General features: G+C 39.4%; 3 protein-coding genes and 5 non-coding genes across 9 annotated transcripts in view; all 8 read left to right on the forward strand.

Moving 5' to 3' along the window:
- col7a1 (collagen, type VII, alpha 1) overlaps nucleotides 1–8,570 on the forward strand; it is a 133,507-nt gene extending 124,937 nt beyond the window's left edge. For both annotated transcript variants that reach the window (XM_046848459.1, XM_046848451.1), the window contains exons 113-121: nucleotides 2,543–2,620; nucleotides 2,712–2,765; nucleotides 3,443–3,491; nucleotides 3,640–3,648; nucleotides 4,421–4,504; nucleotides 6,013–6,141; nucleotides 6,293–6,322; nucleotides 7,560–7,733; nucleotides 7,830–8,570. In XM_046848459.1, coding sequence (XP_046704415.1) covers nucleotides 2,543–2,620; nucleotides 2,712–2,765; nucleotides 3,443–3,491; nucleotides 3,640–3,648; nucleotides 4,421–4,504; nucleotides 6,013–6,141; nucleotides 6,293–6,322; nucleotides 7,560–7,733; nucleotides 7,830–7,861 — 639 coding nt within the window. In that variant the 3' untranslated portion in view covers nucleotides 7,862–8,570. The remainder of the gene's footprint in view (nucleotides 1–2,542; nucleotides 2,621–2,711; nucleotides 2,766–3,442; nucleotides 3,492–3,639; nucleotides 3,649–4,420; nucleotides 4,505–6,012; nucleotides 6,142–6,292; nucleotides 6,323–7,559; nucleotides 7,734–7,829) is intronic.
- A 4,847-nt stretch (nucleotides 8,571–13,417) lies between these two features.
- LOC124396030 lies at nucleotides 13,418–18,953 on the forward strand. The gene is made up of 2 exons (XM_046865012.1): nucleotides 13,418–13,691; nucleotides 17,269–18,953. The coding sequence occupies exon 2, from the start codon at nucleotides 17,344–17,346 to the stop codon at nucleotides 18,934–18,936; it is 1,593 nt and encodes a 530-aa protein (XP_046720968.1). The 5' UTR covers nucleotides 13,418–13,691; nucleotides 17,269–17,343; the 3' UTR covers nucleotides 18,937–18,953.
- On the forward strand, nucleotides 18,953–19,465 carry LOC124396105 (G-protein coupled receptor 22-like). The gene has a single exon (XM_046865131.1). The coding sequence runs from the start codon at nucleotides 19,127–19,129 to the stop codon at nucleotides 19,463–19,465; it is 339 nt and encodes a 112-aa protein (XP_046721087.1). The 5' UTR covers nucleotides 18,953–19,126.
- A 13,779-nt stretch (nucleotides 19,466–33,244) lies between these two features.
- trnaf-gaa lies at nucleotides 33,245–33,317 on the forward strand. The gene has a single exon. It is a non-coding gene; the product is annotated as a tRNA-Phe (tRNA).
- Nucleotides 33,318–34,385: 1,068 nt separating this feature from the next.
- On the forward strand, nucleotides 34,386–34,458 carry trnaf-gaa. Its single transcript has one exon. It is a non-coding gene; the product is annotated as a tRNA-Phe (tRNA).
- Nucleotides 34,459–34,659: 201 nt separating this feature from the next.
- trnaf-gaa lies at nucleotides 34,660–34,732 on the forward strand. The gene has a single exon. It is a non-coding gene; the product is annotated as a tRNA-Phe (tRNA).
- Nucleotides 34,733–37,776: 3,044 nt separating this feature from the next.
- Nucleotides 37,777–37,849, forward strand: trnaf-gaa. Its single transcript has one exon. It is a non-coding gene; the product is annotated as a tRNA-Phe (tRNA).
- Nucleotides 37,850–40,954: 3,105 nt separating this feature from the next.
- trnaf-gaa lies at nucleotides 40,955–41,027 on the forward strand. Its single transcript has one exon. It is a non-coding gene; the product is annotated as a tRNA-Phe (tRNA).
- The last annotated feature ends 16,728 nt before the right edge of the window (nucleotides 41,028–57,755 follow it).

Below are 57,755 nucleotides of genomic sequence, written 5' to 3' on the forward strand. Positions count from 1 at the left end.
AGCAGTCCGTGTGTTTTTTCTTTTTAAACATCCCATTCCATGTTGAGTCCACATTCCCTATTATAATAACCTCCACTCTTCTGGGAAGATGTTCCACTAGATTTGTGTGCTTGTGGAGATTTGGACTAAAGATCCATGAAGTTACTGAGCAACACAAAAACTTTGAGGATGGATTTGGACTGTAATCAATATCAGTCTACTACAATGGTTTAGGACCACAGGCTACATTTAAGCTCCTATCACTTCACACCTTAATAATGATGAACTGTAACGAACTGACCTTCAGTGCTGAGTGCTGAGGATGAGGACGAGTTCCCTTTAGAACCTGGTTCCTCTCACGGTTTCTTCCCCATGCCATTTCAGGAAATTTTTAATTACATGCTTACCCATTAGGGACAAACTTACAGTCATAATGATCAAACGTATACACTATTATTACAGCTTTATCTATGTAAAGCTGCTTTTACACAATGTTTATTGTTAAAAGGTTCTATAAAAATAACAATGCAATAGAATTAAAATGAATTGGTGTTACTAAAGTCAGGTAGTGATGTAGGTGAGAAGGTGAGGAGGCCTGGGGTTCAGTCAGCATTCACATTCATCCCAAAGGTGTTCAATAATGTTGAGAACAGGGATTTACAACAGGAGATCTTCCACACACTTCCAACTCATGTATAGCAGAACTTCATGGATCTGGCTTTATGCACAGGAGCATTGTCATGATGGAACAGGTTTTGGTCTCCTATTTCATAACTATAATGTAATATATAGTGTAAGCTACACAGGTAAATATGTGAATTATCAGACGCAATAAAATAACTTTTTATATATTTATGTATATAAGGATAATTTGAGGTCACTATCAGTTCTGCATTGCGTTACGTTTTCTCTAACGTCGACCTCCAGATCTTTGCCTTAAGATTCATTCAGGCATCATACACCCCCCAGCACTACTTTATTCTTGATGCTCAGCACTACAGTGTGTATTTGAAATTTTGCAGGTGTCTACCTCAACACTGCAGTGAACTAAATGTACCCATAAACCCTTTCACGGTGTCTCAGCAGAAGCCTCTTTCTTTACCTTCATCTCCTCAGGAATATTAATCAGCCCTTCCTCTGAAACGACTGTCCATCATTGGTGTAGCCTCAGTAGACTGCGTAATAAAGCTATTATCCCTGTAACCGGTCAGACTGTTCAGTGTTACAGCTCTATTTCTGCAAGATTGTACTGTAAGTCTTGCACAATTATAAAAAACAAAAAAAGAAGAAATAATGTGTTGGTGATTGATTACTGAAAAAGAAAGTCTCAGGAGAAAATTAGTAGTTACTGAAATAAAACCGAGATATACTACAGCTGCTTTAATGTTGAGTTGCACCTTTCTATGGACTAAAAAATACAGTAATGCCCCGTTTTTCACAGGGGATTTTTCACACCACCCCAAAAATGCTATTTTATGTATACAGTGCTGTACTGTATTAAACTTTTTACTTCATTTTGTAATTAATAATTATATTTTTATTAAAAAACAATTCCCTATTGGTGTTTTGGTCTATTGTGCTCTCCAAAAGAGGCCGGGAAAATTAGCCAAACTAATTAGTTATATGGCAAACGCAATTCCACGATAAACCGGGGGCGCCAGATTCCAACCGAGGTAAAGTGGGGATTACTGTATTCTGACACCCGAATTTTCAGCTGTATGTAGTTCAATCTCTCAGCAGTGTCTAATACCGTCTAGTACCATCCTCATGTTCTGTTTTTTTCAGGTGCTTCTCCACAGGATTTACCAGTGTACACCTGCATATTCCAGCCATAGCATATTTTTATTATCATTATTATTATTTTATTCGTATTTATGTGGCTGGTTTGCTTGGCATGTATAGTCTTAAGTAACAGCACCTACAAAATGGAACCAGACCACTTGGACTATATGGACTAAAGAGTCTTTTGGACACCCGACTCCCCAGCCATTTATGGTTCTTCTTCACAAAGTTGAAGGCATACAATTGCAGCAGGAAACGAACTAGGAGACCCAAAACCTTACACGATAATGCGTCAAAGCTAGCTCCATGAAGATATGGTTTACATGGGCATCTGGAGTTGAAGATCTCCTGCTATTTAGCTCCAAACCTGTTGAACACCATTGGGATAAAGGTGAATGCTGACTGCACCCCCAGGCCTCCTCAACTTACCTATATCAGTACCTACATCAGAAGCCACAATGAATGCGACAAACCTCCACAACATCTATTGGAACATCTTCTCATAAGAGTGGAGCTTATTATCAGGGCAAATAGGGACTAAATATGGTATGTTCAAAAAGGAAGCACCAAATTTTATGGTCAGGTGTCTAAAACTGTTAGTGTAGTTTATATCATTAATATAGTAGGTGGGCAGGTACCATACCTCATTGGTCGAGAGAAAGTGTGTGAGAGAGAGAGAGAGATTGTTTTGTTTTTCATGCTGTTTAAAGTTTTTCCCTCCTCATCACCTCTATATGAGAGTGTACTTGAGTTTTCGTGCACATTACACTGTGTTCCTCAGGGTGAACGAGGTCCTCCAGGCCCTACTTCGGTCGGCCCTCGTGGTATCCCAGGGATCCCAGGAGAAAGAGGAGAGCAGGTCAGTGTGTGCACACACACACACCTCTGCGTACTCTGTCTCTCGTTTCAACGATGTTTTCTTTCTCACATTTTGCTCTCTTATGCATCAGGGAGAAATTGGTCTTGATGGAGCGAAGGGAGATAAAGGAGAAACCAGCATGACGGTCTGAGCACAGAATTTCACACACTTATACACATGTTCTTTCACACAAGGGGGCTTGAGGCAGGAATTCATTTGGAGAGGTGATGAGGAAATATGCTAAATAAAATCACAGCGTGATCTGTTTATTAAGACGTGTGAGGCATGTGAGTATTTTTAGGGGGCGGGGTCTGGTGGTGGAAAGAGCCATGATGATCTTAATGTACATTAATAATCTACTGTGTAAAGTCACCTTAATTCTTTTTTTCAGTTGTACTGTAAATTATAAAAATGACATACTAATAATAATAGGGGAAATGATACAAGCTTATAAAAACAGATCTCCAGTTGCAGCAAATCTTCAGTATTTTGAAAATCCGATTACAAAAAAAGTTGGGACACTGTGCAAAATGTATCTTTATTATCATTATTATTATTTTATTCTGTGAATTGTGAATAAAATGTGGGGTTTTTTTTAATAGTTTTTATAGTTTATAGTTTTTTTTATAGTTTTTTATAGTTTTTTATAATTTTTTATAATTTTTCTGGTTTTATTTATATTTTTCAAGCTGTTCCAACTTTTCTGGAATTTGGGGTTGTATTTTAGGGAACTCTAAACTTCACCCTCTGTATCAAGGCTACACATATAAAACCTCTCCAGCCCAAATGTTCTCTTATTGGTCCATGTCCTGTTGTGTGTAGGAGGACGAGATCCGGGCGTATGTTCGCTCTGAGATGAGTCAGCACTGTGGTGAGCGATTATTTCATTACTCGTCATTTCCGACGTGTACTTATGTTCAAATATCCTTACATTCATTGAGTAAATTAACACAGTACCATACCGTAATTTTCTTTTTCCTTGTTTTTTTTCCCATCCCCATGTTATTTCTTTTGTGAAGCCTGTGGAGGTAAGTGACCTTAAGCTTTTAAAAAAGTGCCATCGTTAACCTTTTTTACGAATTCATTGTAGCATTATCTTAGCGTTAAAAAGGTTACGTAGTGTCGCTCGAACCATCGCGGATCACGGGATTATCATTACTGCATGCTTTAATGACTATTTTTTACTTGAGGAAAAAAATCTGACCCGACCTTTCAAAACACAATGTAATGAAAAGAGGCACTCATAGTCCATTTGAAACTGAATTAAAAATTTTTTATATCTAAATATTGTTTACATTTTTTTTAACATCCCATTCTACATTTGGTTCTCATTTGCTGTTATAATACGCTTCACTCTTCTGGGAAGATGAGCCACTAGATTTTAGAGAGTGATTGTGGAGATTTGTGCACAGTCAACCACAAGGGTGGAGGTTTAGCATGCAGTCAGTGTTTCAATTCATTCCAAAGTTGTTCAATAGTATTGAAGCTCTATAGCTAAATACTCCTACCCATGTAAAGCACTTCTTCATGGAGCTGGCTTTGTGCACATGGGCATTGTCAAGCTGGAACAGGTGAGTGCCTCCAAGTTTCTGCTAACAGTTTGGGGAAGAACCACATATGGCTGGAAAAGTCAGGTGTCCTAGGTTTACTTTTGTCCATAAAATGTGGTGATGTTAATGAATGCTCGGCAGCTGGGTAATGGTGTATAATGCGAGCTTGGATACAAGTGTGTGTGTGTGTGTGTGTTTGGTGATTGTGCTCAAGAGTACTGATGTAATTGTATTCTGTACATGTTGCCAGGTGTTGGAGAAATTCCGACGCGTTCGGCAGTGCAGGCTTTCCGAAGTCGCTCGTCTGCCGAGCGCTCACTAGCCGACGATTCGGGTGAGTGTGCTGTCCACCTCTTTGTGTTCACACGTAGCTTCCTGTGCTTGTATACAGTAGCCTGTGAAGATCCTGGTGCCTTGTTATTTGTGTTGGTTTTATACACACTGGAAAAGAAATTCAGGGCCGTTGAGTAGATCTGAGAGTTACACGATTTCTTTTTCGTTTTATTTTCTGTGCATGTACAAATCTATTAGTTATAACTAAAGTCCCAAACAACATCTCAACATTCACTAATGTATATTAATGTGATGGGATTGTTCTTAGTTATTCTGTTTCAATGCTATTAAGCTTACAACGACACCTCTAAAGTGCTTCCAGTAATTACAGTAAGGAGCTGTAAAATATTAATTACCTTTATCCTGTCATCTGTCACCTTAACCTCTCATTAAAGGAAATCACTACACTTTCATCCTAATCCCTATCCACCTCTGGAGTGTGTGTACGGGTGTGTGTGTGTGTGTGTGCACGGGTGTGCGCATGTGTGTGTGCGTGTTTTGAGAAAACGAACAGAAAACCAATTTCCCATTAAACACACCTATAAGGCAAGACTCAGGGCATATAGACTTAGACTTAGATATACTTTATTGATCCCGTGTGGAAGATTATTGCGTTACAGCAGCAGGTTACACAAACAGTAGCTGTTTGTGTAACCTGCTGTTTCATGCTACAGCATCCATGTATTGATGTATTGAATTAAAAAAATTGGATACGTTCGATCTTCGCAAAAAAATTGTTCTTAGGAATGTCTTTTGGACATTATGTTAAGTTCAATTCAATTCATTTTTATTTGTATAGCGCTTTTAACAATGAACATTGTCTCAAAGCAGCTTTAATAATGTTTTTAATAATGCTTTTAATCACCAATAATGTGGTAATTAAAAGTGAAGATGTTCTTTATAAGTAAGTTTGTTTCTGATGAACGAGCCGGTGGCGACTGTGGTGAAGGAAAAACTCCCCGAGATGGCATAAGGAAGAAACCTTGAGAGGAACCAGACTCGAGGGAACGCATCCTCATCTGGGTTGCACCGAATGTCTATTTATAGCAGATATACAATGTTGTGGGGTGCAGTGATGATGATCAGACGTGAAATGTAGTCCTGAGTTGATGTAGCAGACTGTTGACATTAACTACAGTCCAATCCATCCTCAAAGCGCCCGTTCTTACTCCGGAATGTAATGGAACCACCCAAGGTGTTGATGAGAAACCGTCCCAGGCTGCACAGAGTGACCTCCAGTCGAAGAGAACACTATCCAGAGGCAGGCCTGGACGAAGTGGGAAGATCCACGGAGGAAAGAGGGGCAGGAACAGTGGTCACTGGAGCCTCAGGAGCATATTTAACTTGACCGAGAGAGAGAGAGAGAGAGAGAGAGAGAGAGAGAGAGATGGATTATTATGTGTCTTTATTGTTGTATGAAAGTTAAGGTCACTGTGCAGTTAAGTGAAACTCATGACTGGAGTATTTTCTCTGTATTTGTGTTTGTTTGTTTGTTTGTGTGTGTATCAGGTCACGAGCTGCGTGTTCTGGTAAACACAAACGACCCAGATTACGATGAGAATGTTTACTCTTTGGAGAACTACGATGATCCGGTGGAGGAGACCGTTGACTTTGTGCCCTCGACCAATCAGAGCCAAGGTATGAGGGCACTTTTATATTGGAATTAATGACTGCAAAGAAAATTCAGCTGCTCGTTATTGGGTAGAAATGTGTTAAGTTTAGTATTCTGTACATTTCTCCACATGCACACAGAGACTAACACAGTATAAATATGTTTTGGTTTTTGCAGTGAGAAAGAAGAGAGAGGTTAAAGGTGAAGGTAAGACCATGTTCTGTGTTCCTGTGCTTGTTATGCAGTATAAAGTTTTTAGCGTTTTAGCTTTATTATTATTATCTGCCATTCCTTCATCAGTCCTCATTAAAGGGCATTGAGCAAATGAATTCTAGACTAGTACGAGCACAGAACTGCCAGCGTTCACCCACATTAAGCTACTACAAGCTACAATAGCAAACAAAGGGTTTTTAATTAACTTCTACAAGTCACTCTTTTATTTTGTCTTAATTTTCTTGCTCATTTCTCCTCCTGTTCTTAAGTTTATTCATATTTAATACAATCTATCAGTATACTATGTATACACTATATGGACAAAGGTTTGTGAAATCTTATACTTATAAACCATAAGATTGGTATATGCTTTCTGAACATTCCATTTTAAATTCAGTTCCTAATTGCTGTTATAATAACCTCCACTTTTATCTCAAATTATCTCATTTACACAACGGAGATGTTGAGGGTCCAGCAGTGGCAGCTTGGTGGTGCTGGGATTTTAACCCCTGACCTTCCCGATCAGTAACTCAGAACCTTACCCACTGAGCTAACACTTTTCCAGTCTGATGTAGGTGAGGTGAGGAGGCCTGGGGTGCAGTCAGCGTTCCAATTTATCCCAGTAGGGTTGAGGACAGAGCACAGGGCATCGTCATGCAGGTTTAAGTCTCAAAGTTCAACTGAAGGGCAAATTTAATGCTACCACATCTCTAGACATCCTATAAAACTGTGCTGCCTGCAACAGAACCACATATGGTGGAGCAAGTCAGGTGTCCCAATACTTATGTCTATACAGTCCAGGTATTCAGTGTAGAAACTGGAGCGTGTGTGTGTGTGTGTGTGTGTGTGTGTGTGTGTGTGTGTGTATGCAGGGTTTATTAAATTGGAGGATTTATAAAAAGCATGTCATTATTCTGTGACCTAATAAACCAGTATCAGGATGTATATGTAAGTCACTCTGGAATAAGGCCTTATATACAGCATATGTCTTTATATAGAGAATAAATATAGAGTACAATTCAAATATATATTTTGCTTAAATGAAAAATGTCTAATAGACAAACCATGATTGTATAAAGTGATGGTGAGTGTGTCAGTGTTCCTGAATTTAATATAAAGCGTTTTTATTAAAAAGCTAATTTCTTTCAACTGTAGCGCTCTGCTGCTGTTCATCTGCTGCTGTGCCCTCTATTATTTTGATTGTGTGTGTGTGTGTGTGTGTGTGTGTTAGACCCGTGCGTCTTGCCGTTGGATGAGGGTGGGTGCTCCAGATACACTCTGCGCTGGTACTTTAATTCTCAGGAGGGTGAGTGCAGACCCTTCATCTACAGCGGCTGTGGAGGAAACGCTAACCGCTACGAACACAAAGAGAAGTGTGAACAAAGCTGCCTACAACAAAGCAGAGGTACACACACACACACACACACACACACACACACACCATGTACAGTAGCCGGAGTTTTTTTTTTTACTGACATTTGCTGTCTCATGTTTGTTCCAGGTGCTCTGGGGTCGAATAGTGAACGCTCATGACGGGACCACACACACACACACACGCACACACACACACACACACACACACACACACACACACACACACACACACACACAGCACCAGTGTTCAGTGTTCTGACATTCACACTCATCTTAAGGTTCTCATATGATGCGACTGTCCTCAATTGTGCACATTTTTTATGCAGTTTATAATCCATTACTACTTTTTTTTGTATTTATTTTGTTTAAGAAGTTCACCATATTCATTTGTTTCATTTCATTCATTAATAACTCCAACGGGATTAAGGACGTATATTTTTCGAAATGCATATTTTCTCCTTTTGTTCACACAGAAACATTATTTTTTTAAGTAAAAGCATTTTTAAACGGATATTTAATGGATGAGTGCAATCCCCAGCACTCTCTATTTACTTTATTAAAAAAAAAAAACTGTACACCTGTTTATTTATACCCAATCAACCAATCATGTGGCAGCGGCACATTGCATAATGCATTGGAAAGGGAAGGATATACAAACTCCTGTAATCACTTCCTACAACCGTTGTAAACAGAGATCACTTTATTTCCTCATTCTGATGTTTGATGTGAAGATGATGCCCTATACCGCCCTATAAGATCTTCCCTACACTGTATGTGCATGATTCTGTGCAGCTGCCACGTGATTGGCTGATCAGATACCTGCATAAGAACAGGTGTTCCTAATAAAGTGGACGACGAGTCTATAGTATGATATGTCCATGGATTTAATTCTGAATTTCGCCCTCTCTTCCACTCATTGTAAAGCTCTTTGGGTTATTCTTGAGACATGACCGTTTATGAAATAGCACTCTGACAAACATTTCCAAATTGTTCTTGTGTGGACGGAGATTTTTTTTCGAGAACACAAGTACATTTCTGTGGATAAGTCCCACTTCCCTGTGGTCTATATATAGAAATAGAACACTGAAACAATAGACCTGATACTCAGTTAAAAAGAAGCATTATGATGTAAACTATATGGACAAAGTAGTGACTTTTCCAGCCATATGTGGTTCTTAACCAAACTGTTACCACAATTAAAATATAGGACGTCTTTGGATGCAGTAGAATTTAATTCCCCCTTCAGTTGAACTCGAAAAGCCAAACCTGTTCCAGCTCCATGAAGATGTGCTTTACATGGGACGGTGTGGAAGATCTCCTGCTACACAGTTCCAACCATATTGAACACCATTGGGATGAATGTGAATCCTGACTGCACACCAGGAACCTCCTCATCCTCACCTACGTCAGAACCTGACTTTACACACCCTTGTGGCTGAAGAAGCACAAATCTCCACAAGCACCCTCTAAAATCTAGTGGATCTTCCCAAAGGAGTGGAGGTTATTATTATAACAGGAAATGGGGACTAAATGTAGAAAAAAAGCACTTAGTGTGTCCACAAGCTTTTGTCCATATAGTATGTGTTTAAAGGTTAAAAGCTGAACTGATGCAGCTTTCGTTTTTTTTTTTTTATTCTTTATCATCGACTCCACAATCCAGTCATGTGATTAACCGGGACTAGTTTTCCCCTGGAAATGATGCGTTTCTGTTTTTTTTCCGTTGTTGCTCTGGTGCTAATAAAAGGCAGGACCTGTAGTCTATACAAGACCGCATCAGGTTTCTGCTCACATATCAAATTTATCACATGCTTTAAAATAAACCGTTTAGCAGTAGCTGCTTTTGTACAGTGGGATCGGTATGTTTTGTCGGCGTGGGCTAAAGATCGACGAACGCGCCGGCGGTTGCGATGACATTAGAGAAGCGATGATACGCCTGCTTACATGTGCAGAATCACTGCCATATTAGCAGCTGCTATTTTTAGTACACAGTCAGTCTCTGCTGTATAGAGAAGCTGTAAGTGTAAATATAGAACTGTGTTTTTATTTTCAGCCTGCGATCCAAAAAAAACAATGTTTTCTTGAATTGCATGTTCACTTTGCTCACAAAAAAATGGAATTTAGAGAAATGGTGCTATTTTTCAGACATATTTATAATGTGGATTGTATTTGATAATGTCATTTTGTATGTGGTCAAATGAATAAAATTTTCAATTTGTTCACTTTTTCTCGACTCAGAAATGTTTTGTTCGGTTGCTAAGACGCTTCAGGTCGAGTCACATAGGCTTTATTGTCATTTCAACCATCTACAGTGCATTTCAACAAGACCATGGTGCTACATCAAACAACATAAATGAACCAACGCAACACAGAACTACACAGAAATATAAATATACAGTGTGTCAAAAGTAAGTGCACCCCTCACATTTTACAAAACTTTTAATTCTATTTTAAAAAGGGACAATAAAATAGAACTGAAACTTGGGTATATTTTAGTCAATGTACAGTACAGATTTACTGTCCTCTAAAAATAACTCAACATGCAGCCATTATTGTCTAAATAACTGCCAAAAGTGAGTGCACCCTAAAAGAACATTTCAAAACTGTGTCCAAGGTGTGAATATTGTGTGTGAACACCATTATTGTAGCACTGCTTTAATCCTCCTGGGTATGGAATTCATCAGAGCTGCACAGATTATTTCTGGGATCCTCTTCCACTCCTCCATAATGACATCACAGAGCTGCTGGATTTTAGACACATGGTGCTTCTCCACCTTCCGCTTGAGGCCCACAGGTGCTCAATATGGTTCAGGTCTGGAGACATACTTGGCCACTCTATCACCTTCACCTTCCTCAGCAAGGCAGTTGTCATTTTGGTGTGTGTTTGGGGTTGTTATTTTGTTGGAAAACTGCTGTTCGGCCCAGTTTCTAAAGGAAGAGCATCATGTTCTGCTTTAGAATGTCACAGTACACGTCCATGTTTCCCTTAATGAACCGCCGATCCCCAGTACCAGCAGCACTCATGCAGCCCAGACCATGATGTTACCACCACCATGCTTTACTGTATGCAAGACAGTTTTCTTGGTTCTTTTCACCAGGGTGTCACCACACATCCTGGACACCATCTGAGCCAAACAAGTTTATCTTCATCAGACCACAGGACAACGTTCCAGTAATTCATTCTCTTGGACAGGTTGTCTCCAGCAAACTTTTGCGGGATTTCTTTTGAGCAGCTTCAGAAGAGGCTCCTTCTGGAACCACAGTCATGCAAACCGACTTGTTGCAGTGTGTGGCGTGCGGTCTGAGCACTGACAAGCGAAGCTTCCACATCTGCAACCTCTAAAGCAATGCTGCAGCACTCATACATCAGTTTGGGTAAAAAACAGACAATTTGTTTACTTTGAACAATTAATGTTCATGTGACAAGTAAAAACAAACTCTAATCACCTGAAGACTGACACTGGAGACTCCTTCCCTTGATTTTTTTTTAATGAACAATTTCACATAATAACAAAAGCATGCACTGTTACTAGAGCATCTATAACACTGATTTGCAGCTGCACTACTCTCCGAGCTGATAATTAATTTATCAACACCTTCTGACCAATCAGAATCGAGGTATAATTACTAATATTCCACCGGATCCCATTCCAACTGGTAGTATAAAATTTCTTTGCCATATTATTCAGTTCCTTTTTTTAATAATTGGTGCCAACAATCTGTTTCCATTATGCATTCTGTCTCTGAGTGTGTCTCAGTGTGTGTGTGTGTGTGTGTGTGTGTGTATTTTCCACTCTGCCTTCTGACTATGTCACAAATCACGGTGCCGCATCTCATTGCAATGCGTCGAGAGTAATTAGGCCGACAATCCAGATCTGTCACTCAGGTACCGTCTTCACATTCGCAACGTCTCATATATATTCATATGTTTATATTTCTTCGCATTTCACGCTCAGGTTTTTTTTCAGTGTATTTGTCATTCTCGTGTCTGCTTTGGTTCCACTGACTGACTTTTTCCGTATCGCTGTTGCATGTTTTTCGCCTGTTCAAATGATCGTACCTTGGAAACGGAGACTTCGTGGACGTCTGTCGTTTCTCTGTTGTATTAAAATAACTTTGAACTGCCTGGGAGAATTGTCTGGGAAATGTAGGACAGAAAGTTAAAGGAATACTTCAGCCATTCTTCTAACTAACCCTCGATCCGATGCGTCCGTGTCTTTTGTGTGTGATTTGATTCCATGGTGAGGAACCAGACAAACCAGGAAACCAAACACCACACAAGTAAAGACAGTAGGAAACAAAGCAGTGATGAGATGGTGGTGGAGGCCAGAAGATTCATGTGCTTTTTTTTAACATCCGATTTCCCATTTTCTCTCATAATATCCTCCACTCTTCTGGGAAGATGTTCCACTGGATCTTGTGGAGATTTGTGCTCATTCAGCCACAAGGTTGTTAGTAAAGTCAGGTATTGATGTAGGTGAGAAGGTGAGGAGGCCCGAGGTGCACTCAGTGTTCACATTCATCCCAAAGGTGTTCAGCAGGGTTAGAGCTCTACAGCAGGAGAACTTCCACACACACTTCCAGCCCATGCAAAGCAGATCTTCATGGAGCTGGCTTTGTGCATTATCCTGCTTGAACAGGTTTGGATCTTCTAGTTTAAGTGAAGGGAAAATTCAATGCAACCACATGCAAAATATCCATTGTTCCTCGAACTTTGTGGAAGAACCTCACGTGGCTGGAAAAGTCATCTGATGAGTGTGAAATGAACATCTTGAATTGGTAATTTGGAGATCATCTCCATTCCTTCCTTCTTTTGACATTCTTATAGAGGTTCTAGAAGCTGAGTGCATCTTCTCAATGATCTTGGTCTTCATGACTTTTCCCCATACAACAGCAATTATTCATTAGACTGTGTTTCTTTAGAGCAGAAACTGAATCACACTGTGCAGGGTTTCATTTATAGAATCCTATTTGCTGGTTTTGGTGGCGATGTGACGCAGCAGGGTCTCAATCCCGAGTTCAACTTCCTCCCTCTGTTTTGTATATTATTTTACCTGGTTTTTATCTGTGTTCTCTGGTTTCCTTCTAGCTCCAGTAAAAGCATGCTAGTATGATGTTCCATTTGAATTGTTCCCAGGAACATGAGATGTGAGTGTGTAAGAGTGTGTGTAAGAGTGTTTGGGATATTCGGTTTGTTTGGCAGGTTTTTTTCTCTTGTGTTACTGTATTTTTTATCCAGGTTATTTGGTTTCCTCCAAATTCCTGTTACTATAACTGATGTTTACGTTTGTTTGTTTTTCTGTGTTTTTATCCATATTTAATCCACCCTGGTTTCCTCCTACCTCCAAAAAATACAAATAAAAAAAAAACATACAAGGATGTCGTGGTGACTTTGAATTGCCACTAAGGTTTATTTTTTGTTGAGTTATTATAAAAAGCGTGCGTTGCGCGTGCGCTAATTGGCTTTGCGCATTGACTAGCGCGCGCGTGTGTGTGCATGCCTGTGTGTGTGTGTGTGTGTGTGTGTGCTTGTGTCTTGCGCGTGCCTAATCGACAGCGGGGGGTACTTGCAACCCCAGTTATGTATTTGAATAAAACAATCAAACAAACCATTCGAACCAACAAATAAACCAACACGGAGCGCGCGCAAACGCGGACGCACGCACGCACGCACGCGCGCGCCTCCCGTGCCGTGGGGCGTAAGTGCCCCGGCTGGTGTAGCTCGCGCGACGTGATGCGCGAGATCGTGACACGAGGGCTTCGCGTCACGTCACGTCACGCGCGCGCGGACGGGCTGGAGCGCAGAGCGGGCGCGAGGAGGAGCGCCGGCGCGCCGCAGTGCCATGTAAAAACCCAGCCGCGCGTGCATGGGGCAGGGGGTGGGGGTAAAAAAAGAGAGAGAGAGAGAGAGAGAGAGAGAGAGAGAGAGAGAGAGAGAGAGAGACCCTGGCGCGTGACCACGCGACTACTTGCACGCGGCACGCGGGACAAGGTGAGTAGCAATGTATGTGTGTGTATGTAAATATAAAGAGATTTATGTGCATTTGCATCATGATAAAGACAGTACAGCTGTGTGGACTGCTGGATCAGAACCTCATGGTGATGGTGCCTGTGGAGCTGCAGGACTGGAGGAAAAGCAGGATTAGTTTAGATGTATCTATAGACTGCATGAATCTGAGTGAATGGGTGTGATGTGCTCTCTAGGCACAGAGTCCCGATACAGAGTGCCAATACTTCTGAAATCTCCTTCTCTCACTCCTCTTTGTTGTTTGTGCCCTAGATTTTTATTATTTTACGCCAAATATTTTTCCCATGTAATTATTTTGTGTTCAAACGAATGCAAAGTTGGCTTTCGTAATCATGCATCGTTATCACCATCATCATCATCATCATCATCATTATCATCAGCAGCAGTAGCATCAGGACCATCATGCATATTCATACCCTAATCCCCCTCGAACTCTCAAGCATGTGATATACTCCATTAGGAGTGATCTGCTCTTGTTTTGTGTGTTTTGAGGGAACTTTTGGCTGATATTCTGACGAGGTTAAATCGGAGAGCCGTCATAGAGTATGTTTTAAAGTGCTCTAACACAAATCGGTCCAGCCACAGTTCGGAGTAAAAATCTCCGTGCTGGAATTAGCAGCTGATGTCTCACACCTTATTGTAGTTTCTGTGCCGTGTGGGTTTTCCTTCAGGTTCCTCACATCATCTAGGGACATCCTGGCAGGAGGACCTGCTACATGAATGAGTGTGTAATTATGTGTGTGTGTGTGTGTGTGTGTGTGTGTGTGTGTGTGTGTATTCCCACTTCACGGCTGGTGTTCCTAGAACTCTGGATTGTGGACCAGGACAAAACATTATTCTGTAGATGAAGGAATGAATGAAAAATCTGAATTTGGTCTCATTTGACCAGGTTCTTATTTCTGGAAAAAAAATCCACAGAAGCTTTGAAGGAGTTTATAGATGATGATAGATGAAAAAATGTTCACAAGGTAATTAATAACATTGGTTATTCTGAATAATTCCTATAATTGCGATCGTATTTTGTTGAGGCACCATGTGGTGTCCCAGGGAAGCTGTAGCTCAGCAGTTAGAACTTTGGCTTCTGACCAGAACCTTGTAAGTGCATATCCCAACACCTCCAAGCTGCCACTGCTGGGCCCCTGAACAAGGAAATCAACCTCTGTTTTGCTCAGATGTATAAATGAGATCATTGTATGTTGTGGATAAGAGCGTCCTACAAATCCCATAGATGTAAAAATGCGTAAACAAAAAAAATCTAATTCGCGTTTTGGCACAAAAGACGTGAGGCTACAAATACATGTGATTCCGATTCTTTCTGAACATCACATACATGTTATTTACCAGCATTTGAATGAAAGACTTCATCCTTGTTCTCAGAACCTCTCCGACTTATTCAGAAAACGTAAGCAGATAATCCTCCTCCGAGTCACGGACACTTGGGACACTACCAAACTATATCATATTTTCAGCACATCTACAATATCATTATTTTTAGCCACACCACATATTGAGCAATGTGCGGTTTTAGGATGAAACCCTGATTTCTCCGAGTGTGTCTTCCTTTAGCACAGTGAGATCCTCTGCAAGCAATCGTCCAGAAAGAGGGGAGAAAAAAACAGATCTAGCATCATGTATTGAGAAATGATGAGAGAGGACCGAGTTGTGCACGATAGCCATTTCGAGAAAGGAAGAAAAAGATGATGGATGAAGAGATGGAGATGTAAACATATGCCTCCTGTGAATTTACAACTCTGCATGCTTCCTGCACCTTCTGTTTCTCAGCAGCTCCTGCCCAATTCGCTGACAGTTTCTCACATCTGACAGCCATCCATCATGTGGTTTTTTTTTTTGCCATCTGTAGAACAGGTTGACTTTATCCCCTGAACTGTATTTACTGCAGATTAAAAATGTAAAAATACAACATCTATATATACACGAGTGCCAACTGTTGTGAAGTTCTGATCTGTTTCCGTTTCTCCCACAATAAAACTCGCACTCAGGGACATGCAGATGGGCTCTTTTTTTTATTGCTTTTTTTTTTGCTTTCTATCTTTTCCTTTTTTATTTTTTAAACATTTCTTTCGATTGCACGGTTAAACCTGCAGACCAGTTGCCATAGTAACAGCCATCATAGAAATGGGATCAGCCCCCAGTCAAACTTATTTATTTATTTATTTGTTTAAGGAGTCGTTTTCGGAATGGTGCCGTGAACCGCTGTGGTTCTAAAACCCGTAATGTTCTCGCATGATTCCTGCTCCCAAGACGCTTCCTGTCCCCAGGACTGTCGTTGAAACTGCTATATCGTTTCAGTGATCTTCGTGCTAGGATCAAATGCAAATCAATATGATTACTAGAAACCTGCATGGCTCTGAAGTGAATTCAGAATGACTTTTTTTTGGTGGCATCATAGAGACCGGATAAAACAGATGCCCTGGTCATCAAGAGGTTTTGTATAACTGCTTCAAAAAGATTTATATCATTGTCATCAATGCCAAATCAATACCTCATTGTCGAATCGAATCGAACGCTGCTCCTACTGGTGATCCATCCTCCCAATTGTGTGTTTACGTTTACGCCATTTGGCAGACGCCTTTATCTAGAGCGTCTTATATTTATCTCATTCACTCAACTGAGCAGCTATGGGCTTCAGGGCCTTGCTCAGGGGCCCAGCAGTTTGGTGTAGCTGGGATTTTAACTCATGGCCTGTATGGGGACTGTGTTTGTTCCCCTGACCATACGACTGGTATGTGCTTTATGAACATCCCATTGCACATTGAGTCCCCTTTTACTGTTATATTAACCAAACTTCACTCTTCTGGGAAGGGATGAACTCCACTTCGAACCATAAAAGCACATCTTCAAGTAGCTGGCTTTGTGCACAGAGGCATTGTCATGTATCTCATTGTTTTTCATGGACATATTTTTTGACATTTGAAAAAGCACCACATATTTATGGCATTTGGCAGACTCCCTTATACAGGGTTAAGGGCCTTGCTCAAGGGCCCAGCTGTGGCAGCTTGGTGGTGCTTGGATTTAAACTTGTGACCTTTCGATTTCAGAGTCCAAAGCTTTAACCACTGCGCTACTACATCTATGAGCTACGTATATAATTTTATATACACAATTGAATTTTCTATTCAAGAATTATGTTAAAAGTAAAAAATATAAAATAAATTTTTATTTGATTTTTTTATAAATAATAAAGCACCCACATGCACAAAAACTTTTTTATTCTTTCATTTTTTTGTTTTAGTTTTATGTAAATACTTAATAGAGCATATTCTATGTCAATCTATATCAATAAAAAAAATATATGGTTATCGGGTTCATGGTTAATTATCTGTTACAAATAACCGAGAATCTTTGACATTTATGACTGTAGTGACGTTCATTATCATTCCGGGTTTTAATAAACTCACGCACCATAACATCCACGCAAGAAAAGCTTCATTAACGACAATGTCACACTTTCTGCGACCACAGTTGATGTTCCTTGAAATCATGTTATAATAGCTATCATTTTCTCTCTCTTTTTTCCCAGGCCTGTCAATCACTCAATGATATGAGGGGGTCAAGCGTGACAGATGGGTGTGGCTTGCAATGAGTGTGACAGTGCATGATTGTTTCCATGGAGACAGATGGCAGCTTTTCTGAGAGCCCCAAACTCACACTTCTACAGTCTAATGACGGTGTGGGTTCGGGGCTTGTTGAGCCCGAGGAGGAGTGGCTCGGCTTCCGGGCCACAGTGAGTGCTGTGCTGTTTCTGGAGTTTCTGCTCGGTGTGGGCGGGAACCTGACAGTGTTGGTGTTGTACTGTGGCCACTGCAACCTTCTCGAGTCGGTCAGCCATGCTGTAACTCTCAGCCTGCACACGCTTGACCTGCTGCTCTGTCTGCTCTGCCTGCCCATCACTGCGATTCTCCTCCTTCTGGGTGGAACCTCCAGCCCTCATCACGTCCTGCTCTGCTGTCTCCATGAATCAGCAGCCACATTTGCCAGTGTAGGAACTGCACTGAACCTTCTGCTCATTAGCCTCGATCGCTATGATATCAGTGTCCGTCCTGCCAATCGTCTGCTCACCCCAAGGAGAGCGGCGTTTTTGCTAGCTGGAGTGTGGGTAGTATCTTTAACCTTGCCAGTCTTGCCATTTGTGGAGGCAGGGCTTGGTTCTGAGACAACTGATGGAGCACCTGTTTACTCAAATAGCACTTTGTTGTGTTCCCAACTGGTAGGGACCCTGCAAGCTCATCTTTTTTTGCAGGCTCCTATCTTTTTGTGCTCACTAGCTGTAATGCTGTATACTTACTCACGCATCCTGAGGGCCTTGCGCATTCGCATCGGACATCCAGCACGAGTGCAAAAAGGCACCACACAACTTGTCCAGCGCCCCTGGCAGTGTCGCAATAGGTCTGCAAGGTCACCAGATCACATAGCAAAGACTGTATCTGCCTCTCCTCCTCCTCTTTCCACTGGACCTCTTGTGGCCTCAGACACCATAACCACAGTGACTATGAACACAGAGACCAACACTCCATCAGTGAACACTCCACTGAGTCCAACCCCAACCACATCCACTGCAACCACACCGTTTTCACTGACCTCAAATGTAGGCTTATCATCCGGAGCAATACCGTTGAATCCTATTTCAACTCTATCCACCTTAACCACAACTCTAAACCAGAATCCAAATGCTTCCACCTTCGACACCCATCTATACCCTAACATATCCACAATAACCACTCATCAAAAACATACCTCAAACACATCCAGCATAATCACCCACCTAAACCCTAACCCCAATACATCCACCATATCCTTTCCTCTAAACCATAACTTAGCAGAATCGACCACAACCACCTACCAAAACTCTAACCCCATACATCCCCATAACCACCCATATAAACTGCAACCCCACAATATCCAGTATATCTTTCTCTTTGAACCCTATGCCGACTATATCCACCATATTTGTGTCTCCAAATTCCAGTCCATCTACTTCCACCTCAACTATCATTTTAAGCCATGTCCCAGTGGTATCCACTATAACACTACCTCCAAACTCCAGTTCCTTAAAATCCACCATACCCTTACCTCCAAACTCCAGCCCCTCTATATCCACCATTACCCTACCTCCAAACCCCAGCCCCTCCACATTCACCAACCCCCTACCTACAAACCCAGGTCCCTCCACCATAACCACACCTCTTAAACACACTGCCTCATCAACAGTCTTGCCACTTAATCCCAGTCCAGCAATATCCACCACTCCATTGGGTCCCACAGCTACTCCTGCTCCACCCAGTGTTGGTGTAGGGGCCTCGGTGTCAGCCATCTTGGCTCTTCGCCGAGCTGTCAGACGCCACCGAGACCGAAGGGAACGTCAAAAACGTGTCTTCCGCATGTCCGTCATAATTGTCCTCTCGTTCCTCCTGTGCTGGGCTCCTCTGTCCATTACACCTCTCCTACATCTGGCCATCGGACCCTCTGATTGGCTGGAGCGCCTCAGGGTCTGTTTCCTAGTGCTTGCTTACTGGACAGTGGTGCTTCATCCGCTGCTGTACGCGTTCACACGGCAGAAACTGCGCAAAGTCCTGCACACACGTCTACGCAAGCTGCATAACAGAAACAACAACACGCAGCACACCGTGGCCCAGATAAAGCAGAGAAATCGCCGCAAGCACAGGGCAACCTGCAGCGATGCTACTGACCGCTGCCTAATGGACGCAGTCCGTGAGTGACGACCTGCGCTGTGTGTGTGTGTGTGTGTGTGTGTGTGTAAGAGTGTGAGAGTGTGTGTGTGAGGTGTGGAGAACAAGGCGGGGATATCATCTCACATTGCATGTCAACAGTTTCTTCTGTACAGCGATAATAAGAAGCACATGTTCCAAAGCACACCGAGCTCAGAGAGAAAAACACAGGGCGATATCTAATTAACCATAGCCACAGATCAGATGGCAATAATTTCATAAACCAGGGCATGCATGAAAGGATTTTCATGTGGAGGAATTCTTCTAACACTGGCATTATATACCGTGAGATGCGTAGCATTTATTTACATGATACAAACCTGCGTCTGTGTAATAGATCTACAACTAGTACAGATGGTCCCCGCGTTACGATGGTTTGATAGGGATATAACAAATTTGTACAAATATTTAGTTTCGAGTGGCAGGCAACCCTAGCAGTGTATGTTCCACCCTCCACTGGCGAACCAGCGCTCGTCCATGTGCCCACTGCCACGTACATATATTCGGTATCATTTATATTATTTTAGTAATCAAGTATTCTACCGATTATTCCATCGATTAATCGAGTAATAAGTACTTTTTCTTCATTAAACAACTATATTAAATATACAAGAAAAAATAAGATGGGTCTCTCCTTTTTTAGAAAAATTTACATTTTTATTGCTGAAATTGCACACAAGAATATCTGTGAAAACTAAACCCATTTAATTGCCATGTTACATCAAAATGCTAATACAAATATGTAAATAAAAAATATATATAAAAATCAATTTCAAATGACTTTTAAAAGGGTAAATGCTCTGTACTGTCCTGCACTGCACTGTACTGCACTGTCCATTTTTCATTCTGCAGCGTCTTGTGTTTGCCTGTTAGAGCGCTCCAGAGTTTAGTGAGTGGTGCGTCAGTAATAACGGTCCGTGGGGAAACACAGTGCTCCATGTAGAGTTAAATGGACTAAATGAAGCAGTGAGGCAAATAAATTGCTTCGATGCATTTTTGTAATCTAATTATTTGAGTTGTTTGAGGAATCGTTTCAGCTCTAGTATAATTTATCCAATACGGTACTGAAAAGTGCTCTGTTTTGCCAAGTTATGTACTGTAATTTAAATTAATAACAAATTACAGTACACTTCCCCATACTGATCACCATTCTTTAAGACTCCTGGGTAGGCTAGGCCATGTCTCAACTTACAATATTTCCAGCTACGATGAGGTCATCGTAACGCATCTCTATCGTAACTCGGGGACTACCTGTACTTTTGTTCCTGATAGAGTGCAATAGATTTATTATCGATGTTCATGATCAGGGATGTAAATATAAACGACGATCCGATTCTAACGACTGACTTCAAGCTGAATTTGTAAAACAAATGCAACAGGGTCTATGTGTACTTGTGTATCTATATACATGTATAACAGCATTTGATGATTTCCATTCATTTGTGATTACTGTGGATTTTGCAGTAGATCAGCAATAATGTTGAATTCTATAAATAAAGTTATATACTTCTTTGGTTGTCGCTGTTTACACTTTAATTCATTAAAGACGCTGGGCTGCTTTTACCCAACATCAACACACTTGTTAAAATCATTATTTTATTTTTATTTTTTACCTATTATTTATCCATAACAGTATCATGTGTGTTTACAGCAGAGAAGAATTACAGCACTTTTACATGTACTGAGAAAAGAATAAAAATTCTATTGACTTCATAACCACTTATAATGGAAATGAAATGACACATTTTGGATTGTGGTATTGCAAGAGGTAACCACAACTGGTAGAAATGTCATTGTCATGTTTACAGTGTTACAGTAGCTGCCAAAAGAAAGTAAACAAAGAGACATGCGCGTTTGTAAAGGTTAAATAAAGGTTAAAGGAAAAAACACAAGAATTGGACAGTAAATTAATGAAAGAAAGTTTTGTGGCATCCAAATTGTAAATTTTTGTCTCTGTAACAGAGGAACTTGTATAAGACAGAGAACAGGAGAGAAGATGTGATCAGACTTCCTTCACCCCCACAGTCATTAATGTGGAAGCTTAATAGTTTAGGGTTGTTTTGCATCAGGGAAGGTTGGAGACTTATTTCTGAAAGTGAAAGGAATCCTGAACCAAGATGGCAACCATGGACTGGACTGGACTGCGGCTCATTGGAACCGACTTCACCACAAGACGATGAGCCGAAGCGTATGAACTTTTATAAGCGATATTTAGAGAGCAAACAGTCATCTGGAGTGATATCTATCATGGAATGACCTGCCCAGTCACTGCACCTAAATCCTATTGAACTGGATCACAAGAAAGAAATCTCCAACTACTGAAAAGTTTTTCAAGCAAAGTATTCCAGCTGAATGTTTGTAGAAACGAACAGTCAGGATGCCAAGTGTGTGTGAAGCTGTTCTTCCTGAAGGGAAGATTTTTCAATGAAAATAAGGTGGAACATCTGGACATTTATATATTTGTTTGGTCAGAGTAGATCTTCATACAGTTACATGACTGAGTTTGTTGTGTAGAAACAAAAGGAACATACAGTATCTCACAAAAGTGAGTACACCCCCTCAAATTTCAGCAGCCATTGTAGTATATGTTCTCAAGGGACAATACTATAGAAATGAATCTTGGATATATTTTAGTGTGTCGAGAAAAATATTCGAATCAACTTTATCTAGAGTGTGTGCTCAGAAACGGGTTCTGAGTTTCGACAGTAGTCAATGTGCAGTTTGTACAACAGTACAAATTTACTGTCCTCTAAAAATAACTCAACATTCAGCCTTTATGGTCAGTTATTGAGCAGTGCTAGATATGAATGGTGCTTACACAAAATATTGACACAGTTTTGACATGTTAACTGAGGGTGCACTCACTTTTGTTGCCAGTTATTTATACAATAATGGCTGTATGATGTTATTTTTAGAGGACAGTAAATCTGTACTGCTACACAAATTGCACATTGAATACACTAAAATATATACAAGTTTAATTTTTATGCTATTGTCCCTTGAAAACATATAATAAAATGGTTGCTGAAATGTTAGGAGTGTATTTACTTCTGTGAAATACAGTACATGTGTCTCTGAAAAATCATTAAAGTGATATAATAAATGCTTAATTTTTTAATTTTTTAATAGAAAAAAATCTCTTTAATCTCTACAATTAATACCTTTTGCAAGTCTCCTCAGCATTCTCTAAGAACCCAGATGTTTGCATCACATGGGCCTATGACTATGTATTCACAACATCCAAGCATCCAAGTGTCCACAGAAACCCTGGAGTGGAGTTTTCAGTTTGGAGAGATGCAGCGTTCTAGCGACAGTATGAAGTAAAAAATGCAAGGTCACTAGACTAAATAAACAAAGCAGCGCCAGAATATTGTATTTCCAGTATTAAGTGGCATCTGCATAGAAAAGTACAGAGGTGTATCTGATCCCGACAGGACAAAAACGATCAGACATCTGCTGATTTGTGAATAAAGCAGGTCATTCATCCAGCCTGTAATTTTCTCAAAAGAGGATGGAGGAAAAACACTGACACGGCAGATCTGGACAGATACAAGGTCACAGACAAGCGCTTATAAAATATTTAAAAAAAGCAGGACGCTGTGTAAATGTAATTTCAAAGCTAAAAAGATATTTACTGAATTGTTTAGTATTAAATCCGCCCCCTGTTGCTTTAATAAAAGCGTGCACATGAGCTGGTGTGAACTCCAAAAGTCTGTGTAAAACCACCTTGAAATTGTAGCTCAGTAGTAAAAGCATTGGACATTCATGAGGGAAGGTGATGAGTTTAAATCCCAACACTACCAAGCCACCACTTATGGGCCCTTGAGCAAGGCCCTTAGCCAGTTGTATAACGGAGATAATTAAAAATGGCTCTGGAGGAAGGCAATTGCCAAATGGTGCCAAATGTAAACCAAGGCTTTGGGTTACTGATCGGAAGGTCGGGTTAGGGTTAGGGTTAGGGCTCCTTTGGGGAACTTGAGAAAGACCCTTAACCCTCTGTTCTCCAGGGGTGCTGTAACATAGCTGACCCTTCCTACATTGCTGGGATTCTAAAATAAAAAAATCACAGGTGTCTTATGTAAGTACTTGCTTTGTGTGAGCTATGCTGCTTTGTGGCTCACCATAAGTGTGAAAGGTGCAGTTTGCTGACTTCATAAATCACGGATCACTGACTAAGAACATGTTTGGCAAATTGAGGAGAAATTCTTGCAGAAAGAAAATCACTGTGCCTGTCACTGATAAATGGGATTTGATTGAGGAAAAATAAGAGCTTGGAACAGTACAGCTGGAGCCAGGGTTCGGCAAAGATACATCAAAATGCATCAAATACATCAAAATGCATTTTTATATTAAACACCAAATACCTTAACTTATATTAAACTTAAATTTTTTAATAAAAACAAAATACTTAAAAATACTTAACAAGTGAGAATGAAATTTTTTCACAAACCGTCCATTAATTGGCGTATTTGATCTGTTCCTTTGCCATTACACTGACAGTTGATTAAATAACAATGTTTAATAGCAACAAATTTTCTCTGGCAGAGTCACGCAATAAATCTGACATATGAACACAGTTAACAGATCAAATATTCACATACAATATCCCTGTGATCTCCCAGATAAAGGTTAGTTTTAAAGTAACCAACAGTTTAATGTTCAGCAGTTTGCGAATGACTGATAATTGCATGACAATTACAAACAAGTCATAACAAGACGACTGATGGCACCTGTATTCATAGCAACTAGTTTCTAACTGATTAATCATTTGACTGGTAATCATAAATATATTCGTATATTATGTGTCAGACAGTCATTCATGCAATGGTGTGCAAATGGTGACCCAACAAAAAAGCTACTTCAATTAGGGGACAGTATTCAGCAAACAAGCTTGTTCCATTAGATTTAGTGGAGATTTGTGGAGATACATTCAGCCACAAGGTGTGTTAGAAGAAGCCAAGTACTGATGTAGGTGAGGTGAGGTGAGGTGAGGTGAGGTGAGGAGGCCTGGGGTGCAATTAGTGTGAAAAATTCATCTAGAAGATGTTCAATAGGCTTGAAGTTCTACAGCAGGAGATCCTTCACTCCAGCCCATGTAAAGCATATTTTCTTGGAGCTGGCTTTGTGCACAGGGGCATTGTCATGCTGAAACAGGTTTGGATCTCCTAGTTTAAGTGATGGAAGTATCCAAAGACATCTAATCTAACAATTGTGTGGCAACATTGTTTGAGGAAGAACCACATACGGCTGGAGAAGTCAGGTGTCCCAATCATTTTTGTCCATAACGTTTTCTTCAGAAATAGAGAAGTCACATGCTTTCACTTGAAGTTCGTGTCAAGTCAATAGTCAAGAGGCTTTTTATTGTCATTTCTACTATACACAGTGGTACACAGTACACAGTAAAAACGAGACAACGTTCCTCCAGAATCCTGGTGCTACACTAATCAACATAGAGCTACAACACAACACAAAGCTACGTAAAGTTTAAGTATAACTGAGGCAAATAATTGGAAGCGTTTTGCTAAAATACACACAAAAATTTGTAAATTAAGATTTTAAATACAAATATTTTGAATGCTATTTTATAAACCTCTAGTTTGACCTGCCTGAATATGGAATAACCATTTAGATTTAATGACAAAACTATCCATTATATATATATATCTCAAAATCAAGATTTATTGTAAAGATGGATCTTCAGTGGCAAAATGAACATATAAGATAAAGTTTCCAGATTTGCTCTGTTTACATGAATGTACTTGATTTACCTACGTTTAAACACTATCACCTCCCAGCATTTCTGCCACTTTTATGTGTCCTGGAAGTCTTCCCTTTTGAAGTGTGTCAAGCACCTTCTGCGTTTCACACTGGATCTCTGCAATAGTGTCAAAACGGCAACCTTTTAGCTGGATCTTCATCTTCAGGAGGTCCACAGGAGTCAAATCTGGTGAGTAGGGTGGGTGTGGAAGTGAGATTATGTGGATTGTTCTCTGATGATCATTATGCACAAGTTGCTGAATGGTTTTGACATTTTCGGGGGGGTTGAGCTCATTGAAGGTCTTCCTGATCTCTTGCCATCTTTCAGTGATGTTTTTCTTTGTTCTAACTTGCCGTCCTTGATGAGAATAGCACCGATTAGCACCATTAGTCTCGAACATTTTTATACCACCTCTTATTTTCTTTCTGTATAAAAAATTACATTTTGCTACTGAAGATCTTTTGTTCAGAATTGATGCTTATATGTTTCTAGTTACAGTTGAGGAGCCAGTTTTTACGCTGTTCTCAGATTCATTCAACTAATTAGAGCCAATTAAATTTTTTTAACTGCTCAGTCAAAGAGGCCACTGAAATCCCTCCTGTGTTCCAGTTCAACACCAATGCCTTCACAAAGCTGATCGATTTCAGTGACTGAGCCCCTCAGTAGGACGTCTCTTTAATTAGTAAAATGGTCAGCTATGTAATCTCTCCGTTAGAGGTGTGTTTTAATCTTTGAAGCGTTATTATCGCTGTGACTGTAACACAGTCACTGTGCAGAGTAAAGTGCAGGTCCTCACTTATCCTTGTTATCAGTAATGATGGAGGCACTCCACGGGTGCACTTTAATAACCTTAACATATATTAATGTTTGATGACATGCTCTGACATTTACCAGAGACCTGTTTGAGACACAGTGATGAAGACCCAGTCCAAGGTGCTAAAAGCATCAAAGGACATCACTAGACAAGGGAAAGTCATTTTCTTTTCATTTTTTTACAAATCAAAATCCTTTCATTACTGACATTCATCAGTTACATACTGGTGCACATTTACTGTACTGGCCAAGGGATGTTTTTATTGCCTCATAGTGGTGTGTTCTTTTGCCCTGATTGCTGTTTGCACAGGTGTGTTCTTGTTAGTTTTGTTTTTTGCATCATTTTGTGTACATTTCTGTCATTTTATGTAGCACCTTGGTCGTGGAGGAACGTTGTTTTCTCTCTGCTGTGTACTGTAGTGTATAAGATGCTACTGAGGTACCAGTGATTCTGTCACTTTCTTCTTTCTGGACCTGCTGGATACCTCTAAAAGGAGTTATCGTTAATTGGACACCACTTTGTGCAGCTGAAGATGTTCTCCACATGAACAGCCTTAAAGATGCATGAGGGTATTTTGGAGGTTAAACTCAAGAACCAGGAAGATGGATTTGGTCTGTAATTAATATAAACGGTTTCCTACAATGACTCATGGCTGCAATTGCCATGAACAGTTTCACATTCCAGTGTCCATCAGTGAACAGCTGATAACCTCAACAATGATACTATAATGAGTGGACATTCGATGTCACCCAGATCAGGATGGGTTCCCTACTAAATCCTGGTTCCTCTCATACTCTGGTTTCTTCCTCATATTATCTCAGGGAGGTTTTTTTTTGCCACAGTCCTCACTGGCTCGCTCATTATGGATTTACTTATAGGGGACTAATTTATGAAAGCTAAAATGAATATTAACAGATTTAATTTATTTCTGTATTATTTCTGTATTCTGCTCTTAAACTGAACAAAAATGTATTGAAATGAAAATGATGATAATAAACTTCTGAATAAACTTCTTGATTCAAATTAGACGGAAGGTTTGGGGACCTTGTGCTCAGACCCCAGCTTCCTGACATCGCTTGGACATGCAAAGAAAGAATTTCACTGTGCTGTAAAGTACATTTAACCAGTACAGACCATCCTTTCTTTCTATTACTTTATCAGCTTACACAGGAACTTGTGTGGCAGATGCTCTATATATTCTATATTCTGTTCAAGGTATTAAACAGCAACATTACTGGCTGGGAGATTGGGGGTTTAGCGCCAGCATCACTTAGCTGCTACTGTTGGGCCCTTGAGCAAGGCCCCTAACTCTCTCTGCTCCATTTATGCAGTGCTTTATCATAGCTGGCCCTGAGCTTTATCACGGTGCTTTATCATAGCTGGCCCAAGCTCTGAAACCAACTTCCAGACAAGCTGGCTTATGAGAAGAGAGAATTTCACTCTGCTGTAATGTATATGTGACAAGTGAAAGCCTTGGAAAAGCCTTGAAGGAGTCTCCAGTTTTCCAGAGGAAAAGCTATAAATTTTCAAACAGATGAATAAACAGTATGAAGGAGCAGCTGTAAACGGTCGAAAGTCAGGTCAAGAAAATGCTGTCCATCACTTTAACACCACAGCGTGGAATCTATCCCTGTCACATCTCTATATGGACGAGGTGGGTTTAAAATGAATATTATGAAGCAGTGAGGTTATTGTTGTAATACATGAAACTGTGATTGATTCGCTCCTCTTATTCCTATTGATAAGACGTGTGTGCAAAGCAGCAACATATTCACAATAATCTGATTAGGTTTCATTTCTAGATGTCCTGTGGCCATTTAATGACAATAATAAACCCCTGAATGACAGATTCAATTGATTATTTGGCCATTTCTGGTTTGCTTTGGTGGGTCACTTGGATATGTGAATCCTGGACACTGTGTTCTGTGCTACTCCATGTGTATTGTAGTAATGAAGACCACGGTGAGTTTTCAGTGAGTCAGAGCCCTCGGCTGAGTCATCAAGAACAGCTGGCTCACTGCCAAGTTCACTGTAGTGTGTCTGCAAATGTTCCCAAGGTGCTAGATATGTATATAATAATAATATTAATAATAATATTAATAATAGTAATAATAATAATAATAATAATAATAATAATGTTAGAAAAAATATAAAATCAAAATGGATCGAATAATAGAATAAAAACGAATAAATAATTTATAAGTCATTTGAAAGTTCCATAAGCAATCGAATAATAATAAAAAGCAGGTAATAATAATAGCAATTTAATAATAGCAGGTTCCTGTCCTACTAATACACACACACACACACACACACACACACACACACAGAGCGCAGTGCAGTCAAACCTTTAGACTGTGTCAATCATTTAAACAGTCTGTGTAACATTCTCGATGGCTTTAAAGGTATATTTTCAGCCCTGAACAGCTCAGATATAGAGTTTTACTGAATACATTTCAGTCACGGCCTGTATGTGATTAAATGTGTGTGCCAAAAACAAACACAGAATACAGAGGAACATTCAGCAGAAGTTGGAGGCACACAATGGTATGTGGTGTTTTTTAATGAAATTTTCAGCTTGGAAAACCTCTGTATGACCCTGACCACTGTACTGTAACTCAGGATCAGGGTGATACTGATCTTCTTACAGTCTCGGCATCTATGTGGAAGGCAACAATTCTAATTCTTTAACATGAGGTGCATGTTGAACATCCAGCGATCAGTATAAAAGAATTTTACTCAAAGCAGCACAGTATAACTGCTCTAATTGAAGATACACAAATTTGTCCTGTCAAGCAGACAAAAACATGAACATGATGAACAGGACGTGTGGCTTTGCATGTTTACACCGCATACAGCTGTTATCACTAAGGGTGTACTTACTTTTGTTGGCAGTTATTTGACAATGATGGCTGTATGTTGAGTTATTTTTAGAGGACAGTAAATCTGTACTGCTACACAACCTGCACATTAACTAAAATATATCCAAGTTTTATTTCAATATGATTGTCCCTTCAGAAGATACACTACAATGGTTGAAATGTAAGGGGTGTAGTCACTGTTTTGAGATACTGCAGTTCCCTCAGAAATGTATTAAGTGGTGGACAGAAAGTACATACACAATGGCAGGGTTAACAAAAAGAAACTAGAGGCAGCACATTGTCACTGTTGCTGCTCACTCAGTCCTGTACATAAGATTTGTTTTAAACATTCATGAAAACACTAAAGAAACCACAGCGCTAGCGTTAGCTGCTATCCAGGAAGTGGCTAACAGTCGCTAACAGCGTTTAAGGTCCAGCTTCAAGAATTTCCGGAGAAAATCCGGACAATTTCACATATCGAGGGAGTGAATAAATGAAGGATGGAAGGAATGAAGTGTGGTAAAATAAATAGAACAGTTAAGTGGATTATATCTTTCGAAAATTAAATATGAAATGTAAAACACACGCACACTTACACACACATCTGTATTACCCAAACAGGGTCTAACAAATGTTAATTATTTAACTGAATTTTTCCATTTATTTACTTATTTAATTAGTTTAGTTTGTGCCAATTCAATTTATTACTAAATTTAATCAATATAATAGAAAAAAGTGTATTGCATTTATTTAATTTATTCTATTTTCTATGTATAAAATATTATAAATTATTATTTCTGTATGTAACTTTAGACTTTTTTATATTAAAATTTAAAAAATATGCTATTTGCAAACAAAAATTGTACAACCTTTAATTTAAATTTTTGTATTTATTTATTTAAATTACGCATTTATATTATGATGCATTACAATTCATTTAAATCTTTTGTACAGGGTTTGTAAAAGCTGCACTTGGATTCAGAAAATTACCATTTTGATCTTGAACATCTGATAACATGAGGTCTCAGCTGAGGGTAATATTCTCACCTCACACTTCATCCACTTCAGTGCCTTCTCAAATCATCTCTGACCAAAAAAATAGCAAAAAGGCAAAATAAAGGCAAAAAAACACAAAAATTTTGCCATACATGAAAATAAATCGCCAAAATGGCAGCTTTATAATAGTAAATGATGCCGGATGTGTCTGTGGGCATGATGGCATGATGACATGATGACAGCTGCATCCTGAATGTTTGATTAGCGAAGCTTAAAATACATCTTCACCCACGGTGAGGGAAAGAAGACGTTTCACTGAGGACATTACATCATTCTATATATACAAACACCTGCAGGATGGGCATGAGCACTCTTCTCTCACCTCCCTCACCTCCTGTCTATCCCTCCCAGATTGCTGAGCCATGACATGGAAAGTAAACGAGAGTCAGGAGACAGAAATCAGAGATGATTACTCGATGGATCTGATCTAAATATTACCCCAGACTTCATTCAGACGGTTCAAACTCTCACGAATGGCGTTTTTCGATATCATCCTTTCCATTTCCTGTCATCTTTCTCCTCGTTTCTTTAATGTAGCCCTCCCTCTTTCTCTCTTCGTTCATCTGCCTCTGTGGGAGAAAGTCACCTTGGAGAAAAGAGCGAGAGAGAGAGAGAGAGAGAGAAGAGAGATGCTGTGGGGGTGGTGGAATGAGGAACCATGTGGTGCTCTAAAGCATCAAAAACAGGATAAGCTCCAATTGTGGGCAGAATTTCTGCAGGCAAAAAAATTATGTTACATTACAAACCCTATATTACAGGAAATTGCACACTGACAGGCAAAATAAGTGGAGGTATAACACATCCTGCTAAAATGATATAAATGCTCCTCTGATTATTTCTTCTCCTCTCTCCAGGCTACAAAAATCCTTCCTTGCAAAGCTTTTGTTTTATTTATTCATTGCTTTCAACAGCAGACTTTGCCACAAGGCGGCTTTACAGAAAAACAGATTTATATTTACATCCGTGTACATCACTGAGACCTACTTGAGAGGAGCCAGACTGAAAAGGAACCAAGTGGACAAGAGCAAAGATATATGAAATGCTGAGTATCTTCACAGGATGTTCAGTGTAAGCAGATTATAAATAAGACCCTTGGGACGAGCAGGGCATAGTTTTATGATTATAGAAGCAGCTCATTTGTAGCATTTTGCATTATACAGATGAGCTGAAGCACTAGAGGTCCATGCCGATAGTTTTTCCGGCTCTCGCTGTCATAATGAGAGCGGCCTCTAGAGGCAAATCACTGACACCACACGCTGTTTGTTTTTACACGTGAAGATGCCAGGAAAGATACAGTATCTGAAATAAACACTTTTTACAACTGTGGTGATCAGAAAAGCATCTCAGATCACACAAACCATTAAACCTTGAGGTGGGTGGGCTACAACAGCAAAAGACCACATCGGGATCCACTTCAGTGAGCCAACAGTCGAATGCGAAACCAAAGGAAAATAGATCAGTTGGGAGATCGTTAGATTGAAGATATAAAAGTGCCTGGTTCGATTCTTGGTTTCAGCAGCTGCTTAGAAGCATTAAGAGAAAATTACATACAGGTTCCTGACCATCAAACGAATTCAAAAGCGGCTTCCTAAGCCAGGCGCAGGAGCCATTATCTGAACTTGAATAGCTCTACCAAAATCTGCTATTTATACAGAATTTTATATTTATACACACTGGAACTGTGAACACATTATTCATGTTACACATTTTATTAATGTTCAACTCACCTTAATTCGGGATAGATCAACTATGTTCATGCTCTACTGCACTCCCACATCCACATCACATGGTTTCCTTATTTTTATATATTTGTCTATATATTTATTTCTTCTTATGTTTAGTTTAATGTGCATTACTCTGTGCTCCTGTAAAATGTGAATTTCCTTGAGGTGAATAAAGTGACCCATCCATCTATCATAGACTTCCTTCTTTCTTCTGTAATACATTTACATTCACCATATATATCTATATATACCAAACATACTGTACATCATGTATACTGTATCTATATATACATTACATACTGTACATCATGTATACTGTATTCATATATACTATACATACTGTATCTATATATACCAAAAATACTGTACATCCTGTATACTGTATCTATATATACATTACATACTGTACATCCTGTATCCTGTATCTATATATACATTACATACTGTACATCATGTATACTTTATCTATATATACACTATACATACTGTATCTATATATACCAAAAATACTGTACATCCTGTATACTGTATCTATATATACATTACATACTGTACATCCTGTATACTGAATCTATATATACATTACATACTGTACATCATGTATACTTTATCTATATATACACTATACATACTGTATCTATATATACATTACATACTGTACATCCTGTATACTGTATCTATATATACTATACGTACTGTACATCCAGTATACTGTATCTATATATACCAAAAATACTGTACATCCTGTATACTGTATCTATATATACTATACATACTGTATCTATATATACCAAAAATACTGTACATCCTGTATACTGTATCTATATATACATTACATACTGTACATCATGTATACTTTATCTATATATACACTATACATACTGTATCTATATATACCAAACATACTGTACATCATGTATACTGTATCTATATATACATCACATACTGTACATCATGTACATCATGTATATTGTATCTATATATACTATACATACTGTACATCATGTATACTGTATCTATATATACTATACATACTGTACATCATGTATATTGTATCTATATATACTATACATACTGTACATCCTGTATACTGTATCTATATATACTATACATACTGTACATCATGTATACTGTATCTATATATACTATACGTACTGTACATCATGTATATTGTATCTATATATACTATACATACTGTACATCATGTATATTGTATCTATATATACTATACATACTGTACATCCTGTATACTGTATATATAATCTATAATCATTAAACTTAATTTTTCCAGTCACTTCCATGGTTACATGTGTATAAGATCAAGCACGTGGGCATGCAGACCGCTTCTCCAAACATTAGTGAAAGAATGGGTCGCTCTCAGGAGCTCGGTGAATTCCAGCGTTGTACCGTGACACGATGCAACCAGTGCAATAAGTCCAATCATAACATTTTCTTTCTACTAAATATTCCATAGTCAATTTTCGTTGTTCTATAACAGCGATGAGGCACAGCAGCAGCTCAGCCACGTCAAGTCGCAGAGCGGCTTAGTGGCACACCGCCGAAATAGCTCAGTTGGGAGAGCGTTAGACTGAAGATCTAAAGGTCCCTGGTTCGATCCCGGGTTTCGGCAGCTGGGTATAAGGATTTTTTTTGTTTGTTTTTACAAATTTATTTTATCCTAAAGCTTCAAAAACTTCAAAAACACAACTACTTTATTCATAATACGTTTTCCTTTCCACCGCCAATTTTTTTATGACGACACACAACGCCCCCTACGATTACATAAAAGTGGGTTTCCTACTAGGAAAATACATTAATTTTGGCTGAAGTGTAGACTACATATATAAATATATATCATTTGAATGTATAATTTACATACTAACTCTTGTTGAACATTCAATTCCATTTCACTGGACATGTACAGTGAGGTCAATGAGCTCAGGGCTCTTGAAATTTTGTGAAGGTTTCTGGTTATTTTATTTCCAATGAGTGAAAATGTTCATGCTACAGCATACAAACAGATTCTTTACAATCGTGTATTTAACCCCAGATCACACAGGGAAATAGTTATTTCTTCGCATATCCCAGTGTTGTAGGAAGCCGGGGTCAGAGCACATGTTACATGCCATGGCTTGGTGATACTGGAGTTTGAACCCATGACCCTTCAAACAGTAAAACTTTCTTTCAGCTTCTCCCAGTAGGGTTCGCCACAGCGGATCATCCGCGTTCATGATCCGAATGTTCGATTTGGCCCACGTTTTTACGCTGGATATCCTTCCTAACACAACCCTCTCCATTTATCCAGGCTTGGGCCCAGCACTAAGAGTGCACTGGCTTGTGCAACACTAATGGCTGGGGTTGACCTTTGACCTTTCAAACAGTAACCCAGAGAATTGAGCAACAGCTTCCTATGTAGGTGTATATCCCTTCATAGCTGTACATATGGCTTTTAACATATACTCACCATCCATACACCTGTACAGTTATGCAGTTATCTAATTAACCAATCATGTGACAGCAGTGCAAAGCACAACAGAAAAGCTCAAACTTTGGAAACTTTCTGTCATTTTCTTTGTCCTGAATCTTCTCCTCGCTCCTCGCTGATTTCTCTCCGTTCCTCCATTTGTCTTCTGTACTGTAATGTTTATAACGCTGCAGTTTGATGGAGATACTTAAGACTGAGGGACCACAGCACACCGCCGAAATAGCTCAGTTGGGAGAGCGTTAGACTGAAGATCTAAAGGTCCCTGGTTCGATCCCGGGTTTCGGCAGCTGGTGATAACGGATATTTTTTCTTACTAATTAATTTAAGTTATTATTTAAAATTATAATTTAAAATAAAAAAATATATTATTTAATAGTTAAAAAACTTTACGAACACGACTACTTTATTTCTAATGAATTTAAATGCATTTTTTAAATGAGGACACTCGACGCCCCCTAAGGGGACGTAAATTAAACACAGTTCGCACGCCGAAATAGCTCAGTTGGGAGAGCGTTAGACTGAAGATCTAAAGGTCCCTGGTTCGATCCCGGGTTTCGGCAGTTGAAAATACCCATATAGGTACGGGTTTCTTTTGTGGGTCTGGTTCTTCTACCAAAATCCGTTATTTATATTTATACACACTGGTACTTTAATCCCATTATTCTTGTTACGCATTTTATTAATGTTCAACTCACCAAAATTTTGGATAGATCAAATACGTTCATGCTATACTGCACTCCCACATCCACGTCACACAGTTTCCTTCTTAAATATATATATATATAATATGTGAATTTCCTTTTGAGATGAATAAAGTGACCATTCCATCCTAGACTTCTTTATTTTTTCTGTAATACATTTACATTAACCACAAGAGGGCGCTGTTACACAGTAAGCAACAAACGTGCCTTTGCATGACTGTCTCTAATAGTGTGCATGCAGAACCTTTTTTCTGCTTCATTTTGGTTTCTTGAATTGCTTCATTAAAAATGTGTTTGTTCATAATGCATCTGTGTAATTGCTTTAAGGCTGCACACGAAGCTCGTTTTCTTTATTAGACATAATTCAACATTCATGTTCATCCATTTCTTCTTTTATGCAAATGCATCAACTACTTCATTATTTTGTATTATTACTATTTTACATGCATTCTAATTTGTGTAAATGGAAAATGTTTTCTAAAAGGTGAAATCAAGGGACACTATATGCAAATACGCATCCACAACTGCTTTACAGAATATCACAGATTTTCACTGTTATTCATATTCTTTTCTATATACATGCCTTATGCTATACGAGAGAGAGAGAGAGAACACTTCAAATAAACAAGTAATTTGTCCCCTTTTTATATTTTATTTTCATTTTAATTGCTAAAAATGCATGCAAGAATATTTGTGAAAACTAAACTCATTTAATTGCTATATTACATCAAAATGCAAATCCATGTCTTCAGTACCACCCGTATTATATTCTTCTATTATCACATATAATGTTTACATGCAGTTTTCTGCACATCATTTAATTGCTGCTATTTCTGTTTTGTATAGCCTTTTGTGTTCATTTTGTCTGTATTTACAAGCACATTCCTGTATACAGTTCACTGTTCCACACTGTTCTGTATAATACATTTACATTTGTGGCATTTAGCAGACGTTCGTGTCCACAGCGTTACTCAAAAGTTATTTGAGTCTCTAGCAATGATTAAATCTACACTGGTACGCCAGATTATAAACTTAAGATAAATCAGGCTAAAACTCGAGTTTTTTATTTTTTTAAACAAAGCAAACTTGGAAAGTGCTAATTTAAGTGTTTCAGGAAGATGAAGGTCTTCAACCGTTGCTTAAAGACGCCAGGGGCTCCGCTGTACGGACATCTAGGGGGAGTTCATTCCACCACCTTGGTGCCAGAACAGAGAAGAGCCTTGAAGTGTACTTACCTCTCATTCTGAGAGAAGGTGGTACCAGTCGAGCAGTGCTGGAGGATCTCAGACAGCGTGGTGCAGTGCGAGATGTGATGAGGTCTCTGAGGTAAGATGGTGCTGGTCCATTTTTTGCCTAGGCAAACATCAGAGTTTTAAATCTAATACATGAAGCTACTGGAAGCCAGTGGAAGGAGCAGCAGTGGGGTGGTGTGAGAGAACTGGATCAGATTGAAAACAAATCGTGCAGCTGCGTTTTGGATAATTTGCAGTGGACGAATAGCGTTCAGGGGAAGACCTGCCAGCAGAGAGTTGCAGTAGTCAAGTCTTAAAATGACAAGAGACTAATCAAGCACCTGAGCAGCCTGTGTGGACAGAAATGGTTGAATCCTTCAGATGTTGTAGAGAAGAAATCGACAAGAATGAGATGCATTAGCAACATCCAGGGAGAGAGACAGTTGATAGTCAATAGTTACCCCAAGGTTGCGAGCATCATACATGAAGATATGTCCGTCAAGCATTTCGAGATCTTAGCAGGAGCTGTGGTATCTAAGGGAGGGAAAGAAAAGATGCATGAACATGGGTATAGAGGGAGAAAAGGAGGGGACCAAGTACCGAGCCTTGTACATATACAGTAGGTTAATAATATACAGGAGGTTACCTGGCAACACTGTTTTGTGTATCTGTCCTACACTGTTTTGTGCTGTCGTTTGCACCAGGTTGTACACTTTATGTGGCTAGGACAGCTTACTTTAGTCCTTAGCTCTGTGTTCTGTTATGTAGCTTGATGTTGTTTTATGTAGCACCAGGGTTCTGGAGGAACGCTGTCTCATTCTACTGTGTACTGCGTCAGCTATATAAGGTTGAAATAACAATAAAAGCTTCTTGAATTGACTTGAAATACAAACATAAATAATACATATAAATAAAAATATCAAAAATTAATTCCAAATAGTTTTAAGTTTTAGTTTGAAATTATGCCAAACTTTGGAAACTTTCTGTCATTGGCCTGAATCTTCTCCTCGCCCTTCGCTGATTTCTCTCTGTTCCTCAATTTTTGGACAGGTAACACAGAAAACGCTGCATAATGAAAAAGGTCCAATCATCTGAATTTACCACAGGTGGACTCCATTCAAGTTGCAGAAACATTGTGATTACGGGGTATTGTTTGTAGAATTTTGAGGTAAATAATGAATAGAATACATTTTTTAATAAATGTGGAAAAAAGTGAAGCTTACCAATTATGAGATGATAGCTGAATAAAAAAAAAAAAAGAAAAGAAAAATTATTCATTTATTTTGAATTTGGGTTTAGCAGCAATTCAGCAAACTAGAAGGAAACTAGAGAACCCAGAGGAAACCCACAATACCAGGGGGGGAGATTTATATTTATTTTCTGTTTCTAATAAATCAGATAGGTCTAAAATGATCAGATGGGCACTGATATTTCATTCTGAATAAGTATTTAGTCAATCCAGCAAGTTTGGAGGAAACCAGAGAACCCAAAAGAAACATACAGTGTTTGTTATTTATTACCCTTTCTCATGTGCCAGTAGTACTTTGATAACCAGCTCGTTCGTATTAATGCGCATGCGCAACATGTTGACCGTAAACGTATTTCTAACAAATTGCCGCCAGAGGGCGCATCTGGCGAAAAAAAATCCCATATTCATTCGCCTGTTGCAGCGCCGAAATAGCTCAGTTGGGAGAGCGTTAGACTGAAGATCTAAAGGTCCCTGGTTCGATCCCGGGTTTCGGCAGGTGGGGAATCAAATTATTTATTTAATTTAATATAAACTTCAGCACTTAAAACTGCAAAACACAACAAATACATGCTATATATATTTCCATTTTACTGGAGTTCAGTGTTTCAGTTCATCCCAAAGATGTACAGTGAGGTCAAGGAGCTCAGGCCTCTTGAAATTTTGTGAAGGTTTCTGGTTATTTTATTTCCAATGAGGGGAAATGTTCATGCTACAGCATACAAACAGATTCTTTACAATCGTGTATTTAACCCCAGATCACACAGGGAAATTGTTATTTCTTCGCATATCCCAGTGTTGTAGGAAGCCGGGGTCGGAGCGCATGTTACATGCCATAGCTTGGTGATACTGGAGTTTGAACCCATGACCTTTCAAATAGTAACCCATAGAATTGAGCTACACCTTCCCCTATGTAGGTGTATATCCCTTCCTAGCTGTATATATGACTCTTAACATATACTCACCATCCATACACCTGTACACCAGTTATCTAATCAACCAATTAAGTCAAGTCAAGTTTATTTCTTCAGCGCTTTTCACAACAGACATTGTCTCAAAGCAGCTTTACAGAATTTAACTGTTAAGGTACACAATGTGTATTTAAACTCCCTTAGATGTTATGAGGAAAAAACCTTGAGAGGAACCAGACTCAAAAGGGGAACCCATCCTCATTTGGGCGACATCCAGTGTGTGATTATACATCATGTGACAGCAGTGCAAAGCACAACAACATGCAGATACAAGTCAGGTAATGTTCACATTAAACATAGAATGAAAAATAAGATCACAAGACTGTGACTTCTTTGTGTCATTGATGTTGATGCAGACTATGAGAATTTCAGATTCTGTTGATCTCTCATTAATGTTGAGGGAAAAACATACTGATCAGATAACCGGACTGATCTGAGCTGCCAGGAAGTCTATAATAACTTCAATAATCACTCTTTACAACAACGATGAGCTATAAAGCATCTCAGTACACAGAAAACATCAAAACTCGAGATGGACAGGCTACAACATCAGATTACTTCCCCGTAAGCCAATAACAGGAATCTGAGGCTGTCATGGGCACAGATGTGCTCAAACCTGGACAGAATGAAACTAGAAAATACTTGTTTGTGCTTTAGCAGTTATAAAATACTGTAGACTCACTCACATTTCCTCAAACACCATAAACTACTTCAGATGTACCATGAACTAATCACCAGCAGAGGACAACATGATGCCTCTTATTTATTTACACAAACTCTCTCTCTCTCTCTGTCTCTCTCTCACACACACACACACACACACACACACACACACACACACACACACACACAGAGACACACATTATATCAGGACAGTCTGGACATGACTGGACTGAACTGGAAGTCACCCCCTCAACCAGTTCAAGTTCAGTAATGCTTCACTGGCACCAGTGGTAGATTACATTAACAGCATAGCAAATGTATGGTTCATAAACGATAAATATAATATCATTAATTATAAAGAAATGGAAAAAACATATGTATAATAACTGAGGAAAAATATGTGGAAAATGTATAGAACATCAATCTCAAAATGAATAGACAGGATACTAAATGAGAATAGGGTTAGGGTATTTACATCTATATATAGACAGTATACTGAATTAAACTCTCTCTCTCTCTCTCTCTCTCTCTCTCTCTCTCTAATGTCAAGACCAAGCAAATGTTTTTACTATCTATAAAAATAATTAGTACAGTTACAGAATAAATGTCCAATAAAATCCCAGAGTTCATTACAAAATGAAACATTGCAATCCAGCTTTTATTAATTACACAATCTTATCAACATTTCAAAGCCAATACTGCCATCCCACCATTTGCATCAACACCACAAACATCTCACCCCAACACCACAATCTTATCACCAACTCAACCCAAACACTACCATCGCACCACTAACACCACCAACACCACTATCTCTCTGCTATCACCCTAATCTTATCAAGTTAAGTAGGATTTATTGTCATTTGAACCATATAAAGTGCAGTACACAGTAAAACAAAACAACGTTTCCCCAGGACCAAGATGCTACAGCAAACAACATAAATAAACAAAAGGAACACCAGGAACACATAAGTGCACATTACTCTAAACCAACAACACAAAGTGCACACGTGCAATATTCAGTGCTAATAAAAAAAGACAAGAGACAACTTAATTCCAAATAACTTTAAACTGTAGGATTTTTTCTTTAAGTTTTAGTTTGAAATTATGCCAAACTTTGGAAACTTTCTGTCATTGGCCTGAATCTTCTCCTCGCCCTTCGCTGATTTCTCTCTGTTCCTCAATTTTTGGACAGGTAACACAAAAAACGCTGCATAATGAAAACGGTCCAATCATCTGAATTTACCACAGGTGGACTCCATTCAAGTTGCAGAAACATCTCAGGGATGATCAGAGGAAACAGGATGCAGCTGAGCTCAATAATGAGTGTCATGAAAAAGGCTGTGAATACTTATGTAAATGATTCTTTGTTGTTTTTGTTTTTAATTTGTAATACATTTGCAAAGATTTCAATCACACTTTTTTCATGTTGTGATTACGGGGTATTGTTTGTAGAATTTTGAGGTAAATAATGAATAGAATACATTTTTTAATAAATGTGGAAAAAAGTGAAGCTTACCAAATATGAGATGATAGCTGAATAAAAAAAAAAAAAAGAAAAGAAAAATGATTCATTTATTTTGAATTTGGGTTTAGCAGCAATTCAGCAAACTAGAAGGAAACTAGAGAACCCAGAGGAAACCCACAATACCAGGGGGGGAATATATTTATTTATTTTCTGTTTCTAATAAATCAGATAGGTCCAAAATGATCAGATGGGCACTGATATTTCATTCTGAATAAGTATTTAGTCAATCCAGCAATTTTGGAGGAAACCAGAGAACCCAAAAGAAACATACAGTGTTTGTTATTTATTACCCTTTCTCATGTGCCAGTAGTACTTTGATAACCAGCTCGTTCGTGTTAATGCGCATGCGCGACATGTTGAGCGTAAACGTATTTCTAACTAATTGCCGCCAGAGGGCGCATCTGGCGAAAAAAAATCCCATATTCATTCGCCTGTTGCAGCGCCGAAATAGCTCAGTTGGGAGAGCGTTAGACTGAAGATCTAAAGGTCCCTGGTTCGATCCCGGGTTTCGGCAGGTGGGGAATCAAATTATTTATTTAATTTAATATAAACTTCAGCACTTAAAACTGCAAAACACAACAAATACATGCTATATATATTTCCATTTTACTGGAGTTCAGTGTTTCAGTTCATCCCAAAGATGTACAGTGAGGTCAAGGAGCTCAGGCCTCTTAAAACTTTGTGAAGGTTTCTGGTTATTTTATTTCCAATGAGGAAATGTTCATGCTACAGCATACAAACAGATTCTTTACAATCGTGTATTTAACCCCAGATCACACAGGGAAATTGTTATTTCTTCGCATATCCCAGTGTTGTAGGAAGCCGGGGTCGGAGCGCATGTTACATGCCATAGCTTGGTGATACTGGAGTTTGAACCCATGACCTTTCAAATAGTAACCCATAGAATTGAGCTACACCTTCCCCTATGTAGGTGTATATCCCTTCCTAGCTGTATATATGACTCTTAACATATACTCACCATCCATACACCTGTACACCAGTTATCTAATCAACCAATTAAGTCAAGTCAAGTTTATTTCTTTAGCGCTTTCACAACAGACATTGTCTCAAAGCAGCTTTACAGAATTTAACTGTTAAGGTACACAATGTGTATTTAAACTCCTTAGATGTTATGAGGAAAAACCTTGAGAGGAACCAGACTCAAAGGGAACCCATCCTCATTTGGGCGACATCCAGTGTGTGATTATACATCATGTGACAGCAGTGCAAAGCACAACAACATGCAGATACAAGTCAGGTAATGTTCACATTAAACATAGAATGAAAAATAAGATCACAAGACTGTGACTTCTTTGTGTCATTGATGTTGATGCAGACTATGAGAATTTCAGATTCTGTTGATCTCTCATTAATGTTGAGGGGAAAAACATACTGATCAGATAACCGGACTGATCTGAGCTGCCAGGAAGTCTATAATAACTTCAATAATCACTCTTTACAACAACGATGAGCTATAAAGCATCTCAGTACACAGAAAACATCAAAACTCGAGATGGACAGGCTACAACATCAGATTACTTCCCCGTAAGCCAATAACAGGAATCTGAGGCTGTCATGGGCACAGATGTGCTCAAACCTGGACAGAATGAAACTAGAAAATACTTGTTTGTGCTTTAGCAGTTATAAAATACTGTAGACTCACTCACATTTCCTCAAACACCATAAACTACTTCAGATGTACCATGAACTAATCACCAGCAGAGGACAACATGATGCCTCTTATTTATTTACACAAACTCTCTCTCTCTCTCTCTCTGTCTCTCTCTCACACACACACACACACACACACACACACACACACACACACACACACACAGAGACACACATTATATCAGGACAGTCTGGACATGACTGGACTGAACTGGAAGTCACCCCCTCAACCAGTTCAAGTTCAGTAATGCTTCACTGGCACCAGTGGTAGATTACATTAACAGCATAGCAAATGTATGGTTCATAAACGATAAATATAATATCATTAATTATAAAGAAATGGAAAACATATGTATAATAACTGAGGAAAAATATGTGGAAAATGTATAGAACATCAATCTCAATATGAATAGACAGGATACTAAATGAGAATAGGGTTAGGGTATTTACATCTATATATAGACAGTATACTGAATTAAACTCTCTCTCTCTCTCTCTCTCTCTCTCTCTCTCTAATGTCAAGACCAAGCAAATGTTTTTACTATCTATAAAAATAATTAGTACAGTTACAGAATAAATGTCCAATAAAATCCCAGAGTTCATTACAAAATGAAACATTGCAATCCATCTTTTATTAATTACACAATCTTATCAACGTTTCAAAGCCAATACTGCCATCCCACCATTTGCATCAACACCACAAACATCTCACCCCCAACACCACAATCTTATCACCAACGCAACCCAAACACTACCATCGCACCACCAACACCACTATCTCTCTGCTATCACCCTAATCTTATCAAGTTAAGTAGGATTTATTGTCATTTGAACCATATAAAGTGCAGTACACAGTAAAACAAAACAACGTTTCCCCAGGACCAAGATGCTACAGCAAACAACATAAATAAACAAAAGGAACACCAGGAACACATAAGTGCACATTACTCTAAACCAACAACACAAAGTGCACACGTGCAATATTCAGTGCTAATAAAAAAAGACAAGAGACAACTTGAGACAAGGAAAAACAGTAACATAGAAGCACAGACCGGTACGGTAGGTTGTGCAAGATATATTTGTCCATATACAAATGAAAAATAAATACTGTAGATGTAAACATTATCACCATATCACCACCACCACTACTACCATCCCACCATTAACATCACCACCACCACCATCGAAACCCCAACCCACCACCAATACTACCATCCCACCACTAACACTACCACCACCATCGAAACCCCAACCCACCACCAATACTACCATCCCACCACTAACATCACCACCATCACCATCTCAACCCAAACCCACCATCAATACTACCATCCCACCACTAACATCAACACCACCACCACCACCATCTCAACCCCAACCCACCACCAATACTACCATACCACCACTAACATCACCATCACCACCATCTCATTGCCATAACCATTACCACCATCACCACCATCTTCATTCTTTGTAAAGAAAGCATGTTTTAATAATTTCACAATTTTAATCCAGAAATTTTAAATATCCAAAATAATGACAGTCACAATACAAATGTCCCATAACATCCTGGTGTTCAAATGAACCACTGTCTTCATCATAATCTTCTTCTTCTTCTAGGCTGGTTATCAGTCCTAGAGAGCTTCACTGATATTTCTTTACTTCAGCTGTGTCATTCTTACAATCTGTAATTAATAAATGTGTACATTTTAAAGATTATTTAGATGCCTACAGAACAAAAATGCAAGTTGATGCAACTGCTTGAGCCAGTAATCTTCGCTAAAGCACTAGAAGAAGCCACAAATCCTTACACCCTCACCACTCCCCTGACTAAATTCACTGTGGTAAAACATGATCTGTGGCCAAAAACTGCCACCCTATAACTCTCCTTTTACACCCTGTACTTTACACCCAAGCTGTAATTAGGATAATCATGTGATGTGGCAACATGCCCAGAGACACTACAGGGGAATTAGCCGTTTAATATCCCTCAAGTCATAAGTCACTCGCAAAGGAGTCGGCTCTTTAACTCTGCTTTTAGATTCTTTTAGGAAGCAGAATGCATATAAAAACTGATCACACCACCATGCCTTCACCTTCCATCTACAACATACTACCACCAACACAAACATCTCACAACTGTCACACCACCATCCAACCACCATCACCTAACACCAACACGATCACCTTACAACCATCCTTACACCATCCCAACACTATCCCATCACCAGCATCCTACCACCAACATAATCATCTCACAACTCTCCCACCACCATTCAATTACCAACATCTGCTCAGCAACACCACCATCTCACAACTGTCCCACCACCATCCCATTACCAAACACTGTTTCATCAACACCACCATCTGACAACTGTCCCACCATCATACCATCAACAACATTGTTCCACCAACACTATCATCTCAAAGCTGTTCTACCACCATCCCATAACCAACATTCAACCACCAACAGAACATCTCACAACCATCCTACAACCATCCCACCAAAATGATCACCTCACAACCGTCCCACCACAAGCCTATTAACATCTTATTAACAACAGCATCATCTCATATCATACGACCATCCCATCACCAAGTCTACCACCAACATCATCTCCCAGCCGTCCTACTACCATCCCACCACCATCCGATTACCAACATTATACCACCAACACCATTATCTTACAACCATCCCACCACCATTCCACCACCAACATTTTACCACAACACCATCATCTTACAACCATCCCACCAACATTCTACCACCAACACCATTATCTCACAACCATCCCACCACCATTAAACCACCACCATTTTACCACCAACACCATCATCCCAGCACCATCCCACCATCAACATTCTACCACCAACACGGTCATAACACAACCATCCCACCACCATTCCACCACCAACATTTTACCACCAACACCATCATCTCACAACCATCCCATCATCAACACTATCATTTCACAATCATCCTACCACCATCTCATCACCAACATTCTACCACCAACATAATCATCTCACAACCGTCCTACCGCCATCCCACTCTGATATCATCACCAACATTCTACCAACAACACAAACATCTCACAACTGTCCTACCACCATCCCAACACCATCATTTTACCACCAACACAAACATCTCCCAGCCATCCTAGCACCATCAATACTCTTTCTTTTCCAGTGTAATTTAATTAAAATGTGTTACCAAAAACCTTTTTCCCATCATCTGAGCTGTTTGTTAGTGTGAACGCGTCATTAATCATGTGTTTGACTCTCAGATGTGTGTATGAGGCAGCATGACAAACAGATCTGCTGGTAATGTTATCATTTAAGGTTAATTAAAACAATTTAATTCATTGATAGGAGAAGAAAACATATACTGTCATATATAATAGTCATAATATGATATAAATTAAATAACTTTATTCGAGTTTATAAAAAATGATATATATGGACAAAAGTTTGAAGATCCCTGACCATAAGATTCGTACTGGAACATCTCATTGCACATTTAGTTTCCATTTGCTGTAAGCCTCCACTCTTCTGGGAGTGTGTTTGTGGAGATTTTGAGCTCATTCAGCTACAGGGGTGCAGTCAGCGTTCTAATTCGGCCCAATATTGTTCAGTAGGGTTGAGGTCAGAGATCAATAGCAGGAGATCTTTTATTCTAACCCATGTGAAGCATACTGTATGGAGCTGACTTTGTGCACTGTCATGCTGGAACAAGTTTGGGTCTCCTAGTTCAAGTGAAGGGAAAATGTCTTTCTATCACATCCAAAGTTTGTGTGCCTCCAACTTTGTGATAACAGTTTGGTTGAAGAAGCACATATGCTGAAAAAGTCAAGTGTCCTTAATGCTAGAAAGCAATGCATTATAATTATTTTAAATTTTTCTTGTTTTTGTCGTGATCACAATTTAATAATCGTAACCATTAAATCCATAACCAGGAGAAAATTAAGGTGTGATCACAAAAAAAAAAAAATTGATATGTCAAGATCATGGAAAAGTCGTGATCACAAACAAATTAATTATTTCGTGATCTTGATATAACAAAATGCTTATTATTCTTTTAGTACATGCTCTTATGTCGAATACAGAGAAAAATCGTCAGAAATCGAGAAGACAACTTTTGTTATGCCGAGTTCAGGGGAAAATAATGTTGTGATCACAAGTAAACAAAAATTATAATACATGTATTTAGTTAATCATTAGCCATGTCTAACCAGCAGCAGGTTGTATATGATGTCTTATCTCTGTGTTAATAACTGTACTCATCATATGTTCATGAGTCAGTTTACTTTCTGCAGGATGGAGGTTCCAGCTGAACCATAATCACATGGGATCCGCCCTGCATTATTACATGTCTTCCATGTCACATGCACAGCTGTGTAACAAAGCGCTCACACTCATTAGTGTGTTTCGGTGTTAAGGCTCTGTGTTGCACAACATACTGAGTAAGAATGTTATTGTATTTCATAAAATACTTTTTTATGTACCTATAACAATTATCTCTTGAATGTTAATTAAGTAATTAAGTAATTAAGTAATTGCAATATTGGTCTTTTGCAGATACAGATATTGCAGAAGTGATACATTTTAGTGTTTTAAAATAAGTTTAATCGAAGGGCTTAGATAGATAGATAGATAGATAGATAGATAGATAGATAGATAGATAGATAGATAGATAGATAGATAGATAGATAGATAGATAGATAGATAGATAGATAGATAGATAGATTTTAGATAAATTGACAGACAGACAGACAGACAGACAGACAGACAGACAGACAGATAGATAGATAGATAGATAGATAGATAGATAGATAGATAGATAGATAGATAGATAGATAGATAGATAGATAGATAGACCCCTCAGAAGATTGATCAAATTGGGACTAAATGTAGAATGCAAGTTCCTTTTGTTTATATTTTTTGGCTCTAACAGAAGAACTTACAATACCAATAGGAACTCATGTACAGAGCCTGTCAAAAGTTTGGAGTCTTTTATGGTTTTTGAGACTCATGCATGTTCCTTATGTTTCTTTGCAATAAACAAAAGGCAAAGCCACACAAGAATTGGACATTGAATGAGTGGAAGAAAGTTCTGTGGAGTCCAAATTGGATATTTTTGTCTCTAACTGTTGGAGTGTTGGAGAATTATTCTGGGCAAAAGGAACCAACATGACTCCCATTACATACTTTAACACCATGCAATTCCATCTGGACTGCAGCTCATTGGAACCGAATTCACCGTACAACAAGACAATGAGCCGACGCGTATGTCCGAGCTCAGTAAACGTTATTTAGAGTCTGGAGTTCCATCTATAATGGAATGACCTGCCCAGTCACCGCACCTCAAACCTATTGAACTGCTTTGGGATGAACTGGATCACAATAAAGCAATTTCCAACTAGTGAAGAACATCTGTGGAAAGTTTTACAAAATGCACAGCAAAGTATTTCAGCTGAATGTTTGGAGAAATGAACTAACCAGATGCCGAATGTGTGTAAAGCTTTTCATCATGCTAAAAGAGGATTTTTTTTTCAATACAAGAAAAGTTGAACATCTGAATGTTTACATATTTGTTTGATCAGAGTAAATCTTCATACTGTTACATAAGTTTGTTTTAAATGTATAGAAAAGGAATATGCACATCACACGATAAGTATAAAAGGCTAAACAAAAGAAAATCCAAAACGTGCAGAAGCTGTTGAGGTGTAAAAACGTATGATTATCTCTATAAAAATATGTGCAAAATATGTGAAGTTTAAATAACGTATATAAACAATTTAACAGAGAGAAAACCGTCTAAAAATGTGTAATAATCGCAAGATGCTTATCGACTACTGCAAAAAAAAGAATGAATTTTAGAAGTTAAAAATGTATCATAACATAAATACAACAAACATGTTGAAACCATAAAAACTGGATCAACACTGAACAAAAACAAAGGATTTCCTGCAAAGTGTGAGAAATCCCATAGCATTAATCTTCGATGCCTCCTGTAGGATGATATGTGCAGATACTCTTCCTAGAAATAGGTGTGTGCTCGATTTCCTGGAGAAGCTTGTACCCTGTGGTCCTTTAGCCTTGTGTGTGTGTGTGTGTGTGTGTGTGTGTGTGTGTGTGTGTGTGTAGACTAGATAGGCACAGAGTGTGTGACAGAAGAAATGTACACTTCATGTCATTTTGCAAAAGAGGGAATATAATGTTCGGTCTTGGAAAATGAAATTTAAATGAGCAAGCTGTTTTTCAGTGCAGATTGTACAAGTACACATAGAAAGCAAGTCTTCAGCAGAGAGACTGGTAGGTTTCTTTAATAAACATGGGCAAGAGCTGAGTACTTTCACACGCAATGCATTATTTATTCTTCGCTAACTTATAAGCATGGGAATTTAGTTCAGCTTTTCCAACGGAAACCTTAAAAAGTCTATATGTTACTTTTCTAGAATTTTCTATGTTTATAGCATTTGTCAGACACTCTAATCAAGAGCAACCTACAACTGAGCAGTCAAGGGTTAAGGGCCTTGCTCAGGGGCCAAGGAGTGGCAGCTTGATAGTCCTGGGATTTGAACTTATGACCTACCTATCCAGATTCCAATGCCTCACCCTTAGAGCTACTACCTACCCCTGTTTTTAATGCAAAGCAGCTCAAGTGATGTTTTTCTTCGAGCTAGTTTCCTATCTAACCTAGCAAGCAAAGTTTTATATAGATTTAAAATCATTATTTATAAACCACTACTATTTTTCCTTAACGTTGCTTTCTACACGACTTCGTCCTAAACAGTCAGTATGCTTATCCTCAGTACTTTACTACATGATCCATGACTCAGCAGTTGTGTGTGTGTATGGTGTCTCATATCAGTAATTCCACTAAGCTTTGCGTGTTTTATTGCACAACATACACTTTTTTTCCTGAAAGGATGTCCTCAGAGTGCAGAAGTGTTTACATGAATGTGCTGAGCTCAGCAAGTAACATGTGTTTCTCAGCTCTATAATGGGGTTTATGGTTATGTGGCTGCTGTTGATGGGCCATTCCCAATGACAAACACATCAACATAAACACACACTTATACACAAACACATAGGATATATATATAAACAGTAATCTTGCCAGACAATATTGTTGATGATGTTCATGTCCGAGTTGTACTTTCTACTTATTTTCTGGAGTATGTCTGGGGAAAATAAACAAAACACACTCCAAGTCTGCTGACACACTGAAAGTGGGTAAGAGGTTAAATGTCCTCAAGGTGGGTAAAGTCTAAAGTTAGCCTCTCAAATTACACATATTTATCCTGGGAAAAAGCGTGGGAGGAAAACTAACATTCCCTCTGATGACTTCAGCTTTATTTTTGTCACTCCCACGTCCTAAGGGAAGATTGAAAGAAAAGATCCCTTACAGGTAGAAACAACACATTCGGTTACGTCACTCATTTCTCCTTGAATTGTTGGTATCGGTAATGTTTTCTTTTATATGATGGTAACACAAAGTATCAAATATGTCAAAATTATATTGTCAAAATATCAAAATTGTCAAAGTTTGACAGTCTACTGTATTATCTCCAACTTTGCAACTTTGAAGGATGTAAGCTACAAACTCTTTGTGCACACTCGTTAGAATAAAATTTCTGATCCTCGTTCATATCCCGGTATCTATTAAAGAATTCCCAAATTGTTGATCATTAAAATTCGCTTTTTACTTGTTACGTGTACATCACAGCATAGTGCAAGCTTGAGTCAGTAGTCATTTTCCATCATTTCTTCCTCTCTAAATGTTCTGCTTGTTGTTGAACTGATGCTAAACTGTATGTTGGTGCTAAGTAGATACACCAAGCGCCAGTAATGGTTCTAGTTTGAACGATGCTGTGGGTGAACCACGCCATGACCCAACGTCTCCCCCATTGCTTTAAAAAACTCCTTTCTGCTTCATTTACCATCACTGGATGAGTAAGAACATATTCTCAGAGAAGTCCACAAATTTAGAGACATTTCTGAGCTCCATTTCTTATAGAAACATCACCCTAAATGCATTTATTGCACAATTCGATTCACGTCCATGTGCACATTTTATCAAACTCTCAGAAACCAAAAGAACCAAAACAACTCCGTGGCTAATTGTAGCCATAACATACATACAACATCTATACCCTTATAATACATGTCTTTTAAATGAGCCTTTTAAACTGCACTGGAGATTCTCCATACTGAACTCAAACTACACACATGATGTAAACTACATACTATAAATTATCATGTTATGCAGCTAAAAGAAATATTGTTGCTCTATGAGTAAAAGCATAACAGGAAACACAGCATAACAAAATATACAGCTATTAACCAATTACATTAGATGCATTAGTCCAGGGTGGCCAACTCGCATGCGGCATGCGGGTCTTTGGCTGGTTTCATGCGGCTCTTACGTTCATATCGAAGTTTGTGTGTGTTTGATTTTAATGTGCGTGTTCGCTTCGCTTGAGTTCAATACGGTATTTTTAAGACTTAAATGAGCTTGCCCCTACTGGCAAACTTTGCGGTTTATCAGACCTGGGCAAACCACATACACCCGGCCCCTTGTACGTCCCTGTCCGGACCGCGTGAGGCCAATCATAAATTACAGGGATGGACCGAAAATTTTCGGCCGAAATACCTAAATCACCGAAACAACACGGCAGAAACACAATTGTAATGACGCAATAAAAAATCGCAGCCAGCACACGGTTATCTGGATAAGAGCAGCATGTCTGCGGTATGTGGATAGCGATTTGCAAAACATGCAATGCTGAAATTTCAGCAAAGAGTTTCTCCAAGTCGGGTTTAATTTATCACCTGAAATCCAAACATCCCGATTGCCATTCTAAATATGAAAAGAACACAGCGCAGAAAAGTAAAGTCAATCCGAGCATGCGCACTCCGTCTGTAGAGGACGTTTTTGAAAAGGCAGGAAAGTTTTCCAGTGATGGTGCCAAGGCAAAAGGCATAACACAAAAAAATATGGATTTTATTGCCTTTTGAATTGAATTTTCATTTTGGTGCATCCCCAAAATATTATCGTTGGTGTGGCCCTCTGACACAATTCAGGTTTCTCATGTGGCCCCTTGTAAAAATTAATTGCCCACCCCTGCGGTGTATTAATCTCACGCACCGTATTGAACTCAAGCAAAGTGAACACGCACATAAAAAAAAAAAGTCTGTGTTTTCTACCCTGAAACACGTGAAATCAAAGCATCGATCTGTTCTGACTGACACCCATGTGAAAGAATTGCTTCGAGTGGCAACAACGGAATACGAGGCAGATTTGAAGGGGATTGTTCAAGGCAAGGAATGCCAAAAGTCCCACTAAGTAACATGCATAGTAAAAGAAAAGCGCTATTGTAAATTATTATATTTTTGTTTGTGGACCTGGTTAAACTAAGAGTTTGTGTGTGTGAAAGTAATGTAGGAGTCAATTTCTGTCATTATGTTGGTGTGTGACATTTACAATAAATCTGGCTGAGCAGAGGTGTGTGTGTGTGTGTGTGTGTGTGTGTGTGTGTGTGTGTGTGCGCGCGCGCACGTGTGTGTGTGTGTAAGAGGAAGGAATGGTTGATGTTCATGTGTGCCCATGTGTATGATGTGGCTCTTTGCGGTAACACAGTAAAAAATGTGGCTCTCGGTCTCTGACTGGTTGGCCACCCCTGCATTAGTCTTTACTATCCTCATAACGAGAGGAGTGATAGAGCTGCATACACACCTTTATCTTTTGCATGTTTCCCCTGTACTTCTTTTCTCTTTTTTCTAATTTGGGCTCCTGAGGGTTTAGACCTTATTTTGTCATCCATCATTTTAATTTGGGTTCAGCTCTCTTTACTGACGTGACGTCACACAACCCCCTGCCTCTCCTTTCTGAGTGTATGAATGAGAAAACTCCTACGATATAATAATTGACATTGTGCAAATAAATGGTTAAAAAAAACGAATAAAAATAATAAAAGCTCTATTTTGTGTGTGGACACCCGTAAATCCGCAAGTTTAGAAAAGCTCTGTTTATAAGTTTTTATCCTCATAAATAAAAACAGATTCTTTTGCAGAAATTTGAGATATTTGACTTTGAAATGTAGTGAAGTTACAGTAAAATTCTCCCCAAACGGAAATACTTGAGTAAAGTACAGATACAGGAAAAAACTACTTAAGTACAGTAACGAATTACATTTGCTCTTCATAGACATTAACATTTCTAATATCAGCAATGACCGGATGAACAAATCATACTCATAATCTACCTCTTAGTAATAGCTCCAGTTTCTCAGTCCTGTATTTTTGGTTGTCTCATTTGGAAAACTTAGCAACAAGGTGTTAGCTAACAACTGTTAGAATAGTTCCCACAGGAGGCATGGCCTAGGGCAGAGCAGGAACAAAAACAATTTAATATTGTGAGTTGTTTGGAGAGAAAAAGGTTGTGTGTGTATAAGTAAAATAGTAGCAGGAGGTTGGAGGCATAGTTCTTCCTTTTAATAAAAAAAACACGAAAATATGACTGACAAAGACAAGTAAGACACGTTAAACCAGTAGTTTCAGTTACCTTTTCAATCAACCTCTTCTTTATCATCGTCATCTACCACCCTCCTGGTCCACTAGGAGACTTCCAAGAAGAGATGAACACACTTCTCAGTACTTTCTCATTTGACAGCACCCCTCTGACAGTTCTTAGTGACTTAAAACTCCCATCTTACAAACTTCAGTCATCCTGCCTTCTAAAACTTTCCTTCGGCTTCTCCCATTAGGGGTCACCACAGCGGATCATCCGCATATTTTGATTTGGCACATGTTTTTACGCTGGATGCCCTTTCTAATGCAACCCTCCCCATTTATCCGGGCTTGGGACCAGCCCTAAGGCTTGTGCAACCCTAATGGCTGGGATCGAACCCGGGCCGCAGCGTTGAGAGCGCCGCATCCTAACCACTAGACCACCAGGGAACCCCTAACTTGTCTGTATTCCTTCTCCTTGACATTTAACAGCTGCCCTCCCGCACACAAAGGAGGAAATGCCCTGGACCTGGCTTTTACTCGTCCTACCCCAGCTACAGACATGACTTCTCCCCCACTTCTTCCCCCACCAATATCTTTCTTTTATCCATTGTAACCTCCAGTCTATCTCTCCCTCCTCGCTCAGTGAGTTTGGTCTTGGTTAAATGCAAAGGCACTTTATACTTGTCATATGTACATCAAAACACAGTGAAATTCTTTCACTTACATATCCCAGTGAAGTTAGGAAGCTGTATTCAGAGCACAGTGGCAGCCTTGAACAATAGGCCCTGGAGCGGAGAGGTTAAGGGCATTGCTTAATGGCCCCAAGAGTGGTCACTAGGGCTTGAATCCCCAACCTTCTGATTAGTAACCGAGAGCATTAACCACTGAGCTACCACCTCCTAGCTGCCAACTAACCAACCAACCAACCAACTGCGGCATGACCCATTCAAAACCCTTCTCTTATTCATTGTGTCCAACATCTCTCTCTTATCCGTTGGAACCTCCACTCTATCTCTCCCTCCTCGGTAGCTTTCTGAGCTCTTTTATCTCTTCCTAACCCTGACTCATTTTCCTCTCTACCCTTAGACTCTGCCACTGACACTTTCATCTCCGCTCTTTCCTCAACCATAGACCTCCTCTGCACCCTGACTACTAAACCTAAGAAGACTTCTTGTCCTGCCCCCTGGCTGTCAGAAGTTTTGTGCAGCAATTGTCAAGAACTAAGTTCAGCGGAGAGGAAGTGGGAAAAAAAAAAATCACAATTATACGGAGACCTCGCTTCTTACTGTGCACTCCTGACCACTCTTTTTTCAGATGTGACCTGCTAAGACTTCCTTCGACAAGGAAAAACTTTAGGCCTCTGCACAAGATCCTTATACGCTCCACAACCTCTCTTTACTACTCAACCCTCTTGCTCTGCCTGCTTTATTCTCCATGACTGGCCAAGGCTTTGCCTCAAGAAGAAGATTGAGGAAATCTGCCAGACCTTCACTTCCTCGACGACTATGTCTACGCTATACAACCAGGAATCCATTAATTCTACAGCACTCTGACACACAACACAATATAATACGATTCGCTAGTGAAGTGTATGAATACAGACACAAACAAGTGCGATCGATTCTCACACTTAATTACAGGATCATGTGGAATGACGTGCACATGATCCTGTAAATAAGAAAAGGGAAAGAATTGAAACTAGCTTGCATACCAGCCTATGAATTTGAAACTAATAGCCCATTAAATCACACACTTTTTCTCATCCCTGAGTACAATGATGGTCATATAATGATGGAAAAGCAATGATGTAATGTTGTTGGAAATGTTGTCCTCATTAAAATACAAATATTAACATACACACACACAAACTTGTAGTCAGACAGAAGACATGGTAGTAAGGCATCCATGCTGTACTGTAATTTATTGTCTGTCCTAATAGAAACCCTGTCATTGATTACACACTTATAATTACCCAGCACACACATGCACATGCACTCAGAAACACACCCTTTGCCTGTAGTTGTTTTGATTGGACTTTGCTCTTTCCTTGAGGACACATAAGCAAAACTGTGAGACACTGAAACACACAAAGGTTGATCTTACAGTCAAACAGATGGAATATGTGTTTAGAAGGTCAGGGGGTTCAATTTCCAAGCACCCCCAGGCTGCCCCTGCTGGGCCTTTGAAGGTCCAAAACCTCTTCTGCTCCAGGAGGCTCTGTATTATGACTGACTTTGCACTCTTCCTGCAACTTTCTAACAAGCTGCAATATGTGAAGAAAGAAAAATCTACATTTGTATATGTGAAACTTTTGTGGAGAGGAAGTCAAAAGAGAGAAACATACTAGCTAGCATACTAGCCTATAAATTCAAAGCTTTACGTTTCTGTGAAATGTATTACTACATGATCACATTTCTCAAATTGTGAGAGAGAAGGATCTTTTGATATCTGACTCTGATAACAGAAGCACACAGTGTTACAGTGTACAGTGTTATTTCTGGTGCTTGAGATCGTGCCAGACTCCTTTTTCAGGCCAATCACTAAACATCTGCTTTGGCAAGCACAGTCTTGACTGCTGGGTTTGTTGAGTTCACGCAGTAATCGAACAGGTTTTGCTTGTTATGGTGGTTATTGGAAGAAAGCCAACATAATTAAAGTGACTAAATACTGTACACAGGCTGTTCTTCACATGTAACATGTACTATTTGTGTTGCAATCTCGTGAGATGGATTTTTTCAAGCGTGTCTGTGTCTTGCTGGAGAATAATCTCACTGCTGAACCCTTCTATTATTAACAATTCATTTATAATGGTTTCTGTAGCTGCTATCCTCTGTCCACTAATCTGATGGTTTTTCCATTTTCTACCACTCGACCACTGATCTCTCTATTCTATACCACTGCTCAACTGATCTCTTCAAACTCTACCACTGCACCACTGATTCCATCATCCTCTTCCATTCCACTACTGATCAATCCATTCTCCACAACTGCTCTACTAATCTCTCCATCCTCTACCACTGCTCCCATTCGAAGACGTCCTATACAATTTTGTGCCTCCAACTTTATGGTAACAGTTTGGGAAAGAACCACATCTAGCTGAAGAAGTCAGGTTTCACTTTTTCGATTTTCTCTCTCTCTTTCTCTCTCTCTCTCTCTCTCTCTCTCTCTCTCTCTCTCTCTCTCTTCATCTGTATTAATAGTTTTCATGTTTTCTTTTGTTGCCTTCTTGGTCAGGTCAGATTTATCTCAGTGAGTTTTGTCCTGGTTAAATATAAAGGCACTTTATACTTGTCATATGTACATTAAACCACAGTGAAATTCTTTCGCTTACATATCCCAGTGAAGTTAGAAAGCTGTGGTCAGAGCACAGTGGCAGCTATGAAACATAGGCCCCGGAGCAGAGCGGTTAAGGGCATTGCTTAATGGCCCAAGAGTGGTCACTTGGTAATAATGGGGCTTGAATCCCCAAACTTCCGATCAGTAACCGAGAGTTTAACCACCTCCTAGCTGCCACCAACCAACCAACTAACCAACCAACCAACCAACCAACTGCAGCATGACCCATTTAAAACCTTTCTCTTCTTCTACTTCTTCTTCTTCTTTTTCTTCTTCTTCTTCTTCTTCTTCTTCTTTCGGCTGCTCCCATTAGGGGTCGCCACAGCGGATCATCCGTCTCCATACCACCCTGTCCTCTACATCTTCAGCTCTGCCACCTCCAGCTCCACCTCCTGTCTTTTACTCAATGCCACTGTCTCTAATCCATACAACATCGCAGGTTTCACCACAGTCCTATAAACTTTCCCTTTCATTCTTGCAGATACCCTACTATCACAAATCAGTCCTGTCACTCTTCTCCACCCACTCCACCCTGCCTGCACTCTTTTCTTTACTTCTCTAACACACTCTGCATTACTTTGCACTGTTGACCCCAGGTACCTGAACTCCTCCACCTTTTCCAGCTCTTCTCCCTGCAACCGCATCACTCCTCTGCCCTCCCTCTCATTCACACACATGTACTCGGTCTTACTCCTACTGACTCTCATTCCCCTTCTCTCCAGCGCATATCTCCACCTCTCCAGGCTCTTCTTAACCTGCTCCCTACTATCACCACAAATCACAATATCATCCGCAAACATCATAGTCAGGAGACTCCTGTCTGACCTCGTCCGTCAACCTGTCCATCACCACTGCAAACAGGAAAGGGCTCAGGGCCGATCCTTGATGCAGTCCAACCTTCACCCTGAACCAGTCTGTCGTACCTACTGCACACTTCACTGCCGTCACACTGTCCTCATACATGTCCTGCACCACCCTCACATACTTCTCTGACACACCTGACTTCCTCATACAATACCACAACTCCTCTCTCCACCCTGTCATACGCTTTCTCTAAATCCACAAACACACAATGCAATTCCTTCTGTCCTTCTCTGTACTTCTCCATCAACATCCTCAATGCAAATAAGGCATCTGTGGTGCTCTTCCTCAGCATGAAACCATACTGTTGCTCACAGATGGTCACCTCTTCTCTCAGCCTGGCTTCCACTACTCCTTCCCATAACTTCGTGGTGTGACTGATCAACTTAATTCCCCTGTAGTTACTGCAAGATTGCACATCTCCTTTATGCTTAAAGATCGGTACCAGCACACATCTTCTCCATTCCTCAGGCATCTTCTCACCTTCCAAAATCCTGTTAAACAATCTGGTCAAAAACTCCACTGCCATCTCTCCTAAACATCTCACGCTTCTACCGGTATGTCATCTGGTCCAACCGACTTTCCACTCTTCATCCTCTTAATCGCTGCTCTCACTTCCTCCTTACTAATCCCATCCACATCCTGCTTCACCAACTCCACATCGTCCAACTTTCTCTCTCTCTGATTTTCCTCATTCATCAGCTGCTCAAAATACTCCCTCCACCTTCTCAACACACTCTCCTCACTAGTCAACACATTTCCCTCTCCATCCTTTACTGCTCTAACTTGCAGTACATCCTTCCCAGCTCGGTCCCTCTGCCTGGCCAATCGGTATAAATCCTTTTCTCCTTCCTTA

This window comes from Silurus meridionalis, chromosome 1 (assembly GCF_014805685.1).
Source record: "Silurus meridionalis isolate SWU-2019-XX chromosome 1, ASM1480568v1, whole genome shotgun sequence".
Classification (NCBI taxonomy): Eukaryota; Metazoa; Chordata; class Actinopteri; order Siluriformes; family Siluridae; genus Silurus; species Silurus meridionalis.

Bases quoted from the DNA above. Each gene is read 5' to 3' on its own strand.
- LOC124396030 (XM_046865012.1), top strand. From the start codon at position 17,344: ATGATTGTTTCCATGGAGACAGATGGCAGCTTTTCTGAGAGCCCCAAA.
- LOC124396105 (XM_046865131.1), top strand. From the start codon at position 19,127: ATGTCCGTCATAATTGTCCTCTCGTTCCTCCTGTGCTGGGCTCCTCTG.